Consider the following 56,192-nt stretch of genomic DNA (forward strand, 5'->3'; position numbering starts at 1 on the left):
CATCTCACCCCCTGAATAGTGATATATATATATATATATATATATATATATATATATATATAATTTTTTTTTTTTTTAAATGGGTATTTTATTGTTTGTGTGCACTAAAGTTTATTAAAAGTGTATTTTTCCAGAAAATTGCGTTTGATAAATATGTGCAAACATCGATATAAAAAAAAATATATATATATATATATATATATATATATATATATATATATATATATAATTTTATATCTAATTTTTGGAGGTTCTAAGTAATTTTCTAGCAAAAAAAAAAAAAAATGCAGGTTTTTACATGTATGTAAAAATGTTTAAATTGCCCTGGACAGCAAGTAGTTGATGTCAGTCATTGGTTAGATCTATATGCAGTCACTGAGGAAAGCCCTAGACATCAGGGGACTTGTATCTTGGAAAGGGTACATCGATGTTTTTTTTTTATTGTTAATTTTTATTATAATAGTTCTGTCAGAGACGGGGGAAAGCATTAGACATTGCACATGTTCAGTGTTGGGGCATGCAGTCTCTCTCGGAACCTTGTATCGCGGTGTAATGTTGCCGGGGGGGACACTGTTAGGGTTGCACGGATGCTGGTTTGTTGTCTAAAGGTGTCCGGCTGAGTGTAGTTGATCAGTGGAGGGGAGGAGAGGTGAGTTGGGTTGTGTATTTGGGTGGGGGCAGGTCGGGGTATTATGAGGTTCAGGGGGCTGTAGCAGGCCGAGGCATGCTGCGAGTTCTAGTTTACCAGCCTTGTTATGTTGTGCTGACTCCATGTGGATGAGAGTTGGGAGGGGGATGGGAGGCAGACAGTCTGTGTTTTGTTTTTATACTTCTAGTTAACCACTTCAATACCGGATACTCCCCCCTCCCCCTTCTTGCCCAGGCTAATTTCCAGCGCTGTCGCATTTGAACCCCTTAAGGACCGAGCCTCTTTCTGAGATTTGTTGTTTACAAGTGAAAATTTGCTAGAAAATTACTTAGAACCCCCAAACATTTGACTTTTTTTTTTTTTTTCTTCTAACACCCTAGAGAATAAAATGGCGGTCGTTGCAATACTTTCTGTCACACCGTATTTGCGCAGCGTTCTTACAAGCGCAGGAAGGAGAAGGATCCGATTGCCGGAGCCGTCGGTAGCGGCGGAGGGCACCGGAGAGCGGCGGGAGGGGCTTCTCTCCCTTCGCCAATAAAAGTGATCTCATGCCGAATCCGCCGCAGAGACCACTGTTATCGGAAACCGGACCGCCCGCCGAAGAAGAGGATACCGGGGTTATGCCAGCTAGCTCTGCCATAACAAAGATATCCCTCTTCAAAGTTAGAACGTATATCGGGCGTGCGGCGGTCTGTAGTGGTTAAATAACAATTGCGCGTTCATGCAACACTGTATCCATTTAAAAATTGTTATTTTTTTTTCACAAATAGAGCTTTCTCTTGGTGGTATTTGATCACCTCCTGTGAGATTTTTTTTTCTAAACAAATAAAAAAAACAAAAAAAAAAAACCTAAAATTTTGAAGAAAAAAAAAAATAAGCTTTTCTTCTTTTCTGTTATAAAATTTTGTAAATAAGTAAGTTTTCTCCTTCACTGCTGCAGTGGCACTGATGGGCACTGATAGGTGGAACCTCTAATGGGAACTGGTTGGGCATCCTGGGGGGGCGAGGGGGGGCTTCACTGATAATCAGACTGACACACCACGCCAGCGATCTGCGCGCCCCCTGCGGGCATGCGATCGTGGCTTATCCTGCGGGACATCAGGTGACGTACAGTCAGGATAACTTAAACACTTTTTGCATGCCATTCTGTTCTATGGCGGGAAGTGGTTAAAGTAGAACTAAAGGCAAAACTTTTTTCTTTTTTGGGCTCATTCAGGGCCGGTTTACACCAGAACACACGTGTTTTTTTTTTTTTTTTGTCTTCCCGCGCGTTCTGTTTTTGACAGCCAGAACGTGCAAAAAGTACGGCAGGTGCGTCTTATAAAAGCTCACCTGCACTAAACCACGTGGTACTGCGGTACCATTGGCCTCTAATGGCACCTGCGTGCGTCGAACGAGGGAGGTGCGTTCCCATGCGTTTCCTGCATTGCATTTGGTCTCAGCACCATAAGGCACGTCAGAGTGTATTTTTTTTTTCTATCGTGTGTTGCTTCCAGGGAAGCTCATTAGGCCCCATTCGCACCTTTTTGCCTTCTGGAAAACGCGTTTTGTGCTTGTGGTGCCATTACGCTTAGCTTCACATTCGTGTGGGTTGCGTGAATTGTGCAGAAAACACACGGGCGTGCCATGAACTCTTTATGGCACCCCACGTTCACTGAAAAACATGGTGCAGTTTCCCGCACATGGAAATGCATGGCGTGAAACCACAATGGGAATTTCATGCCGCCACGTTTTATAAAAAGGGACCTTTCCCTGCAGGAAATGCAGACACCGCAGTCCAATCAAACAAATGTTATATTAACCACTTGACCTCAGGAAGAGTTACACCCCCCTCCCCCCTTCCTGACCAGGCCAATTTTTGTGATACGGCACTGCGTTACTTTAACCACTTCAGCCCCGGAAAGGATTTGCCCTCTACCTGACCAGGCCGTTTTTTGCGATTCGGCACTGCGTCGCTTTAGTTGACAATTGCTCGGTCGTGCGACGTTGCACCCAAACAAAATTGACGTCCTTTTTTTCCCACAAATAGAGCTTTCTTTTGGTGGTATTTGATCATCTCTGCGTTTTTTTTTTTTTTTTTTTTTTTTTTGCTGTAAACAAACAAAAAAAAAAAAAGCGTCAATTTTGAAAAAAAAAAAAAAAAAAAACACAATATTTTGGACTTTTTGCTATAATAAATATCCTCTTATTTGCTTTAAAAAAAATAAGAAATGTCTCAGTTTAGGCCGATATGTATTCTTCTACATGTTTTTGGTAAAAAAAAAAATCGCAATAAGCGTATATTGATATTGGTTGCGCAAAAGTTATAGCGTCTACACAATAGGGGATAGATTTTATAGCTTTTTTTTTTTTTTTTTGTTTTACTAGTAATGGCGGCGATCTGCGATTTTTATCGGGACTGTGACATTATGGCGGACAGATCAGACACTTCACACATTTTTGGGACCATTTTCATTTATACAGCGATCAGTGCTATAAAAATGCACGGATTACTGTAAAAATTACACTGGCAGGGAAGGGGTTAACACTAGGGGGCGATCAAGGGGTTAAATGTGTTCCCTAGTGTGTGTTCTAACTGAAGTGGGAGGGGACTGACCTGGAGGAAATGACGGATCGTGGTTCCCAGCTACAGGCAGCCCCCGAGTTACGAACGGGTTAGGGACTGCCGGTTTGTTCGTAAGTTGGAAGCGCATGAGCAGAACGGCAGAGACGCCGTTTTCCGATGTTCTGTCAAGTAGCCGCACATGCGCAGACGTCGTTTTCCGGGGTGCCCGCCGTCGAAAAGTGGCCGTGCATGCGCAGAACGTCGCACCGCCTCCCGTTCGAAAGCAGGAGTCGCAAGTCGGAGGTTCGTAACTCTGGGACTGCCTGTATTAGGAACTCACAATCTATCTCTCCTCACAGAACAGGGATTTGTGCGTTTACACACACACATCCTTGCTCTGGCCACGAGCATCGGCACTGCAGCAGGCGCGGGCATGCGCCTGCTATCCCGCTTAAAGAAGCCGACGTACAGCTACGACGCCTCGCGGGATTGTGCTGACCTGCTGCAGTATGACGGCGGCTGGTCGGCAAGCGGTTAAAGTGGTTCCAAAGGCTCAAGTTTTTTTTTTATTCTTTTTTATTTTACCTTTATACATTCTACGCATAAAGGTAAAAAAAACCTTTGTGCAGCGCCCCCCCCGTATACTCACCAATGATGTGCACGTGAGCCTTGGCTCTCTGGGGACTCTCTCTTCTCATTGGCTTAGATAGCAGGGCGAGTCATGAAATACACGATCAACACACATCTTATGTACAGTATGTGAAAAACACGAGGTGCAGGTAGGGAAGGTTTATATTGCCTTTTAACTGTTAACCAGTGACTGTAACTGAACATTATCTATCTTGTGTGTTGCAGGTTTTCTTATTAGACTGTCAGGAAGTCTCTTGAGGCACCATGCCCACCGTGGTGGTGATGGACGTGTCTCTCTCCATGACCAGGCCCGTGCCGGTGGAGGGGACAGAGGAGTTCCAGCGCAAGCACCTGGCGGCACACGGACTCACCATGCTCTTTGAACACATGGCCACCAACTACAAGCTGGAATTCACAGCCTTGGTTGTCTTCTCCTCATTGTGGGAATTGATGGTTCCTTTCACCAGGGACTACAACACACTGCAGGTATACCAGACAGGGAGCTGAAATGCAGCAAATCACAAATGCACAAATCAGCGAATCAAAGTGTAATGATATTGGAAGGACAGAAACAATTTGAGAACTGTCCATGATATCTTTTTTTTATTTGCACGAACATACAATATAATCGGGACAAGCTTTCTGGAGAATGTCCCCTTCAAGGTCCCAGCAGTATGGGGACTTACCCTGAAAGCTTGTCCCTGAAAAATTGTATGTTAGGGTCCTTTCACACTGGGGCGGTTTGCAGGCGCTATTGCGCTAATAATAGCACCTGCAAACCGACCCGAAAGTGCCGCTGCTTTCATTCCAGTGTGAAAGCCCCGAGGGCTTTCACACTGGTGCGGTGTGCTAGCAGGACGGGAAAAAAAGTCCTGCCAGCAGCATCTTCGGAGCGGTGAAGGAGCGGAGTGTATACACCGCTCCTTTACCGCTCCTGCCCATTGAAATCAATGGGATGGCGTGGCTATACCGCCGGCAAAGCGCCTCTGCAGAGGCGCTTTGCGATGGTTTTAACCCTTTCTCGCCCGCTAGCAGGGGGGTAAAACTGCCCCGCTAGCGGCCGCATACCGACGGTAAAGCGCCGCTTACAATAGCGGCGCTTTACCACCGACAACACTCCCACCCCAGTGTAAAAGGGGCCTGAGTGGAAGTAAAGTATCGTGGACAGTAACGTTTCTGTCACAAATGCACTAATACGGCTACAATCACCTCAAACATATTCAAAGGAAATCCAAAAGGGCTGCAAATGTTTTCAGCTTAAGGCCGTGTTCGTGCACGGGGTCCGGTGTGTGCCTGTTCACCGCTTCAGGTCCGAGTTTTTGCCTGAATTTGCACCTGAACCGGACCCAAAGACGGACAGGACCCTTTTGCAATCCGCTCCGCAGCTGCCCCGGACCTGTGTGAACCGGCTCTGTTGAGAGCCGGTCACACTCGCCTGTCATGCGATTTGGTTGTGGGGAAACATGCATGCAATTCACATATATGAGAAGCCAGCCTAAAGTGGTAGTAAACGCTCCATTCTGACTTTCCCCCATTACAATCTCTCATAAACAGTCTACGTGGCGCTGTGTTAATATTCTTCCTAACCTTTGACGTCGTGTAGAAATACAGCGTTGTTCACTTGAATTACGTCACCAGCGCATGCGCGTATCTGCAGCGATTCACGCCGCACTCTGTGTGCCATCAGGCCATCCAGGAAGATGCCGTGCCAGTGTCATCCACTCTCAGCGGCACTGCATTCCTGCAAGAGTGCAGCCCCACTTACACGTTCCTGAACCCCAGCTCTCCAGCCCCCCACCCATGCTCTCTGCCCCCACTTCCGTGCTCTCCACCACCACTATGCTGTTTCCCGGACCCCCCCGCTCTCCAGCACCCCCCCCCCATGCTCTCTGCCCCCACTTCCATGCTCTCCACCACCACTATGCTGTTTCCCGGACCCCCCCCCCGCAGCTCTCCTAGGTTCCAACCTCCTTTCTCTGCGGGGAATCTGTCAGGATGGAGAGCGGGGAAGGGACCGGTATCATGGGTTACTCGTTTTTAAAATGGGCTTTTTTTTTTTTTTTTTTTTGCCCCAGTCCAGGTCTGCAAGGGGGGTGTAAACATCAGTGCTGATCATGGCACAAGCATAGAGGAGAGACAGTACATCACCCATCGCCGGAATGCGCATGCGCGAGATTTCGGTCATTACTGCATAGAAGGGAGGCAGTAATGCACGGTATAGATTTGCAGAACAGATAACATGGCGCTGGCTTCAGACAGGAAGCGTAAAACACAAAATAAGCTGCAAAAAAAAGTAAGAAAAAACAGGGGGATAATTTAATAAGGCGGAACAATTTAATACGCTAATACTGGCTGTATTGATTTTCATGATTTGGGTGGCAGAGTTTACTACCGCTATAACATGACACTGCATAGGCTTCATTTCCTCATGAATAAATATATATTAGTAATTTTGTCTGTCGTCATCAAGTATTATTTTGCAAAGAAGAGATCTTCCGTTTTACATCCACCTTTATCCATGTCTGGTCCAGAGATGTGCTATGCAGGAGCAGATCACATGGTCCCGATGACGTTGTGACCAAATTCTACTTTCACCTTTTTTGTATGGGCTGAGATGACCAAAACCATCTATTACTAATTGATATAGCTGCTGTCAGCACTGTATAAACTGTAGCATTAACTACATTACAGTATGCAGTGCTGTGTTCTGGCAGTAATAGGGGACTTCCTGTCTGCTGCCGGAAGAAAATCAAGTTGGACTGAGTGGTGCTGAGCCATTCACAGGAAGCCTTGTATACGTTTTTGGAAAAATACAGGGCTTCCTCTGATTGGCTGAAGTAGAGAGGCGGGTGGATGTTACAATCTCCTGCTTTGATTTTGTTCCGGTGTTCTGACAAAACGAGCAACCTGGCAAAATGTGCAACCCGCGTCACTTCCTGTGACGTGGAATCGGCTGTATCGCCAAACCGTGCTCACTGCGCATGCGCAACGCGTCATACATGCATTTAGTGGCAGACGGTGCACAGAGGAATTTGCCTGACAGTGCTCGACCGACTACTGCGCATGCACATGGCAGAAATCAACTAACACTTACGTAATTTACGTTGCTAAGCCCATGTTGGTACACCTTACACTGTACCTCATCACACCTACAATTATGCCCCGTACACACGGTCGGATTTTCCGATGGAAAATGTGTGATAGGACCTTGTTGTCGGAAATTCCGACCGTGTGTGGGCTCCATCGGACATTTTCCATCGGATTTTCCGACACACAAAGTTTGAGAGCAGGATATAAAATTTTCCGACAACAAAATCCGTTGTCAGAATTTCCGATCGTGTGTACACAAATCCGACGGACAAAGTGCCACGCATGCTCAGAATAAATAAAGAGATGAAAGCTATTGGCTACTGCCCCGTTTATAGTCCCGACGTACGTGTTTTACGTCACCGCGTTCAGAATGATCGGATTTTCCGACAACTTTGTGTGACCGTGTGTATGCAAGACAAGTTTGAGCCAACATCCGTCTGAAAAAATCCTAGGATTTTGTTGTCGGAATGTCCGATCAATGTCCGACCGTGTGTACGGGGCATAAGAAGGCGGGGCAGTGGACATCTTGCTACACCAAACCCTGTTTTGAATTAGCAAACTAATTTCAGCAATCGATTGAGATTATCTTCATAAATCTAGTTAATCGGGTTGGAAAAAAAGACACGTCATCTACCCTGTTTCCCCTAAAATAAGACCTAGCGTGGTTGTCAGTGATGGCTGCAATATAAGCCCTACCCCCCAAATAAGCCCTAGTTAAAGTCCTTGTAGGTCTTATTTTCAGGGAAACAGGGTAGGACTTATTTGGGGGGTAGGGCTTATATTGCAGCTGTCACTGGCAATCACGCTAGGTCTTATTTTCGGGGAAATAGGGTAGTTCAACCATAAATCTAGTAGGAAGATGTCCGCTGCCCCGCCTTCTTACTGTAGGTGTGATGAGGTCCAGTGTAAGGTGTACCAAGATGGGCTTAGCAACGTAAATTTCATAAGTGTTCATTGATTTCTTCCATGCGCAGTAGTCGGTCGAGCATTTTGTCAGGCAAATTCCTCTGTGCACCGACGTCTGCCACTGAAGGCATGTATGACGCGTTGCGCAGGCGCAGTGAGCACGGTTTGGTGATACAGCTGATTCCACCTCACAGGAAGTGACGCAGGTTGCTCATTTTGTCAGAACATCAGCAGCAGACTGGAAATCCCTATACTGCTGTCAGAACACAGCACTGTATGTAGCTGGTGCTACATTCAGTTTATACAGCTCTGACAGCGGGCCGCATCAACAAGTAAAGAACATCTTGTGTCTGGTCCAGCTTGGCCCAAACAAAGTAAAGTGAAAGCCTACCTGGAGTTTTGCTTTAATTCTTCTATGTTATATATATATAAAAAAAAAGTTTGGCTGTAGTTGGGCTTTAAAAATGCATATTTTATTTTTCTCCCAGGAAGCGCTGAGTAATATGGATGATTATGACAAGACATGCTTAGAGTCTGCTCTTCAAGGAGTGTCCAATGTGGTCCAACAGGAATGGGGGGCAAATGTTCCCTGCCAGGTAAATGTTACTTTCCACAATGACGTGATAATCTTGGGTTCATTTTCTAAGTCGTATTCTTTTAAACAGATCTTATCTACACTTTTAGCACATCTAATGACCTGAAATGGTTTGAATTAATTAAAAGCTGTATCCTCTTTTGGCCCCTTTCACACGGGTGTTCCGTTTGTTCATATTTTTTTTTCTTCATTTGTCTCTTGACAGATAAAAAAACAGAAAGCAATACATTCCTATGGCCAAACGCAGTGGTCTCCATGCTTTCTGAGTGAAGGGCCAGGTTACTGTCCTTTAGACTTTGAGGGGGCCGGACTGTGGGCAGTATGAGTTAAATATGCCTTAGTGTCAATAGGAGTAAAGCATGCCCCATCATTGGTGTCAGTGGGAGGAATAGTGCCTCATCATTGGTGTCAGTGGGAGGAATAGTGCCTCATCATTGGTGTCAGTGGGAGGAATAGTGCCTCATCATTGGTGTCAGTGGGAGGAATAGTGCCTCATCATTGGTGTCAGTGGGAGGAATAGTGCCTCATCATTGGTGTCAGTGGGAGGAATAGTGCCTCATCATTGGTGTCAGTGGGAGGAATAGTGCCTCATCATTGGTGTCAGTGGGAGGAATAGTGCCTCATCATTGGTGTCAGTGGGAGGAATAGTGCCTCATCATTGGTGTCAGTGGGAGGAATAGTGCCTCATCATTGGTGTCAGTGGGAGGAATAGTGCCTCATCATTGGTGTCAGTGGGAGGAATAGTGCCTCATCATTGGTGTCAGTGGGAGGAATAGTGCCCCATCATTGGTATTAGCGGGAGGAATAGTGCCTCATCATTGTTGTCAGTGGGAGGAATAGTGCCTCATCATTGGTGTCAGTGGGAGGAATAGTGCCCCATCATTGGTGTCAGTGGGAGGAATAGTGCCCCATCATTGGTATTAGCGGGAGGAATAGTGCCTCATCATTGTTGTCAGTGGGAGGAATAGTGCCTCATCATTGGTGTCAGTGGGAGGAATAGTGCCCCATCATTGGTATTAGCGGGAGGAATAGTGCTCCATTGTTCTCAGTGGGAGGAATTCAGCCCTGGCCAAAAGTTGAGAAAGACAAATATTTTTCACAAAGTCTGCTGTTTCAGTGTTTTTAGATCTTTTTGTCAGATGTTACTATGGTATACTGAAGTATAATTACAAGCATTTCATAAGTGTCAAAGGCTTTTATTGACAATGACATGAAGTTTATACAAAGAGTCAATATTTGCAGTGTTGACCCTTCTTTTTTCAAGACCTCTGCAATTCTCCCGGACATGCTGTCAATCAACTTCTGGGCCACATCCTGACTGATCGCCCCCCATTCTTGCATAATCAATGCTTGGAGTTTGCCAGATTTTTGTGAGGTTTTTTGCTCACCTGCCTCTTGAGGATCGACCACAAGTTCTCAATGGGAATAAGGTCTGGGGAGTTTCCTAGCCATGGACCCAAAATGTCCATGTTTGTTCCCCAAACCCCTTAGTTATCACTTTTACCTTATGGTAAGGTGCTCCATCATGCTGGAAAAGGCATTGTTCCTCACCAAACTGTTCTTGGATGGTTGGAAGAAATTGCTCTCGGAGGATGTTTTTGTACCATTCTTTATTCATGGCCGTGTTCATAGGCAAAATTGTGAGTGAGCCCCCCCACTCCCTTGGCTGAGAAGCAACCCCACACATGAATGGTCTCAGGATGCTTTACTGTTGGCATGACACAAGACTGATAGTAGCGCTCAGCTTTTTTTTTTTTTCTCCGGACAAGGTTTTTTTTTTCCAGATGCCCCAAACAATCTGAAAGGGGATTCACCAGAGAAAATGACTTTCCCCCAGTCCTCATCGGTCCAATCCCTGGACCTTCTGCAGAATATCAGTCTGTCCCTGATGGTTTTTCCTGGAGAGAAGTGGCTTCTTTGCTGCCTTTCTTGACACCAGACAATCCTCCAAAAGTCTTCTCCTCACTGTGCATGCCGATGTCCTCACACCTGCCTGCTGTCATTCCTGAGCATGCTCTACACTGGTGGTGCCCCGCCGATCCAGCAGCTGAATCAACTGTAGGAGACGGTCCTGGCGCGTGCTGGACTTTCTTGGGCGCCCTGGAGCCCTCTTCACAAAAGCAGTGGAATTTTTATTTTATTTTTTTGGGGGGGGGGGGGTATTAAAGTGGAGTACCACCCATTTTAAAAGTCAGCAGCTGCAAAGAGTGTAGCTGCTGACTTTTATTAATTGGACACTCACCTGTCCAGCGATGTGGGTGATAGAAGCCCCGCTCCTCTCCCCCCTCCTCTCTGCGGCACCAGCATTGTAACTGTGGGCACCTGCTTGTGGCTTCACAGCCGGGCACGCACTGCGCATGCGCGAGCTGCGCTGTGAATGGCTGGGCAACTTCTGGGACCAGTGACGTGTCCCAGAAGATTGCAGGGAGGGGGGGGAGAGGTTATCTTCCTTCCGGAGCCCAGGGAGGAAGTGGGAGCTGGATGCCTCTAAAAAGGGTATCCGCTCGCTCCCCCCCCCCAAAAAAAAATGACATGCCAAATGTGGCATGTCAGGGGGTCATCATCACTTAAAGCGGAAGATCCATTTTTGGGTGGAACTCCACTTTAAGTTAATTTTCATGGCAAATTCATCTGATTGCTCTTCATATATTCTGGAGTTTATGCAAATTGTCATCATAAAGACTGAAGCAGCAGACTTTGTGAAAATTAATATTTGTATCTTTCTCAAAACTTTTGGCCACGGCTGTAGTATCCTATCCTTGGTGTCATTGGGGAGAATCGTGCCCCATTGTTTGGGTCAGTGGTAGGAATTATGCCCCATTGTTGGTGCAGAAGGAATAGTGCCTTGTATCAGTGGGAGGGATAGTGTTCCAAGGGCCTGATAAAGGCAAGCAAAGGGCCAAATGCGGCCCCTGGGCAGTGGTTTGGAGACCACTGGTCAAAGGAATGTAAGCGGACATTGCCTTGTCTTGTATTTTTAGTCATCTGAATTGTTTTAGTTGTATTTTAGTCAACTAAAATCTCCTCCAGTACATTTTAGTTAACTAAAATCGAATGGGTTTTGTTAAATTGTAATGCATTTTTCTAGAATTTCCAAACTCATATAATCCCGGAGTAAAAATCTAATAACCTGTTATTTATGATATTAAAGTGTTACTAAACCCAGGACCCTGCAGTCACTAGATCTGGTCTCACATAGAACATGGAAATGCAAATATTTTAGTAAATATAAACTGATAAATACCTTTTCTCACCAGCAGTATATAGCAGTCTTGTGACTTCTATCAGTGTCTGGTTAAAGCGTGTAGGAGGAGTTTTCATTCTCCTCTGACTGTCCTATGAGGCTGCATGACCCCGGATTTTGGACAGTGCTGATTGGCTCTGTGCTGATCACATACACCCTCCCCCAAAAAAAGAAAAAACTCTGTACCAATGCACACCAGACTGAGCATGTGCAGAGTGCCTCCTAGGGCTCTGTTCTTGCAGCAGATGGATTGGGGACAGTAAAAGAAGGGGCGGATCAGAGAAGACAGGATTAGACTTTTTACACAATACGGGGGATTAAACCCCCAGTACAGACAGAGATATCATTCACACCAGTGCGATTTCACAGGTCCAAATCGCACGACAAGCCACACCCCGTTGCCGGCAATGGAACCGTTTAAATTGCCTTGACTCCTGTCGCAGCGACTTTGAAAAGAAGGTTCCTGCACTACTTTGTTCCTATTTCATTGCGACTTGCATAGACTTTTGTTAAACTAAGTCAAAAGCCGCAATAATCGGAGGTGCAAATTGCACTGATCTGCATCTTTGAAATCGCGCTAAAGTAGCGTAACTTCAAAGCCACACCGTTGTGAACCGGGGCTTCGCCATTGTGATACAGTGTTCAGATTTAGTGTACAGTGTTCAAATTTGTGACCAAATTTTGATTTTTACTTTGCTGTCCTCCTTTTGACTGACTAAAATGGCTTTTTAGTTGAATTTTACTAAAAGTAGTGTTATTTTTTGTCAACTAAATTAACACTGCTCAGGGGGGATAGGTTACATGGGCCCTGTCCTCCTGTCTTTTCTTCTTTCTTCTTTTTTTTTTTTTTTTTTTTCTTTTTTTTTTTTTTAGAGAATATCTTTTTAATAACGGCAGACTAATCCTCCGTGCATGGATATGAACTGGACACATAGAAAGTAGATATATTATTGAAATGCATTTTTATGCAGTAGAATTCTTGTGATATGATGTGTTTTTGCTGTAGAATATTTTATCTGTTGTCTGGATATCATATTTTGAATGTAATGGCTTTTATATGATAAAAACCGCCTCTCTTTGGTTAGGTTGTCCTGGTTACGGATGGATGCCTGGGCATAGGAAGAGGATCTCTGCAACATTCTCTATCAACCCTGAACCAGCGCAGTGACAGCAACCGCTTTCCTCTTCCATTCCCTTTCCCTTCCAAACTTTACATCATGTGCATGGCGAACCTAGAGGAGGTGAGCTCTGGATGGCGCATACACAACACTGATTGCTGTTATGTGCGGTAAACTTTGATAAAGGCTTTTACATATATTCAGTAGAATGTTTGATGACCAGGTAGAAACTTGGCACAATATACAGTATTTTATGGGGCTTAAAAATTTTTACAGCTGAGCTCCAGGAAAAGTAATATTCTCTCTTAAAGGGTTTGTAACCCCTCGTGTTTTTTTTTTTTTTTTCACCTTAATGCATTCTATGCATTAAGGTGAAAAAACACCTGGCAGTCACCGCCCCCCCCCCCCCCCCCCCCCCGTTTTACGTACTTGTCCCCGAATTTCCCTCGGCAGGGACGCGCTGTTCCTCTCTCCACTGTGTCCCGGCTCTTAATTGGATAAATTGATAGCAGCGCAGCTATTGGCTCCCGCTGCTGTCAATCAAATCCAATGACACGGGCACCGGGGGGAGCGGGGCCGAGTCTGACATTCGGTAAACCCCCTCGGGAGAGCACTTCTCCTAGGGGGTTATCAGATGTGGAGAGGAGCCGTGAGAGTCGCCGGGGGACCCCAGAGGAGGATGTTCGGGGCCACTCTGTGCAAAACGAGCTGCACATTGGAGGTAAGCATGATATGTATGTGGTGTGTGGGTTCTTTCTTTCTTTCTTTCTTTCTTTCTTTCTTTCTTTCTTTCTTTCTTTCTTTCTTTCTTTCTTTCTTTCTTTCTTTCTTTCTTTCTTGCCATTTTTAAAGTGATTGTAAAGGTTTGTGGTATTTGTTATAAATTGGGGGGGGGGGGATGTTATACTCCCCTCGTACGGGCAGACAGATACCCGAGAGTAAAAAGAATCCATGAACTATGAGTCCTTGCAGCTCATTGAGAACTACAAGCCTTCAACCGCAATGGCTGAAGATGGTTGTAGGCATTCATTCACAGGAATTGAATGACTGGGCTGTGTGGGCAGAGAGTGAGGGCTAGGACCTGGTCAGGTATTTATTTCTGTCCAGAGCTCCATAAGATCTATTTACCCCCCCCCCCCCCCCACTTCCTGTCCTGGTGACAACGGTTAGACGAATTTCCTCGTACTTTTTTTTTAGTAGACTATGGTTGGGCCCCCTGCCAGCTTTTTTATTTTGTTTATTTTTTGCAGATTTCTTTCACCTCTTACTGGTGAAACTGTTGTCACCAAGATGGATAGTAAGGAAAAATCTCCGTAACAGAGCTCTAGATGGCAGTTAACCCTGATGAGGGTTCGAATCCCCCCCCCCCCCCTTCTCTCCAATCCTATATTACAATAAAAGTTTTGTTGGGATATACATTTTTTATGAATATATGTGATCATTGTTTATTCTCTTGTCCCCCCAGCTGCAGAGCTCTGATGCCTTAGATGCTCTGGAAAGGCTCATTGACCTTAATAATGGAGAGGGTCAGATCTTTACCATCGATGGGCCCCTGTGCTTAAAGAATGTCCAGTCCATGTTCGGGTAAGTGCGGCTGGTCGCCCTGCATGGAGTCTCTCTAGGTTAATTTACTGTTGGATATTGCCTGGCTTGTTAGAGATTATTCATCATGTTGGGAGGATTATAGTGAGTGTTTAGCCGGCGCTGAGTTTATAGCTTGACAGATTTTTCTCTTCCAAAACAATATATTTTAGTTGTCGGCTCAAAGCCACATTTTTTTTTTTTTTCCTCTTCCAGGAAACTTATTGATGTGGCGTACACTCCGTTCCATGCGGTGCTAAAGTGCGGGAACCTGTCTTCTGATGTCCAGGTCTTTCCCAGGCCCGAATCTGTTATCATAGATGAAGAGATCGATCCACTTCCTAAATCTTTAAGTGCAGGTAGATGCAGATACAATTGCAAAGATTTGAAGATTTCTCATCCTAATCCTATTTTCAGCAACACTGTACTTTTTAGTTACATTCATTGGGTTCTGACACCCAGCCCCATCTTGTACCCTCCACTATTTTTTTTTAAATCGCCTGCCCCTGCTGGGCTGCTGCACGGCCTCATCTGTAAGTCCCAGGTTAACACCAGTGCGTAGTGCGAGATCGCATGTGATTCGCACTGCAAATCATATGCGATGTCCGTGTAATGCGATTTTAACCATACAGATAGTATGGATGATATCGCATTGCATTCGGACCAAACTCGCACAAGACCCCCCTTTTTTTTTTTTTTTGGTCTGCACCAGAATCAGCTCGCATGTGATCACACCCATGCGACCTGATGCATGTCCAAACTGTCAGTTCGCAGTGCGATATGCAAGCTGAAATTGGGGGGGGGGTTGTTCTCAACATTGTATTGACACTCCCAGCAGTTCACATATGGCAGTGTAAACTGCCGTACGAGTCGGGTGCAATGCATCGCACAAGTGTGAACTGAGGCTGGGCTCACATATATGCGGTGCGGGAAACCCCATGTGATTCGGATAGGAATTGCACCGCACCCCTATTAAAATCATATGCGATATCTGTGCAGTGCGATTTGATCCATTCATTTGTATGGCTTAAACCGCACCTAATCCTCACAAAGATGCAGGACTCTTTCACTGGAATTGGATTTAATGCGACCCAATACTATCAGTTGCACGGGTTTGCACACTGTTTTGGGGCGTAACCTAACATTGACGGTTCGCATGACCGCCGTGCAATTTCAATGTGGTGCAGGAAACGTACAGGATCCGCTGTGTTTCCAGGTTCGCATATATGTGAGCCGAGCCTAAAGCATAACTCCAGCTTTTAGTGAACTTTAAAGTGATAGTAAAGGCTTGTGTGTTGTTAAAAAAAAACAAAAACAAAAACAAAAAACCATGTCATACTTACCTGCTCTGTGTAATTGTTTCGCACAGAGCAATCCCGATCCTCCTCTTCTCGCGTCCCCCACCAGCTTGCTATGTGGCACCCAAGCCAAGTCTCTGTACTGTGTCTATTCAGACACACAGCGCTCTCTTCTTTCTCTTTCTTTCTCTTTTTCTTTTTTTTCCTCTTTCTCTTTTTTTTTTTTTTTTTTTCTCTTTTTCTCTTTTTTTTTTTCTCTTTTTTTTTTTTTTTTTTCTCTTTTCTCTTTTTTTTTTTTTTTTCCTCTTTCTTCTTTTTTTTTTTCTCTTTCTTCTTTTTTTTTCTCTTTCTCTTTTTTTTTTTTCTCTTTCTCTTTTTTCTCTTTCCTGACTTTGACAGCAGTGGGAGCCAATGGCACCCACTGCTGTCTCAGCCAATGAGGAGAGAGTCTCTGGACAGCTGGGGCTCTCGTGCAACATCGCTGGATCGAGATGGGGCTCAGGTAAGTATTGGGGGGGGGGGGAGCTGCACACCAAAGGTTTTTTATCTTAATGCATTAAGATAAAAAAAAAAACCTTCTGCCTTTTTAGAACCACTTTAAATAGTTTGGTCCAAGCAAACTATCACCTTTTTACTACTATATGTCCTCGATGTGTGTGCTGTATGTTGCCTCCGCTACTTACAGTATACATCAGTGTGTTCCGGCAGTGAGACGGGAACTTCCTGTCTGCCTATCAGAACAAAATCAAGTCGGGCTGAGCGCTGCTCAGCCATTCACTGGGAGCTTTTGTATGCTATCCGTGAATGCAAGGTGGAAGCATTCTGATTGGCTGAGATTGTTACATCTTATTGGACCGGGTCAATTTTAGTTGTTTTGCAGGCTGACTGGTAAGTGTGCTGGGAAATCTTTTTTGATTGTCTATGATGTGCATTGCCCTTCCATGTGCACCTGGCTGCAACGGCCAGTTATAGGTTGGGGTGGTCGCCATTTTTTTTGTACAGCTGGTCAAATTGGGTGCAGGGACACATTGGATGCCTTTGGTGCCATTGTGCTCTTGCTGGGCATCGCATGCATCCCTGTGCCTTTTTAAGGCGATGTGGTCTCCCGCTAGGCACGCTTGTCCTTAACCTATCCATTGATCTGTGTGCTCCTACTATGGATGCTCTGGAAATTTAGAGCTAGGGCCGCAGCTTGTACAGAGGTCCCTTGGCGTCAGCACTGTGGTTTATGAATGTATTTGCAAATGTGTGAAAACTAAACCTTCTGTTTAGACAGACAATTTTGTTGTTTTTTCAGGCTGGCTGGTAAATGTGCTGGGAAATCTTCTATTTAATCATTTTTTAACCTCCCTGGCGGTATGATTATTTCGGATTTTAGGTGCTGAAAGCGGTACCATTATTTTGCATGGAAATTTGGCGTTTTATATTGTAGGTCTGTAAATCTTAACAATAACACACTTAAATCTGTCCAAACCAGAGTCTAGTAGATATCCCGGGTATGATAAAGTTTGAAACACAAAAACATAAATTATAATATAATAAATAAAAATAAATAATTAAAAAAAAAAAAAAAAAAATAGTAATAAAATAAATTTCCCCACAATTCACTATCGCTCAATTCTGCAAGTGTTCTAATTTACTATTGCTGTTTTCTAGCTGGTCTAAAGCCACTTTTGACGTAAAGGGACACTTTTTGGTTGCTATGGACAATCTCCAGTTTCCAGGCAGAAAGAACAGTGTATATCATGTAAAATTGCATGCAGGGCATGGGCCAAAGCACTGGGGACAAAAGGGATGTGAAATCATTTCATACTGTACTGTAATCTGTAAGATTACAGTACTGTATGTGTTATGCTTTTGACATTTTTTTTAATTTGCCGCCAGGCTCCGCCCCCGTGCGTCGCGCCGCTCGCAGGGAACGGAGCCTGGCACGGAGAGGCTTCGGGGGAGGACGGAGCCCTCGGACACTACGGGTGACATCGCAGGATCCCGGGGACAAGGTAAGTAACGCCGCCCCAGGATCCTGCAATGCGATCCCGAGTGTGGCTCGGGGTTACCGCTAATGGTACTGAATTTTAACCCCGAGCCACACTCGGGAAAACCGCCAGGGAGGTTAATTGGTGTTTTTTGGTTTTTTTTTTTTGATGCCTGCCTTTTCTCCCCCAGCCAATCACAGGAAGCTTTGTATTCAGTTAAAGAAAACAAAGCTCCCTGTGAATGGCTGGGCAGCACTTCGTCTGACTTGATTTTGTTACAGGTGTGACGCAGGAAGTTCCCATCCCACTGCCAGAACACCGCTCTATACTATATATGTAGCTGAGGCTACTTACAGCTTCTAGAGCACACACAGCGGGCACATCTGGTAGTGAAGTTTGTGTGCCTATAATGCCATACCCAGTACCCCCCCTTTTCCAATGAACATGCAAGTCATTCTGTTTTCACTGGGTTTGACTGGTGTCTTTTGGTGGGAGGGGCTGGCAAGCTCTTGTAAACGTCTCAGTAATTTGCCTTGAATCCTCTTTGAAAAACATATGAAAGAACACCTCTCTGGACACCCTTTAGACATGCATGCTTCTCCTTGCTGGCCACTAGGTGCTGAAGACTTTAGCTGTGCAATGTATGCCGGCGACGTGTTGTTTCTTTCATATAACACTTGGGAACAAATTGATGGCAGAGAAAACTAATCGCTCTGAGAGGGAGGCAAACAACAGTACAGATCAGGAGAGGAATTGATGAATTATTGAAAGTGGGCTTCAGATGGCCGTTGCAGCAGCTTCAAGGGATGAATTCAATTTACATAATTTTTTTATTCTTATCTCCTAATATTACATTATCCAGAAGTGTGGATTTTCAGCACGTATTTTCAGTTTATTCTCTTTCTTCAGAACTGGAAATCATTGGATTTATTGACATTGCGGACATCGCCAGTCCTCCTGTCCTTTCCCGTCACCTTGTCCTACCGATTGCTCTTAATAAAGGTGAGTGTATATACCAAGATGTGGCTTGGTTAGGTCAGACTGTAAGCGTATCTGCTAATTCTATTTGATTTCTCCATAGAGGGTGATGATATTGGGGCTGGACTCACGGATGACTTGGAGGATGAGAATTCTGCCAGCCAGATAGTAGGAAAAAGTCCAAATTTCTGTGTTCTGCTACATGGTAGCCTGAAGGTAGAGGGTATGGTGGCCTTGGTACATTTGGGGTAAGTTTGTACATACACCCATCCGCTATCACTTTGTGACCACTGAGAGATAAAGTGAATAACATTAATTTTCTGGTTAACATAGCACCTGAAAGTGGGCGGGATATATTAGGCAGCAAGTGAGCATGTTTTCCCTGAAGTTGATGTCTTGTAAGTCAGAAAAAATGTATTTGAGTGACTTTGACAACTCAAACTGCAGCTCTTGTGGAATGTTCTCTGTCTGTAGTAGTCAGGACCGACCCAAAGCGGTCAAAGGAAGGAAAGCTGGCGAACCCGTCTTGAGGCTCATTGATGCACGTAGGGAGTGAAGGCTGATCCAATAGAAGAGCTACTGTAGATTAAATTGCTGAAAAGATTAATGCTGGTTCTGATAGGTGTCGGAACACACAGAGCATCAGTTTGTTGTGTATGGGGGCTGTGTAGCTGCAGACTGGTCAGGGTGCCCATGCTGCCCCGTGTCCACAGCCAAAAGTGACTACAATGGGCACATGAACATCCGAACTGGACCACTGAGCAATGGAAGAAGGTGGCCTGGTCTGATGAATAACGTTTTTTTCTGTTACGTCATGTGGACGGCTGAGTGCGTGTGCGTCATATACCTGGGGAAGGGTGGCACCAGCATGCACTATGTGAAGAAGGCAAGCCAGCAGAGGCACTGTGATGCTTTGTATAGTTGATTCTATGCCTTGATGGGTCAGGGCTTTTTTGGGTGGGTGGTCATAATGTTTGTTTTTGTTTTTTGTTTTTTTTATTTATTGTATATCTCAAGAAAATAAGTATTCTTTAATCCCTTTGATTGTAATGGCCTTCTGTTGTGTTTTTTTGTTTTTTTTGCACCATTACTTTTGCAGGAATGACTGGTATGGTATGCTGTACTCCCAAGCTGACAGCAAGAAGAAATCCAATCTAATGATGTCTTTGTTTGAGCTTGGACCAGAGCCCTTACCCTGGTTGGGGAGAATGTCACAGCTTGGGCCTATATCTGGTATAGTGTAACTGATAAGATCTTAAAGTGTTTGTTCCTCAAAAAAAAAAAAAAATGGATCCTGTTCCCTTAAAGCATGTTATACAGCACAGTGCTTGTGCTGTGTAATTTGACCCCCTGTATCACCTAAAATACCTGGCTGATCCTGTCTGGTTTCACCCCCCCCCCCCAAACTGACCACGGTTTATCATGGCTACTGAGGCATGGATGCCTCCGCCATCTGCAGCTCTCCTCTCCCCTCCCTGCCAGCTCCGTCCACTCCTCAGCACACCCCCTCCTGCTGCTATTATAACACAATAACCTTGCTATAATCCCCTCTGCTAAGTGAGGTACACAGCGGCTTTTATTTAAAAAAAAAAAAAATGTATTGGGGACATTATTTCATAAAGCAGAGGGGATTGTAGCAAGGTTATTGTGTGGCTTAACAACTACTTGAAACTTAATTTGCTCAGGTGTTGAGAATCATTGTCTGTCTGTGAGGCTATAGAGCAGTGAGATGCTTTTGCAGCCCTTTTGAGGTGCTCTTCCTTTTTTTTTTATAAGGGCTCCAAACATGCCCCAAAGATGCTGCTTGCAGGACTTTTTCCACCGCCCCAGTGTGAAAGCATTCATTTAATTGAATGGGAAGCAATTTTCAGGGGCTATTTTGGCGCAAAAGCGCCTGAAAAGCTCCTCGGTGTGATGAGGGTTCTAAAAGTGGTAGTAAACTCTCTTCTGTTAAATCCACCGACGAGCAGGGTTTTTTTTATAACGAAAGAGACCCTAGAGGTCTCTTCTGTCATAAATGGCAGCTCAGAACGCATTTACTGCCTGCTCTGGGTGCAGTGGCGAAGTTACTCCCATGCGCGGGAGTGACGTCACCGCAGCCTGGCCATTCAAGCGGCCAAAGATTTGGAACCTGGAAGGAAGACCAGGTTAGCATGGAAGCACTGGGGACCAGAGAGAGCCATGATAGCCCAGTACTAGAAGGCTCGGTTTTGTAGGCAAGTCTGCAGAAGATCCCACTTCACCTCTGTTCACCCCCTATGGACCGGAGCATGTTTTACATTTCTTCTATTGACCTGTTTGGCGATAACTTTGTCATTACTTAAAATGATATTTATGCTTATTGAAATATGAACAAAGCATATCCCTCTATAGTGTGTACTTGTCTCTATTAGGAACACTAAGTGTAGTTTCTGTCTGCTGCTTCTTTCCTCTATCTGCATGAATCATTTCTGACACCAAAAGGGGAAAAAAAGGTGACGGGAGGGACCTTTAGCAGATTGAAAGCCTCAGCTCTGTTGCTGTGTGAAGGGGGTGTGTCCCTTCCCTCCAATCAGCTGTAAGAGCTCTCTTCACTGATCTCTACAAAGTGTAACTTCAGCTCTCCACCCCCTAATTTCTGAACTCTCAGACATGCTTAAAAATTCAACACTTTGAACAAATGTAGATAAGACTGAAATAGACAGATACAACTTGTGTAAGAAGATAGGCCAGTCACTTCACTGGGTATATGTGAGGGTTTACAACCACTTCTTCTTTTTTTTTTTTCCAAACTTTTTAGCTGCTCTATGCAGTGGTTTTGCACAAAGCAGCCCCAATCCTCTTCTCAGGTCCCCTGCTGGCACTTTTGGCTCCTCCTCTTCTCCAAGCGCCCCCATCAGGGGCGTTGCTAGGTCTACAAAAGATCTGGGGCTAGAGTCAGTAGCAGTAAAGTAAAGAAAGCCATACGGTTGGGGCGAACATACGCATGTGTATATAATACATCAGGGTCCCCCAGAGAGCCCCCTTCATTACATCAGGGTCCCCCAGAGAGCCCCCTTCATTACATCAGGGTCCCCCAGAGAGCCCCCTTCATTACATTAGGTTCCCCCAGAGAGCCCCCTTCATTACATTAGGTTCCCCCAGAGAGCCCCCTTCATTACATTAGGTTCCCCCAGAGAGCCCCCTTCATTACATCAGGTTCCCCCAGAGAGCCCCCTTCATTACATTAGGTTCCCCCAGAGAGCCCCCTTCATTACATTAGGTTCCCCCAGAGAGCCCCCTTCATTACATTAGGTTCCCCCAGAGAGCCCCCTTCATTACATCAGGTTCCCCCAGAGAGCCCCCTTCATTACATCAGGTTCCCCCAGAGAGCCCCCTTCATTACATCAGGTTCCCCCAGAGAGCCCCCTTCATTACATCAGGTTCCCCCAGAGAGCCCCCTTCATTACATCAGGTTCCCCCAGAGAGCCCCCTTCATTACATCAGGTTCCCCCAGAGAGCCCCCTTCATTACATTAGGGTCCCCAGAGAGATTTCCCCCCCCCCCCCAAGCAATTGTAAAAAAAAAAACTTCTGTTCAGCTGTTGGCCAGGGGAAGCAACAGGACTGTTTTTAACCCCTCAGCTCAAGTGCTTACTGCTTGTGGTGATCCAGAACGGGCTAGGCTCTGGGCTCCATCTGCTCAGCTGGTGGCCGGGGGAGGAACATGACTAGTTAATGTTATCAGGCGCAAGTTCTTATCTATATTCAGGAGTTCCGACAATTTAATCATTGTCCCTATGATTGCTCAGCTGGGACTATTTGGTCATTTTCAGGCCCAGGCGGAGTAATCCTTGTGCTGCAGTTTCCGGCAATTGCATTGCCTGGCAGATTGGTATAGAAGTGGACATCGGGACAATGATTAAATTGTTGGAACTGCTGAATATAGAACTGCCTAATAACATTAATTAGTCGTGTTCCTCCACGGCTACCAGCTGAGCAGATGGCGCCCAGAGCCAACCCTAGGTAAGAGACTCGGGGCTATAGCACCAGTAGCCATCCCCTAGCGACGCCACTGGCCCCCATAGCAAGCCGCTTGCTATGGGGGCAAACGTACGTGCTCACTCCCAAGCCCTGCTCCCTCCTCACTGGCTGTGATTGACAACAGTGGGAGCCAATGGCTCTCAGCCAATGAGGAGGCAGAGAACTGAGAGAGCAGCTGCTCTCGTGCACATCACATCGCTGGATTGCAATTGGGCTCGGGTAAGTATTAGGGGGGCTGCGGGGGGAGCTGCATACTGAAGGTTTTTACCTTAACCTTTTAGAACAACAAAGTAACGCATACTGTATATTGTTTCTTTAAAGGATAAGTTCACCTTTTTTGTAAAAAAAAAAAAAAAAATTATAATAATAAATGCACATCTTTTTTGCAGGTAAAAAAAATTGTTCATTTATTATTTTCTTTTACTAGGAGCCTGCAAAGCAAACAGGCCGAGAGACAGGACATGCTACACACGTTCTGTGTACAACGATGACCTCCTATTAGGTGTGTGTAGCACGCCCAAAGTCTGCGGCTAGTTAAAGTAAACCTGTTGCTATGCCCCTACTTGGGCAGCGCAAATCTCTTTAACTACAGTTCCGGGCACTTTCACCCCCCTTCCTGCCCAGGCCATTTTTCAGCTTTCAGCGCTGTCGCATTTTGAATGACAATTGCGCGGTCATGCAACACTGTACCCATATGAATTTTTTTAGCATTGTCTTTACACATATGGAGCTTTCTTTTGATGGTATTTAATCACCTTTTGGGTTTTTAATTTTTTTACTTTAAAAATAAAATAAAGACCAAAAAATTTTGAAGGAAAAAAAAGTTTTTCTTTTGTTTCTGTCAGATAATTTTGTAAATAAGTAATTTTTCTCCTTCACTGATGAGGCGGCACAGACTGGTGTCACTGGTGGGCACTGCTGGGGCTGCATTGTAATCAGGTCACTGATGATCGGTGCACTGATTACCTTTTCCGCATCTTCCCTGTGAGGAGATGCCGCTGATCGGCTCTCCTCACCTCTGTCAGTGTGAGGCGAGGAGAGCCTATAAACAGCACTTCCTTGTTTACATGTGATCGGCTGTGATTGGACACAGCGATCACATGGGCAAAGAGCCGCGGCTCTGTGCTGAGATCGGGATCCTGCCGTGTCCCAGGAACACGGTGTGCCTACGATCGCTGTGCCCCCCCCTTCCCGGGCGCCATCATATGACGTCTTCCCAGAACGAGAGCCGCACCGCTCTGCTGTCATTTGACGGTGGCCAGGCGGCAAGGGGTTATATATTAAAATGTAAAATTTTTATTTTGTGAATTGGTGATTTATACTGAGAACACATTTCATTTTAGATGCCAAGGAGAATCCATATGGTGAAGAAGACAACAAGAGCCCATTTCCACTGCAACCCAAGGCAAAGAGGAGCTATGCACAGAACGTAACCGTATGGATTAAACCCAGTGGGCTGCAGGTAACTTGATGTTCTGTTCTTAGTTCAGTTCTGTCTACTGTGGTATTGTAGGCTCCAGCAGAGGGAATCACGGTGCATGGTGGGGAGCCAGGTATCTGTCACAGACAAGTACATGAATTTGACTGTGTGAAGCCGGGTTCACAGATGTGCGGCTGCGGTTCCCAGCATGGGGTCCGGTGCGTTCCTGTTCACCGGTACAGGTACGAATCTGGTCTGAATTTTTGCCTGAATTTGCATTTGAACCAGACCTCCAACACTCGCAGGCCCCTTTTGGAATGTGGGCCGCCCCGGACCGGTGTCAACCGGCTCCATTGAGAGCCAGTCACACTTGCATGTCATGCGATTTGGATGCAGGGTACTTGCATCCAATTCACACATGTGAACCCAGACTTACTGAGGAAAGAGCGTCCATGCTGCACCCATCACACTGGCAGGCGCTTGGCTGGGGAGTTTTATACTAGGGGTGGACGGAGCCTGATGGGGAACTGAGGGATTAGTTGCCCATCAGGTCCACACATTTGACTGACTGTGCATGGCAGTGGGTGAATCCATAGACGCTATTCAGTCCAGTAGCGACTTTTGAATCCGACCACTTCTGCTCATTGTCATTTAGAAGTGGAGCGGACCTGATGTGAAATTAGTCTCTCAGCTCCTCGTCAGGCTGCCTACCCAGTGAACCATCTATTCCCAAATATGAGCATTGCCCATATTTCGGTAATGACGTTGTTTATATTTTCTGACACTCTTTTTTTTGTTTTACATTTTGCTTTCGGCTGGGGAATCTCCCAGCCAATTGCTAAATGAGGCATGATATACAGGGCTGTGTGGGAACCTGTCACATACATTAAACCTGAGAACTGCAATAGATTCTTAACCTGGCGATTGGTAAGGACTACCTGAATCTGGTGCCTGTGTCGGTAATGCTACCTACTGACATTGGCACAAATGCTTTATCTAGTTCTTAAAGGGCAAGTTCACCTTTACAGAAAAATCTAAATGATGAACTTACACCGGACCCTTGGTCACGGCGATCTCCCGCTTTGAGACCTTGCATAGCCACTTCACCGGTCCGGGGCTTAGAATTCCCCTCGGTTTAATCTCCAAAACTTACCTCGTCAAGAGGTATGTTTAGGAGCATACTAATTGGTCGGCACCGTCGCATGGGCGGAACCTGCGTAGCCAGTCCTGTCACCGTGGGCGAAGAGGAGAGAAAGCCGTCGGTATTTCAAATCCCCCGGACCGGTACAGCGGCGATATGATGTATCAGAACGAATGATTGTTGCTCCCCAGGTTAGTGGGACTGGGTGCGATGGGGGACAGGGTCCAGTGTGTTCAGGGCCTCATTGTACCATAGTTGTAAGTGTTAAATCTAGCAGTTTGCTGCAGTGATTAAAATTAGTACGTTGAACCTAAGTTTCCCTTTTTTCTTTTTTTTTTTTTTTTTTTTTTTTTTTAACAGACGGATGTGCAGAAGATTCTACGGAATGCCAGGAAACTTCCAGAGAAGACGCAGACATTCTACAAAGTAAAATGAAGTTTGCAATATAATATGATTTTATTTTATATACATTTTTTAAAATGTATATACATTTTAACTTTATAAAAAGTCAACAAAACCAGTCTTTGATCAGTGAGATGCTGTGCAAACAAACTTAAAGTGGAGGTCCGCTTGAAAAAAAAATATTTAAAAGCCAGCGGCTACAAATACTGCAGCTGCTGACTTTTAATATATGGACACTTACCTGTCCAGGGAGCCCGCAATGTTGGCAGCCGAAGCTGATCCGTCTCTCGGCTGCTGCCGCCGCCATCCTCGGTAAGGGAATAAGGAAGTGAAGCCTAGCGGCTTCACTTCCTGGTTCCCTACTGCGCATGCGCGAGTCGCGCTGTGCGTCCTCTCTGGTCCCTGCTGTGTTCTGTGTCTCACAGAATACAGCGGTGGAGAAGAGTGTAGGCGCTGGAAGTGGTGTAGGTCACCGCAAGCGCCGCGGTGATCTATGCCAGGAAGTGGGAGCAAATACCTGTATTAGACAAGTATCTGCTCCCTCCTCCCCCCTGAAAGGTGCCAAATGTGACACCGGAGGGGGGGAGGAATCCAAAAAGTGGAAGTTCCATTTTTGGGTGGAACTCCACTTTAAATGAGAAGTTTTAGGCTGGGCTTTTCTTCTGCGTCACAGGAGTGCAATTCGTTTTGCACTCCTGTGACCCGTTTTCAGCAGAGAAAGGTCTGAAGGTCTGAAGTCTGCTCTCCGCTGACGTCACTGCCATCAGTCAAGGAAGTCTGGATCCGCCAGCTGCCTTGACTGACAGCCCCTCCACAGCTCAGCGCTCCAGTGAGCGTGGAGAAGCAGAGAGGAGAGACGCTGACTGACAGCAGCTCTCCTCTCGGGGATCTGCGAGAACCGAGCCATCGACGATATTCGGTGGCTCGGTTTTCGGTGCATAGACGGCGGGGGACAGCTATAGCATCGGTCTGATGCTCCATTCACCTAGGTAAGTATGATTAGCCAAAAAAAAGAAAAACCCATACTTGTCTTTTAATGAGAAAGTGGAAGCAAGACAAGAAAAGAGGTATTATCCCTTGCTCTTCTAATTCATGCTCCATCTCAGTAGCTTTAGACGACTTCTGGTGAGTGGGAGCAGCCTATGGTTCAAAATTTTGTCTGCTCACTGCTGGACCAACCAAATTTCGATCCCTCTTTGGCCAGCTTTTAGTACCAAAGCTTGGCAATTTACCTAACCTTAGTTACTTACACGGGATCTTTATCCAATAATGTGAAGATCTGCTTATTAACCCCTTCACACTGACGTAATGCAAATATGCGGCCTTCGGCTTGAAGGGGTTGTACCAGGGTGATGCATGCAGCTGCACACATCACCCTGGTATCGTTTTTTTTTTTTTTTTTGGAGCCAACGGTTGGCTTTCCTATGAGAACAATTGATGTGGCTAAGCAGCCGCTCGGTCGTTATCACAAGCGGCGTCCCCACACTCCCGCCACCCTCCATGGGTCTCCCTGAGAAATGGCGACCAGCTGGCACGTCCACTGGCTGGTCGGAGACCCAAACAAAGCGGGAATCGGCTTTGTTTGGGTCTCGGATCTAGTAACCCAGAAACGATGTCGGGACATCACTTCTGGTTTACTGAAGACTTCAAGGGCGCCAGATTTTTAAAAATTACAGTATTCAAAACAGCCAAACTTGGCGTTTTGAATGCTTTTAAATAGTTGTAAACACCCAAAAAAAAAGCCTGCAAGACAAAGGCATAATAAGCTAATATGCATAGCATACTAGCTCATTATGAAATTCTCACCTTGGCTTGAAGACCCCGCAGCGGTCCCAGTCCACAGCTCCGGCCGGAGTTACTTCCGGGTATCGTGGGCTCCGGCGCTGTGTATTTTTTTCCAAAAAAAGTGTGCTTGTTAGACCGCTGTGCCAATACGGTGTGATGGAAAGTATTGCAACGACCGCCATTAGGGTGTTAGAACCCCCAAACATTATATATATTTATAGAGATATATAAATAATATAATATTTCTAAGTAATTTTCTAGCAAAAAAAAGTTTTTAACTTGTAAACACCAGATCTCAGAAAGAGGCTCGGTCCTTAAGTGGCTAGGGTCTCTGCTAAAAAAAAAAAAAAAAATAATAATTATATATAACGTGTTTGGGGGTTCTAAGTAATTTTTCTAGCAAAAAAAGTAGATTTTTACATGTAGGAGCGAAGTGTCAGAAATGTCCTGGATGGGAAGTGGTTAACCAACTATACAGAGGCCAAATAAGTAATGGCTTAAGGAAATTAACTACATAACTTCTGAGTTAACAGTAATATCATCATTCACCGTGACTATGCATTATATTCTATTCTGTAACAAGTGTAATCGCACACCTAGTGTGAAAAGCAGAGGGACTGGCAGGAACACCGGGGATTTCACACAAAGGAAGCAATACAAAGAGAACAGGAGACTTTCCCATACAAGAATATGGTATATCGGGAATATGAAAAGTTGGGTTTACATGGAAGATGTTGGTTTGGTTCAAAGAGGAATGAATGAATGAATATAAATAAATATATATATATATATATATATATATATATATATATAATAGGCATTTGGGGTGGTAATAAAGAGCCGATTGTACATAGCGTATAATGTCTGCTGCTTGAACGTTGCTTTTAGATTCTCTGTGTGCTTTTCTTGTCTCACATGACATTCTTGTTGTGATAATTTTTTTTTTTTTTTTTTCCTATCAGGAGTTGAATCGTCTTAGAAAGGCAGCACTTGCATTCGGGTTCCTGGACCTCTTGAAGGGAGTGTCTGATATGCTGGAGAGGGAATGCACTCTTCTTCCTGACAACGCTCATCCTGATGCCGCCTTCCAGCTATCGCATGCGGCAGCTCAACTCAAACTGGCCAGCACTGGAACCTCTGACCACGCTTCCTTTGACCATAACATTGTGCCTCTGCAGACAGACTTCTCTGCCCGTGGCTCCGACAGAATATGAAGACCTGATCTATTCTTGTGAGACCTCCAGAGGAGGACGTCCTCCTTCCCTTCCACCAAAATTGGGTTGACTTTCCTGCAAGAAAACGACTTAAAAAAAAAAAAAAAGACCTGTGTGCATCAACAAAGTCAGACTTGTAGGACCTGCAGCAGAATAATGTTACAGGGAATGGGTCAGGATTGAGGAGCCGTTTTTCTCAGATGGAGCAGCACATTGCTGACTAAAATGGGGTCTGCTGATGTGTGTACTGTGTATATAGTGACCTCCTCACACAGCTCTGCAGATCCTAGGACTAAAAGACTTACCTGGCCCCACTTTCTGCATTGAGGAGACTTAGGCCACTTACATGTGGCTCTTTTCATGTTTGGTGACTGTTGGGAGCATTTTTGCAAGAATTGCACTATACTGATGGCAAGAGTGTGCAAGTATCTAAGCTTCATGCACACAGGGGGTTTAGAACAGGGGTCTCAATCTGATGGCCCTCCAGCTGTTGCGGAACTACAAGTCCCAGCATGCCTCCGCGAGTCATGCTTGTAACTGTCAGCCTTGCAATGCCTCATGGGACTTGTAGTTCTGCAACAGCTGAAAAGGCACCAGGTTGTGACCCCTGGTTTAGAACCTCAGTTTGACTAGTAAGAAAACTTTCCTTTTTTTGCTATAGAGGGCTCATTGCTGAATGTGTGTCACACGTCCTCAATACATTTTTCTGGCAGGTCTCGATAGGACACCGTAGTGGAGATGTCTGAGCTTTTACCATACAGCATTTTCAATACCAAAGCAATGGGCTTCAGCCTTGTATAAGAGCAGTGTGAACAGCGAGCTTTGGCAAAGCATTTGCAGAGCTTTCAGCAAGCTTTCCAAGTACCATTCACCTCCAGTTTGTAAATGATGAACACTGAAACTAATGGGAGTGCTGATTTCCACTTTAAAGAGGAAGTAAAGCCTCTGAAAAAAAAAATACACCCTGCAAGACAAAGGCATAATGAGCTAGTATGCATAGCATACTAGCTCATTATGAATTACTTACCTTAGATCGAAGCCCCCGCATTGGCCCTCGTTCGCCTCCTTCGACGCCGCTATCTATGCCGGAGTGACCTCCGGGTATCTCGGCTCCGGCGCTGTGACTGTCCAGAGCCGCGGTGACGTCACTCCCGTGCATGCGCGCTGGTGCCGCCACTAACGGCCTGATCGCCGTTAGAAACGGCATGTTCAGTGCGCCTGCGCCCGCAGCCACTTCGGGATAGATGGCGGCGTCGGAGGAGGCGAACGAGGGCCGTTGTGGGGGCATCGATCTCAGGTAAGTAATTCATAAACCTTTTAGGTTTGGGGGATGTATCTTTCACCTACAGGTAATACTTAATCTAGGCTTACCTGTAGGTTAAAGTGGTTGTAATGGGTTTACAACCACTGTAAGCAGGCTGCCTAGTAGGCTTTCAATAAGCTTCAAGGAGTTCTGAAGCCTGCTAGCAGCTTGCTTAAAGTGTTACTAAACCCAGTAAAATAAAAATAGTTCATCTACACCCCCCCCCCCCCCCCCCCCATAACTTATAAATCTTCTTTTTACATTAAAATATTACCACTATATACCTTTTTGGCTGATCTGTATAGCACGGTCAGTGATAAACTGCAGTTTCCCCATTGCTGAGAGTTCAGGTAGGAGGAGATTTCCACAGCAGCCTGTATACATGCCCACATGTGTGATGTCAATACCATGTGACCTGGCTAGCTCTGACAACAAGTAAATATTCTCTCCCAGCGTAAAAGAAACAACTGAGCATGTGCGGTTCGGCTACCCTGCCTGTGATTTGGCTGGCTTTCCCCAGATAGACAGTGCAAAAGGGGAGGATCTGTGCATACAGGATCAAACAGCCTTTTTTATACAATGCAGAGGATTAACCACTTAAATACTGCCAACCATATATTTACTGCAGCAGGGTGGCTCTATTGCGCGAAACCTGTACGTCATTTCGTGCAGTAGATACTGTGGGGCCGTGTGTTCCCGTTGCACGGAGGGGGAGACGATCAGCTGGTCCGCCGGACCCAATGTCTGCTGGCCACCCACGATCGCTTCTCAGAGAGGCAGAACGGGGATCTGTCAAGGTAAAGAAGGCAGATCCCCATTCTGACAGGGAAGTGCACAGATCTTCTATTCCTTGTAAGCAGGAACATCGATCTATGTGTTCTTCCTGTCAGTCCATCCCCCACACAGTTAAAAAACACTCCCAGGGAACACACTTAACCCTTTGATTACCCCTGATGTTAACCCCTTCCCTGCCAGTGTCATTTATACAGTGTCGGTGCATATATTATATTTTTTATTTTTTTAAAAGGTAAAATAAATAAGTAAAAAAAAAAATAATTTTTTTTTAAATCCCGTGAGTAGCGCCCGCATATGAAAACGGTGTTCAAACCACCCACGTGCGGTATCGCCACAATTGTTAGCGCAAGAGCAATAATTCTAGCCCTAGACCTCCTCTGTAACTCAAAACATGCAACCTGTAGAATTTTTTTAAACATCGCCTATGGAGATTTTTAAGGGTAAAAGTTTGTGGCCATTCCACGAGCGGGCGCAACTTTTGAAGCGTGACACGTTGGGTAGCAATTTACTCGGCGTAACATTATCTTTCACAATATAAAAAATGGGCTAACTTTTTACTATTGTCTTATTTTTTAATGAAAAAAAAAAAAGTGAATTTTTTCCAAAAAGAAGTGCGCCTGTAAGACCGCTGCACAAATACGGTGTGACAAAAAGTATTGCAACGGCCGCCACTTTATTCTTTAGGGTGTTGGAACCCCCAAATATATATATTTGGGGGTTCCAACACCCTAAAGAATAAAATGGCGGCCGTTGCAAGGAGAGAGAGGGGGAGAGAGAGATTCTAGCAAAAAAAAAAAAAAGATTTTAACTTGTAAACAAGTTTGAAAAAATAGGCCCGGTCCTTAAGTGGTTAAAGTGTTACTAAACCCAGGAGCCTGCATTCACTATGTCTGGTCTCCCCAGGAGCCTGCAGTCACTATATCTGGTCTCCCCAGGAGCCTGCAGTCACTATATCTGGTCTCCCCAGGACCCTGCATTCACTATATCTGCTCTCCCCAGGACCCTGCATTCACTATATCTGGTCTCCCCAGGACCCTGCATTCACTATATCTGGTCTCCCCAGGACCCTGCAGTCACTAGATCTGCTCTCCCCAGGACTCTGCAGTCACTATATCTGGTCTCCCCAGGACCCTGCATTCACTATATCTGGTCTCCCCAGGACCCTGCAGTCACTAGATCTGCTCTCCCCAGGACCCTGCATTCACTATATCTGGTCTCCCCGGGACCCTGCAGTCACTATATCTGCTCTCCCCAGGACCCTGCAGTCACTAGATCTGGTCTCCCCAGGACCCTGCAGTCACTAGATCTGCTCTCCCCAGGACCCTGCAGTCACTATATCTGGTCTCCTACAGTACACAGAACATGGAAATGCAATTATTTTAGTAAATACAAATTGCTAAATATCTTTTCTTGTTAGAAGTCACAAGACTGCTCTATCAGTGTTTGGTTAAGCCCAGGTTCACACTGAGCTCTGGCAATGAAGTTGTGTGAGTTCAGCTGCACTCGCACGATTTTACTCCCGCATGTCAGTCCCGATTTCGGCAGGTTTCTGCACAGATGTCAATGTAAATCGCAGCCCGAAATTGCAAAAAGTAGTACAGAAACTACTTTTTGAAATCAGTGCGGCGCCGCACCGATTAGGACGGTGCTATTAACAGCTGCTATGCCCATCCCTCCCACTCCTGCCCCTTCACAGAATCCTTTGTTTTATGTGAACACATTTGCAAAATACACAGGCTTCTCTGAATGGGCAGCAGAGACGAGGGGTGGGCATAGCTGCTCTGTGTGCCTCTCTCTCAGCCCTGACTCCAGTGTATTTCTCAGCAGAGCAATAAACCTGTCCGATATAAATAATAGAGCTAAGTGGAGGAGATGTCACGCACCTCCTTGGACTTGACTCAGAGTGTGTCTTCACTTTTTACAAAGGAGCTGAATTCCTGGAATGTTTCTTCAGAAGAAAACAAAGAGGTGGTCAAAACCCAACAGATGGTCTCCCACATATTGGGGTGCAAATCCACTTTGCACTACAAGTGCACTTGGAAGTGCAGTCGCTGTAGATCTGAGGGGAAGCTCTGCTGATTTTATCATCCAATCATGTGCAAGCTAAAATGCTGTTTTTTTTTTTTATTATCCTTGCATGTCTCCCTCAGATCTACAGCGACTGCACTTTCAAGTGCACTTGTAGTGCAAAGTGGATTTGCTTTTTAGTAAATAGCCCCCAATATGTCCTGCTGACACACCCAATGGAATTGAATAAGGCTGAATCTAATAGACAGTGCAGAAGGATTTCAGGTGTGCGGTAGGCAGTGCTTCACCTCCTGATCACCTGCAAACCGTAAGTCAGCAGCTTCTGACAAAATGATCCACCGTGGATTGAAATGCTGCAGCATTGTCCATATGTGAAAGGGGCCTAAAGTAACTGCCACTCTTTTGTTCTTGTCTTTTTTTTTGGCACTGACCTGTACAGCAGTCTCTGTGATAACTTGTTGGTACAGAATACAGGAACAGTTTGGACCGGGACAAGGGGTGGGGAGGGGGGAGGGGGGAGAGAGAGGAGGGGGAGGGGGGAGAGAGAGGAGGGGAGGGGGGGAGAGAGAGGAGGGGGAGGGGGGAGAGAGAGGAGGGGGGAGAGAGAGGAGGGGGAGGGGGGAGAGAGAGGAGGGGGAGAGAGAGGAGGGGGAGAGAGAGGAGGGGGAGAGAAAGGAGGAGGGGGGGGAGAGAAAGGAGGGGGGGGGAGAGAAAGGAGGAGGGAGGGGGAGAGGAGGGAGGAGAGAGAGGAGGGGGAGAGAGAGGAGGGGGAGAGAAAGGAGGAGGAGGGGGGGGGGGAGAGAAAGGAGGAGGAGGGGGGGGGAGAGAAAGGAGGAGGAGGGGGGGGGAGAGAAAGGAGGAGGAGGAGGAGGGGGGGGAGAGAAAGGAGGAGGAGGAGGGGGGGGGAGAAAGGAGGAGGGGGGGGGGAGAGGAGGAAGGGGAGGGGGGAGAGAGAGGAGGGGGAGGGGGGAGAGAGAGGAGGGGGAGGGGGGAGAGAGAGGAGGGGGGAGAGAGAGGAGGGGGGAGAGAGAGGAGGAGGGGGGAGAGAGAGGAGGAGGGGGGAGAGAGAGGAGGAGGAGGGGGGGGGGGAGAGGAGGAAGAGAGGGGGAGAGGAGAGAGGGGAGGGGGGAGAGAGATCGGAGGGAAAATTTGAGGGGTGGAGGATTTTTGCTAGATGGGGTGCATTTGTGCTGAGAAGTTTGGGGGGATGGAGGGGGCTGAGATTTGTACTGGGAGGAGGGGGAGTTTATGCTTGGGGAGTTATCATGCAAGATTAGTGCCCACATTTTTTAGGGGGGGGGGGATTTTTGCTGACACTTAATGCTCATACATCAGGGGGCATGAACACAGTTTGGTCTAGGTGACCTTGTCCCACTGGTTTGGACACATTCCTTGCTGAAGATATTGAGCCACAATGCTGGTGAACTGAGATGGAAACAGAGCCGTGAATCCAGCAAAGTGAAGTCTGTGACTCCTGTCCAATGAGGGACGAGTATCTGGATGTCCTGGTGACTTCTACTTTACAATGTACATTTATGGTTTTAACAAGCCCCGTTTATTGTGTATATAAGTAATGGTATTTACATTGGTATGAAACTAGAGCCAGAGGGGGTTTATAATGGATTCAATGTGTAGAAGTATTTTTGTCATAGAACAAAATTACTTTTTTTTTTTTTTTTTACCAGATCTGTGTCTACTTGTTTTGTACGTCATTTTCAAATTAATAATATGAAATGCATTTTAAAATAATAAACTGGCAGCAGATGTTTTTTTCATGTAGAAGACAGGTGGGTCACTTTCGTTTTTAAAGTACTCACAGACCTTTTTTAATTTTTTTTTTTTTCAAAAATTTTTTTTTTTTTTTTTTCAAAAATTTTTTTTTTTTTTTTTTTCAAAAATTTTTTTTTTTTTTTTTTTTATTCCTTTTTTTTTTTAATTGAAGTTTTCAATAAGAGAAAAAACATTACAAAATGGAGCCTCTGGGCACTCCCCGGCTCAAAACATAACACAGTAAGGGCCACTTCACACTAAAGAAACGCAGTCCGGATTTGTTCCAGATGCTTTTCTACATGTGCGATTTTGATGCGTTTTTTTTTTTTTTCTTAACCTTACATAAGGACATGTGTGTTCCAGTGCATTTTTTATGTGTTTTACAGTATTCCAGTGCAGGAAAAATGCAGCATGTTCTACTTTTTTTTTTTTTTTTTTTCCTGGAACTGTAAGCACTGGTGAGAACTATGCCATTGAAAACCATGTAACCTACTTTCCATGTGTTTTTGATGCAGAAAAAAAATGCATTGGTCTGCATGTGATGAACTGGCCCCAAATAAGGACATGTGTGTTTCAGTGCATTTTTGATGCATTTTACAGCAGTCCAGTGCAGGAAAAAAAAATGCAGCATGTTCTACTTTTTTTTTTTTCTGGAACTGCAAAGCACTGGTGTGAACTATGCCATTGAAAACCATATAAACTTACTTTCCATGCAGAAAAAAAAAATGCACTGGACTGCATGTGGTGTGAACTGGCCCTAAAACCAAAATGCCCAACAAACTCACAAGAATAACTGTAAATGCAAAGGAGTACCCCGTAGGTGATCAGGGATGCCGGCAGCTAGAGTACATTAAAGAGGAGCACATCGAGTGGGGAGGGACTCGCCAGGCAAGGAACATGATAAAGGAGCTAAGACAGGTCCCTTGTACCAGGCAGTGTTAATTTTGTCTACTAAAGCATTTTAGTCGACTAAATGAATACTATTTTAGTCTACTAAACGAAAACAATTGAGATGACTAAAATACGACTAAAACTAAAATGCCATTGTAGTCCTAAGACTATATAACTACAAAATTAACACTGGTACCAGGAAACTCAGTAACAAGACATCAAAGCTCTAAAGTACCGTATATACTCGAGTATAAGTCGAGATTTTCAGCCCTTTTTTTTTTTTTTGGGGCTGAAAGTGCCCCCCTCGGCTTATACTCGAGTCACCGCCGTCTGTCTGCATGATCAGTGTGTCAGGCAGACAGACGGCAGCCAGCCTGTGATATTACCATTCGGCAACCATTCACTGTTCAAAAGCCGCGCCTCCTCCTTGTCCGTGATAGGCAGAAAACTCCATTTCCCAGCAGTCAGTGTACAGCCTATCACGGACATTCTCTCATCCTCGTCTGTGGTATGAGGATGAGAGAATGTCCGTGATAGGCTGATCGCTGACTGCTGGGAAATTGAGTTTTCTGCCTATCACGGACGAGGAGGAGGCGCGGCTTTTGAACAGGGGACTGGCTGCCGAATGGTAATATCACAGGCTGATCGGTGCAGAGCGGCACACGGAGGATGCAGATCGCCACAGGGACACATGCACAGGACACAGGTAGGCGACACATGCACAGGGACACATGCACAGGACACAGGGACACATGCACAGGTAGGTCACATATACACAGGTAGGTCACATATGCACATATACACAGGACACATGCACAGGACACAGGTAGGTCACATACACAGGACACAGGGACACATGCACAGGACACAGCGACACATGCACAGGACACAGGTAGGTCACATATACACAGGACACATGCACAGGACACAGGGACACATGCACAGGACACAGGTAGGTCACATATACACAGGGACACATGCACAGGACACAGGTAGGTCACATATACACAGGGACACATGCAGGTCACATATACACAGGGACACATGCACAGGACACAGGTAGGTCACATATACACAGGGACATATACACAGGACACAGGTAGGTCACATATACACAGGGACATATACACAGGACACAGGTAGGTCACATATACACAGGGACACAGGCACAGGACACAGCTAGGTCACATATACACAGGACACAGGGACACATGCACAGGACACAGCTAGGTCACATATACACAGGACACAGGTAGGTCACATATACACAGGGACACAGGCACAGGACACAGCTAGGTCACATATACACAGGACACAGGGACACATGCACAGGACACAGCTAGGTCACATATACACAGGACACAGGTAGGTCACATATACACAGGGACACAGGCACAGGACACAGCTAGGTCACATATACACAGGACACAGGGACACATGCACAGGACACAGCTAGGTCACATATACACAGGACACAGGGACACATGCACAGGACACAGCTAGGTCACATATACACAGGACACAGGTAGGTCACATATACACAGGGACACAGGCACAGGACACAGCTAGGTCACATATACACAGGACACAGGGACACATGCACAGGACACAGCTAGGTCACATATACACAGGACACAGGTAGGTCACATATACACAGGACACAGGTAGGTCACATATACACAGGACACAGGGAGGTATACAGCTGCAGATGGGCATTGTTGACCCTCTTTTTCCACTTACAGTAGCTGCTGCATTTCTCACCCTCATCTTATACTCTGGTCAATAAGTTTTTCCCAGTTTTTTGTGGTTATTTAGGGCCTCGACTTATACTCGGATCGACCTTTACTGGAGTATATACGGTACATAGTCACCAGGTAGATAATCAAAATATTCCATTCACTCCCTCTGAAAATTCCACAGTCGTGGATCATGGGGGTTAATCCCCCAACCACAGGGTCAGGACTAGCATCAGTTGACAATGTGAATTCGAGCCAAATATACCAAACCTTATAAAACTTTTTTCAGACACCCTTTAGAAATGTATGTCAGTTTATAGAGTGGAACCACTAAATTTCAGTACGAATGGGCCTGGGGTCTATCAGACTACCACTGTAAATCTATAGCTTTTCTGGCAGGGAAAAAAAAAAAAAAAAAGCAACAGGTCAAGCAAAATTTGAGTTGCCCTGGTGAGTTCCAAGGGTTGTACTAGGCCCAGGAGGCAAATCGCAACTGTTTGGGTAATACTGGTCAGTGATTGAATAAAACGAGTAACCTTAGACCAAATTTAACAATACTTTTTTTTAACAAAAAAAAAAAAAAAAAACATGGAAGAAGTGGGTTGGTGTACTAGAACATCGCCCTACATTGTGGTGATATAGTATGGTATATTCTGTGAGGCATTAAATAAGCCATGTGAATTATTTTAAATTGTATTACTTGATCTCTTGTGGCGACCAATTGTAAAAGGGGGTAGTCCCAAATATCTTCTAAGTCTTCTCCATCGAGTTCCACCAACTCTGCCTGTCATCTGAACCTTTAGGGAGGGTCCAACCCACATGAATTGAGGGCAGAAGTGCCTTGTAAATAAAGGAAAGTGGTTTGAAAAGAGGATGGTCACACAATAATGATTCCAGATCATCTGAAAGTAAGTAGAGGCACGGAACTGGGATCGAAAGGCATGGCGGAGCTGCAATAACCTAAAGATGTGACAATTTGAAAGATTGTGTTGCTTTAGTCTAGGGGTCTTCAAACTATGGCCCTCCAGTTGTTCAGGAACTACAATTCCCATCATGCCTAGTCATGTCTGTGAATGTCAGAGTTTTACAATCCCTCATGGGACGTGTAGTTCCGCAACAGCTGGAGGGCCATAGTTTGAAGATCCCTGCTTTAGTCCATCAAAAGTGATCAAGGAGCCCCTGTCACAAATATTTTCCAAATACTTAATACCTTTCAAGGCCCAAATTGAGGGATCAGGGCTTGTTTGGAATTCTGGAAGCATGGTGTTGTACCACAATGGAGTATGCAGGTACCAGAAGGAAGAGGCCAAAGAGCGTTTGGGCATAGCTAAGTGCCAGGCCTTGACAACGGCCTTCATAGACAAGGTACAGTAAACAAGGCCTGCACCCCTCGATAAAGAAGACTACGTAATGTTTTAAATGAGCCAGAATAAGCAGCCTCCAAGACTACCAAGGGGTTGGCATCATCCGAAACTGCCCAGTCATGGGCATGTGTGAGGTGGGTAGCCAGAAAATAGGTGTGAAGGTCCAGATATGTCAAACCTCCCTGTACCCAGGGTCTACAAAGTAAGATAAAGATTAAAGCGGAGCTCCACCCAAAAGGGGAAGCTCTGCTTGTTTGCTTCCTCCCCCCCCCTTCCGCTGCCACATTTGGCACCTTTGGGGTAGCGGATACCTGTCATAGCCAGGTACCCCCTCCCACTTCCTGGTAAGGTCGCGCAATCGTGTGGCAAGCTATGTAATTTCTGGCCCCTCCCCTGCTGCCTTCTGGGAGACAGAGGTCCCAGAAGATAGCGGGGCCTGCGCAGTAGGAAAAGGGCTGTGAAGATGCAAGGCTTCACTTCCTGTTTCCCTTAGTGAAGATGACGGCGCCTACACCCAGAGCCGATGGATGGATCGGCTTGGGGTGCTGACATCACGGGCTACCTGGACAGGTAAGTGTCCTTATATTAAAAGCCAGCAGCTACAGTAATTGTAGCTGCTGACTTTTATTTTTGTTTTTTTCCCCAGGACGGAACTCGATTTTAAGTCGACAAAAGTCCTGGACATTTGGGGAAATATCTATGCCTAAATAGCCAAGGGCGAACGTCCAGGATAGGAGGAGAGTTGGGTTTGCCACACTACTTGCCTCAGGGTCTATGGGCAAAATTAAGGACTTCTCCCAATTCGTGTGAAGGCCATAAAAGTGCTTCAGTGTCAGATGGACCAGGGTCCTTCAGGAATAAAATTAGGCGTCTGCATATAGTGCTAGCTTTTTGATAATCAAACCAACCCTGAAAACCAGCTACTTTATTTTATCAGATTTCAGTAAGGCCGCAGCCAGCGGTTCCATGGTCAGTACAAACGGGGAAGGGGAACGCGGACACACCTGCCGAGTTCAACGCTGCATCGAGAAAGGAGAAGAGAGCTCTCCTAACTTAATCTGGGCCATAGAAAGCTTGTATAACAGATGAAACCATTTACGGATTTTAGGGCCAAACCCAAAAATTTCAAGAACTGAATCTAAGAATTGCCAGTGAATTGAATCAAAGACCTTTTCGATGTCCGCAGCCACCAATACCCTAGTAGTGGTATCCCCTGGTGGGTGCTAAAGATGAGTGAGGACTCTATGAAGGGTTATATCTGTGGATTTACCTGGCATGAAGCTGTTTGATTGATGTCAATCAGTGAGGGCAGGAACTTGGCTAGTTTCTTAAGATCATAATTGAGGAGAGAAATAGGCCTATATGATGCAGGCTTTCAGGGGATCTTTACCCAGCTTAGGAAGCACCACCAGGTGAGCCTGGTACATCGAAGGTGGCAGTTCCACAGATTGTAAACAAGAGGAAAATATTTGTTGGGAGTTTGGGAGCCAATACTTGAGCGTGCTCCTTGTACCATTGTCCAGGAAGGCCCGTCCAGTCCCGGGGTCTTATTATTAGGGAAGGAGCATATAACTGACTCAATTTCAAGGCCAGCTCCTCTGGAGACAGGGTAAACATGGAAAGACCGGTCAGTAAGTAGTGCTTGGGGAGAAAAGGATGGTGCCTTATCAAATAAGGAGCTGTAATATTGCCCAAATTCCTCTAAAATGGCAGAAGGCTTGGTAAGCTTAACACCAGTGGTGGATTGGAGTACAGGAACTACTGTTTGATAGGAGGGGTCTGCAACAAGATTCACTAAAAACCTCCCAATTTTTTTTTTTTTTATCTCCAGCCTCACAAAGTCCTGGCATCAGAATGTGTCAGAAAAATCTTCAGCTTCCTCCGGGCCTGGGCCCAAAAAGAATAAAACTTTGGGGACGTGGCTGCTGCCTTAGCCCCACACTCCTCCAACGGATTGGTTTGAGAGGCATATTCTGTGCGCGCAGCCTTGATTGCCGATGTATATTCACCTCTAGAAGTGGCTTTGTACACCTTCCACACAACAGCTGGGGAGGCAGTGTCTTCATTAAGACACAAAGTTGGAGACTAACTCCTAGATCTTAGGGTCCCGCATCCATCCGGATTCCAGTCTCCAACACTCAGGGTCCCGCCGACCCCCAACCCAGAAGACAAGCTTGAGGGGTTAATGATTGGACAGCCCCAGTGGGAGATAGGATGTAGGCTCCACACGAGCCAATTTTCAGCATCGTTCACCTTAGCAACCAGGTTCTGGACCGTGGTCTGCAGAGACTGGAGAAGACCTGCATGCTGTGTAGGAAGATCTTCCGTGGCAGAGATCTGTGCCCCGGATCTTAGCCAAATCATTCCTAATAAGATTACACTCCTCAGCCACTCTTGTCTATGCGGACGAGGAGAGATGTTTTACATTACTCAATGGCTCCCAGGATAACCGAGGTGTCAATATCTCCATCCATATCAGCCCTCATCTCCAGCTCAGATAGGAGTGTGTGCAGTGTCCCAGCCAAGATGGCGTCAGTGCAGGGGGCTGGAGGAGTCGGCGGCAGGGGCGGCCCATCCATTAAGGGCACACGGTAGCCGCCCCCTATATGATTAATAGCACAAATCTATCCACGGCCACCCACTATTGATGTGTCCGGGCCCCTTTCAGGACGCCGGGTGCATGTATTACAGTGGTGGGGGTGTTTTTTTTTTTGTTGTTGTTGAAGCACCCGATTACAGCCATCGGCTCTAATAGGCTTCAAAATAGGGTGGACTCGTGGGCGCAAAGCATTGCTCTTGGAGCCCACGCAGGTGTGTTAGAAAAGTAAATAAATATTTGCTTTTCTAACACTGAATTGCCTCTCCGCCAATCAGGAAGCGTGGGTCTGATACCTGTCACCTGATTGGCTGAAAGGTCAGGCGATCCTATTGGACACCTATGAGGATGAGGAGGGGGATGCACGGCAGAAGCCGCCGTGATCCACACTACAGGAGGGGGAAGAAAGCTGCCGGACACACTGCCTAGATGGGGTAAGTGCAGGGCTTTGATGTCCTGACTGTCCTACAGAGGGGGGTGTGTTTGCAGCCCCCCCAAAAGTTTTGTGGGAAGAATGTCTGGAAGAATCCTCCTTACATTGGTGATCAGTGGGAAGAATCCTTCTTACGTTGGTGGTCAGTGGGAAGAATCCTTCTTACATTGGTGATCAGTGAAAAGAATGTTCCTTACATTGGTGATCAGTGGGAAGAATGTTCCTTACATTGGTGATCAGTGAGAAGAATGTTCCTTACATTGGTGATCAGTGAGAAGAATGTTCCTTACATTGGTGATCAGTGGGAAGAATGTTCCTTACATTGGTGATCAGTGAGAAGAATGTTCCTTACATTGGTGATCAGTGGGAAGAATGCTCCTTACATTGGTGATCAGTGAGAAGAATGTTCCTTACATTGGTGATCAGTGAGAAGAATGCTCCTTACATTGGTGATCAGTGAGAAGAATCCTTCTTATGTTGGTGGTCAGTGGGAAGAATGCTCCTTACCTTGGTGGTCAGTGGGAAGAATCCTTCTTACATTGGTGGTCAGTGGGAAGAATCCTTCTTACATTGGTGGTCAGTGGGAAGAATCCTTCTGACATTGGTGGTCAGTGGGAAGAATGCCCCTTACATTGGTGGTCAGTGGGAAGAATGCCCCTTACATTGGTGATCAGTGAGAAGAATGTTCCTTACATTGGTGATCAGTGGGAAGAATGTTCCTTACATTGGTGGTCAGTGGGAAGAATGCCCCTTACATTGGTGATCAGTGGGAAGAATCCTTCTTACATTGGTGGTCAGTGGGAAGAATGCCCCTTACATTGGTGGTCAGTGGGAAGAATACTCCTTACATTGGTGGTCAGGGGGAAGAATACTCCTTACATTGGTGGTCAGGGGGAAGAGTCCTCCTCTTACAGATAGCTAAAAAGATCAATGGGAATTTATCTGAGAGGCAGGAATTGTTCATTGCTCAAGGAACCCCTAGCAACCTCTGGAGGAACCTTGGTGGAGAAACCCGGACCTAGATGGTGTCCAAGCTAGGAGCAGAATCCCATGATGTAGCAGGAACCTTTCCAGCAAAGAACTAAGCTGGCGTTGCTTATAAGTGACAGGTTCCAGCGCTGAGCTCTAACAAGGTCAAACCAGGATGGATCTTACGGTAGTTGGGCCCTTTGAGGAGAAATCATTTGATAAGGTCTCCACTGACTACTCTCTTACCTGGGGGTTGTTGGAGTGTCCTACAATAGGACCAGGAAAAGGCACGAGGACAGACGTGGGTGTGCTGAAGCTACACTGAGGACTCCTGTTCCTTTTAAGGTGAGCAGCAATTTCAGCTGGACCCAGATGATCTGGTAGGGTCAGAGCCTGCTCCTATTAATCTGAATCATCTTGAAGTTTGTAAATTTACTTTGTGATCCCCACACATTTCCTTCCTTGAATTCTGTGACACCATAGGTGTGCGCACACCCTAATCACCCCATGTGCATTAGCATTATCACTGTGCTGGCAGGAAGATGGGATACCTCTTACTGGCTCTGCCATAAGAAAAGTGTTTATGCACTTCTTTTTTTTAATGTGCTGGGGTTATATATATATAGACACACACGTATGTTTGAGATTTAGGGTGCACACCCTAATGCAATAGGCTGCGCACACCTATGTGGGACACGTAGTCACTATGTCTTGTAGGTAGGCGCAATTGTGGTGTCACGCATTTCACAGAGCCCCGCCTTCTGAGCTACAGCAGTACTGAGAGGAGGCGTTTCAAAAGGCGGAGTCAGTACAGGAATCACTGCTTGCAAGCGTTCCATCAGATTAGGCGACCCGTCGAATTTTATAACTTAAGTGATGTTCCATCACGGCCATCTTGGTACACCCCACAGTCGCCCACAGTAAGGATACAGTGGGAAGACAGCAAGCCGACATCTTTTTACACCCACTGGAGTCTTGCATTTCACACTTATTTTAACTAGTAAACTGAGTTTATATCGTGTAATACAGGATTTAATAATCCATCTGACTGTTTTGATGTTGAATTTTAAAAGCCAGCGGTGTTCTGTCAGATCAGCAAACCTGTGAGATCAGCAGACTTGCCACTGCTTTTAAAATTCAACATCAAAACAGTCAGACAGATTTCACTATATAAGCTCCGTTTAGTGGTAAAAATAAGTGTGAATGGCAAGACTCCAGGGGGTGTAAAAAGATGTTCGCTTGCCGCCTTCTCACTGGATCCTTTCTTTTGCCGACTGCCGGGTGTACCAAGATGGCCGTCGCAGAACATCACTTCCGTTAAAAGATTTGACAGGTTGCCAAATCTGATGGAACACAGACAGCAAGGTGCCATGGGATATGTAGTCCATAGACATGGAGGAGAAGCTGCAAGCATGCAGGGAATCCAGGAAATTGTGCAAAGATGGCCAAGCAGACAGCACTCAACATGAGTCAGTATAGGAAGCACAGTCTGCAGACAGCAAAGTACCATGGGCTATGTGGTCCTTAAAAATGGAGAAGCTGCAAAGCATGCAGGGAATCCAGAAAGTTGTGGAAAGAGGCAGCCAGCAAACAGGCAGCACTCAACATGAAAGGAGGTTTTTTTCAAACAATCAGATTGTCCAATATAACTAGTATTTGTATTGTTATTACAATGCTGATATTATAAAATGAAAGTGTATGCTGCGAATCTTATTTAACCACTTGCTGACCAGCCGCCGTTATTATACAGTGGCAGGTCGGCTCTTTCCTGCGAATTGCCGTAGGTGTGAATTGGCTCCTTTAAGAGCCGTAGCAGGCCAGCGCCCGCTGCACGGCTGGGGACCCGATGTCCGCCGGACACCTGCGACCGCGGGAAAGAGAGCCAGAACGGGGTACTGTCAATGTAAACAGGCAAGTCCCTGTTCTGACAGGGGAGGAGAGAGATCTGCTGTTTTTAGTGATTAGGAACAGCGATCTCTCTCCTCCTCCAGTCAGTCCAACCCCCCCACAGTTAGAAACACCTCCCAGGGAACAAAAATAAATAAAAAAAAAAAAATCGCAGATTGCCACCATTACTAGTAAAAAAACAAACAAACAAATCTTTCCCCTATTTTGTAGACGCTATAACTTTTGCGCAAACTTATTTTTGGAAAAAAAAAAAAAATCACAATAAGCGTATATTATGCTTATTGTGATTTTTTTTTTAAACCAAAAATATGTAGAATACATATTGGCCTAAATGGATGAAGAAATGTGCTTTTTTTACTTTTGGATATTATAGCAAAAAAAGTAAAAAATATTGTTTTTTTCAAAATTGTCTTTTTTTTTTTTTGTTTACAACGCAAAAAATAAAAAAATACCACCAAAAGAAAGCTCTATTTGTGGGGGAAAAAAAAGGACATCAATTTTATTTGGGTACAGCATCGCACGAACGCGCAATTGTCAATCAAGACACGCTTATTGGGATATTTTTTTTTTTTACCAAAAAATATGTATCAGAATACATATTGGTCTAAATTGATGAAGAATTTTTTTTTTGTTGTTTTGAGCAAAAATAACCGCAGAGGCGATCAAATGCCACCAAAAGTAAGCTCTTTTTGTGGGGGTAGAAAATTTCATTTTCCATACTAGGAACCTGAGCAAGAACAACACACAGATGACAGTTTGGGGGTAAAGCACTAGATTTAATGACTGTAGATAAGAATACTCAACCGTTGTCTGGATGTCAGCAATAGAATGTAATTCCAGTTAGAATTATTAGTGCTACCCAAAAATATAATTTCTATTTATTATAACAGGGAAAGTATATAGTACATCCTCATTATACATTGTCAGAACCTGCTGATGAATATTCAAGTAGTGTTGGATCTTTATACAACGTGTGTTCATGCTACGCAGGGGATGAACATAACCCAATGTACAAGTGATAAGATTAGGGGGGCGTTGTAACTTAATTCTCTGCTGTTCTCAGCATTATACATTTTATTAGGTGTAGGGTTACTTAAAGGATGCAGAGGAGGAGGGGGTCTATTTATGATAAATGTGACTGACGATTACATTGTTCACCAATTCCCTCTATCGTTCTCTAGAATTGTTACATTGTATCGCTTGTTAGAATATTAGTTAGTGTTTCCCAAGCTCCTCAGCTCCATCTAGTGGCTATAATCCAGGATTTTACTACTGCCCCTCATATATATGAACACTCAAGAGAGAAAATGGCCTAAAGAACTTTTTTTTTTTTCCCCGATTCGCATAGAAGGAATGTAGGTTTGCTGGATGGAGGCCAATTTTTTTAATTTTAATTTTTATAAAACAGACCCCTTGGTGTTTGCTGAAGTCTACTTCCGCACAAGGAAAGGAGTGCGCTGCGACCAAACATTTACAGCCAAACCCTTTCACAGTTTAGAAGCAAAATGTAGACTTAAAGATGTAGTCAGTTTTTCTTCTTTTTTTTTTTTTTTAAAGTAGAATGATAGGCAACATTTTTTAAAATTTTGGATTTTTTCCGCCACTTGTGTCCCATTACAGAGATTTCTCTTTACTTCCTGTTCCATAGCAAAAACAGGAAGTGAGGGGGGAAATCCCTGCAAATTAAGGGAATTCCTTGGGGACCCCCCAGGAGACCGGAACTAGTGCCCCCCCATTGGGAGATTTCCCCTCCATTACTTTTCTGGGGACAAACCGAAATTTGGGATTTTCTTTTCCTTTCAATGATAACGGTAAACAGCACAAATAGAGAGGAGGAATCTCCTCAACGGTGGGCACAGACCGCAATAAAAACTGACAGATGTTCTAATCCTTCTCCACGCTATCCAAAACTAAAAAAAAAAAAAAAAAAAAAAAAAATAAAAAATAAAATAAAACTAAAAATAAAAAATAAATAAAACAACTGAAACTAAAAAAAATTGCCTTTAGTTATACTTCAAGTAAGCAGCGAAAAACACTGATGCTGCTGACTTTTAACCCCTTTGCGCCGGCGATTCCTGGCCCTTTAAGAGATTTCAGATGCTGGGAGGCAGGGCGGGGTTTATGATCATGTGATCGCCGTGATTGACTGGCATGGCGATCACACCATCGGGAAAGCTTCCGATTGCAAGAAGCGTTTGGGAGCTTTTCAGCACAGCTGTGTGTGCTTCTCAGCGGGCAAATAGGCAGCCGCTCGGCCCAGCTGCTGAGAGGCTGAATATTTGCATACTGTCGGTGCCTAAGGGTTAAAGTTCTTACAGGTGCCGGGGGTCCAGCACTGTCCTCCCACAGCTGGTTCTTCTTATCAGTGCGATTCCCCAGTGCCGCCATCTTGGATACGGCTTCAAGGAAGCCATGGCGGGCTCCCCAGTGTGCGCGGTCCTGCAGTGTGTCCCAGGAGGCTGAGGGAATGGAGGGGCAATGCCAAGGACGTCACCCCTGCCTAGGCAAGGAATGTGGGAGTGGGTACCAATAAAGATAATCAATACTTGCGTCCCCTCCCAAAAAAAAAAAAAGGAATTCTGTTATAGGCTTAAGAGGGAGGGAGCCAACCAGCAGGAACTCACTTTTTAGGTGTAGTTCCACTTTAAATAGGCAACTCCATTCTGTGCCCATATCCGCAGCAGAGGAAATATGTGGACTTGCTTTGATGTCAGTCTTCAGCTTGCCGACAGGCTGGAGCATCTCTGAACCCGTTTCATCCATAAGTGCAATTTTTAAACCCTGCAGCTTCAACAAATCTGGGAAAAGCACAATTGCAAAGAATTTCTCACTTTGCTGTCCTCTGGAAGTTGCACTGGAATTATTATACAGGTCCTTCTAACTTCCTTTCACGTCTTAATGAAATCCGCTACAAGTAAAATGCTGCCGGCATACAGAGTTATAGCCGAAGCGGCATGGCTGGAGATACGGGTGTGCTCCCCTAGGTATAGCTGGAAATATGGACTTCTAAAACCACGACTTCTTTCACATAACACGGCCACGATGACTTGCAACGTGAAAGATTTAAATTTTTTCTCAACAAAGCATCTACCCATTTTTGGCTCATTGAGAAAGGGCATCGCGATTCGCATAAGTGCTGTAGGAAAACCGGCTGCCGGTTCTCTTAGCCAAGATGCACCCGAGAGGCGCTTCAAGAATGGGCTCAGGCAAGGACACTGCTGGATGCCAGGACCGGCAAGTACCCCAATAAAAAAAAGTCAGCAGCTACAGTATGTTGTATTGCTGGCTGTGGTGGGTGTTCTACAGGCTGCTGGCTGTTTTTGTGATGCGTGTAAAAATCTGCATTTTTTTTTTTTTGCTAGAAAATGACTTAAACATTATATTTCTTTTTTAAGCAGATGCCCTAGAAAATAAAATGGTGGGTGTTGCTTTTTTTTTTTTTCTTTTGTCACATAGTATTTGCACAGTGGTTGATGATTTTTAGTGAACACAAACACAATATAATGCCCAATTGTTTGTGTCCCAGGAAGCCAAAGCCACCAGTCGCAACCATAACCCCCACCATTTTATTTTCTAGGGCAGGGGTAGGCAACCGCTGCCCGCCAGCTGTGGTGAAACTCCAAATCCCATCATGCCTCTGCCCCTCGGAGTCGTGCCTGGTATCGTCAGGGTCTTGCAATGTCTCATGGGACGTGTCGTTTCACCACAGCTGGAGGGCCGAGGTTGCCTACCCCTGTTCTAGGGCCTCCGCTTAAAATTATATATACGTTTTGGGGGTTTCAAGTCATTTTCTTGCAAAAAAAAAAAAAATGCAGATTTTTACATGCATCACAAAAAACAGCCAGCAGCCTGTACAAAACAATGGACATGCGCAATTCGTTTTAATGAATTATAACAAATTTGTTAAATCCAAAAATTTCCAAATTTTTCAATTTCGGAAATTTGACATTTCGGAAATTTGAAAAGAATGAAAATCTGAAAACTCGAAAAACTGAACCAACTAATAATAACTATTAAATTATAGGTATTGGAATTTCCTTTCAAATTTGTCTGTTAGTGAACGTAACGAGTACGAATTTATCCGAAGTTACGAATTATCTGAAATAACGAATGCCGCATCTAAACGAATGGAACGTAACGATCTAATAATAAATAACAATAATAAAAAAACCTTTTTATTATTATTATTTATTATTAATTTGTTCCATTCCATTTGTTTAGATGCGGCATTTGTTATTTTGGATTATTCGTAACTTGGAATTTCCTTTCAAATTTGGCTGTTAGTGAACGTAACGAATACAAATTTATCCGAAGTTACTAATTACCTGAAATACCGCATCTAAACGAATGGAAAGTAACATATAAATAATCATAAATAACGATAATAATAATAAAAAAAAATGTATTATTATTAATTCGATACGTTCCATTTGTTTAGATGCGGCATTCGTTATTTCGGACAATTCGTAACTTCGGATAAATTCTTATTCATTACGTTCACAAACAGCCAAATTTAAAAAAGAAATTCCAATACCTATAATTTAATAGTTAGTTGTTAAAGTTAGTTGTTAAAGTTAGTTGTTAAAGTTAGTTGTTAAAGTTAGTTGTTAAAGTTAGTTATTATTAGTTAGTTATTATTAGTTAGTTATTATTAGTTAGTTATTATTAGTTAGTTATTATTAGTTAGTTATTATTAGTTAGTATTTAAAATTTTACTGATTTTCTTTCTTTCAGAATTTCAAATTTTCGGATTTCCGAAAAAAACGGAAACTAACAGATTTTTTGTCAGTGCACGTCTACAAATCAGTGCCAGGGTGACAGATGCTGTGGCTGTGAGCATATCCCCGCATGTCGAGTAGTTTGTTATTTTTTAAAATTTTTTAATTTATCTTTACAATCACTTTAAAGGGTAAGATTGTTCTGGTATTAGAACTATAGTAAGGGCGATTCTAATTCCTACAAAATCCCGTCCCTTTATTCAGTACTGGCCTCTCATATTCTCCTTTCCACCCTTGCAGAAATCACATGCTAGTGTAAGAAAAATGAACATTATATAGTAAATGACAGTTCATAGGTGGAAGAAGTAAAATCGCCTTTTTTGGGCAAGCCATGGTGCAGGACAACAGGCTGTGGCATAGAAAGTAAAGGCCGGCAACTCGGCAGCTTCTCCATAGAAAATATTTATTTAAGCAGTACAGCAATGACATCATCCAAAAACACTGACGCGTTTCGGCCTTAGGCCTTCATCAAAAGCTTTTGATGAAGGCCGAAACGCGTCAGCATTTTTGGATGAAGTTATTGCTGTAATGCTTGAATAAATATATTCTATGGAGAAGCTGTCGAGTTGCCGGCCTGTACTTTCTACGGATCTTTTGTAAGCTTAATTAGCCAGAGCGCCGACTACTCTACACACCAACTATACTATATAGCGGTAGAGCTTGGGTGAGTTTTTCTCCAACAGGCCGCGGCAGGGCACAAGTAAAGATTAAATGTGGAGGTCAGTAGGTGGCTCACAGGTAAAGTGATAATTGCTCATTACACTCAATAAATCCCCTTCTACTGTTCAGCTTTCAGTAGGAACGCCCTTCGACTTTTGTGGTCCCAAAAAGTTAAAAAAAAAAAAAAAAAGACAACTGAACAATGTACTAAGGCAGGGGTAGGCAACCTCGGCCCTGGAGCGGTTTTGGAACTACAAGTCCCACGAGACATTGCAAGACCCTGACCATCACAGGCATGACTCCTAGAGGCATGATAAGATTTGTAGTTTCACCACAGCTGGAGGGCCGAGGTTGCCTATCCCTGTACTAAGGAGTAAAAAAAAAAAAAAAAGCAAAATTTGGAGAATTAAACAAAAAACTTTCTCCCACCCACTATATCAAAAAAAAAAAAAAAAATGAAAAACATTATGCCGTCTTCCTTTTCCGACTCCCCAGACGCTTGCACCTCTGCTTGTATAAGTGACGGAAATTGATGGCGAGTCCTGTTGGGAGAGAAAAAAAAAAAAAAAAAAACGAGAAAACGCTTTTAGGATAAACGGAATTGCAGGCATACAAATTTTAAAAACCTACCGATGTCAGCAATGGTAAGGCTCGGTTTACACTGGTGCGATGTGGGAATCACAGCGATTCCTGTGCGGGTTAATCGCATCACATCTGAATCGCAGGCGGTTTCACACTGGCTCTGCCAGCCGCTGCGGTGTCAATACAAAAAAAGTTAATGGCACCCCCAAATTGGTTCGTAGAAGGCGGTGCGAACTGTGGAATTCGGATTACACGGGTCTGAATTAACCCATTCCAGTGCGGACCACAAAATAAGAGTCCTGCACCATTTTGGTCCGAATGCGATGCTAATTCAGCTGTAGCATCTGTATGGCTGAATTCGCATCGCATGCGAGCTGCACAGCAATGCGGTGCGAATCACATGCGGGTCTGGCATCGCCATAGTGTGAACCCAGCCGGACGATGTTTAGTAATTACTCGACACAACCTCATCTTTTCAATATTAAATCAAAAACTGGGTATCCAATGGTGTTGTGTCTGTGTGCTCTAAAATATAATATTTTTTTCCCTGGAAATTTGCCTTTGTTAACCCCTTCACGCCGACCATATGCAAATTGGCAGGCATGACACCGGTACCGTTTTTTTTAGAGCAGGCGATTGGCTCTTTAGAGATAACAACAGATGCAGCTAAAAGCCGTTCAGGTGGTAACCTAAAAGGAACGGGAGAGGAGATTTCCCCCCCCCCCCCCTCCTCCTCCTCCTCCCGTCGCTCTTCCCGTCCCACCGGGAGACCAGAGTTACCAGCCGGCGCGTCCGCCTCCTAGGCCGAGACCCGAACTAAGCCGGATTCGGCTCTAATCGGGTCTCCGATGTAAAATCCCGGAAGCGACGTCACTTCCGGTTTACTCGGCTGCCAACGGCGCCGATTTAAAAAATTTTTACAGTGCTCAGAATCGCCAATTTTGGCGATCTGAATACTTTTAAGTGCAAACGAGGGATTTAGACCCCCGATCCCTCCATAAAGAGTACCTGTCACCACCTATTACTGTCACAAGGGAGGTTTACATTCCTTTTGACAGCAATAAAATTGATCCGTTTTTAAAGGGACAATGTAAAAACAAATAAATAAATAAAAAATAAATAAATAAAATAAATAAAAAAAACTTTTTTTTTTTTAAAGCGCCCCCGTCCTCGCACAACAAAGAAAACGCATACGCAAGTCAAGCCCGCAAACGTAAACTGTGTTCAAATCACACATGTGAGGTATCACCGCGCTCGTCAGAGGGAGAGCAATAATTCTAGCAAAAGACCTCCTCTGTAACTCTAAACTGGTAACCGTTTTTTTAAAAAAAACATCGCCTATGGAGATTTTTAGGCACCGTCGCTTGTCGCCACTCCACGAGTGTGCGCAATTTCAAAGCATGACATGTTAGGTATCCATTTATGTAACATCTTTCACATCATCCCAAAAAATTGGGCTAATTTTTATTTTATTTTTTTTAATTCATGAAAGGGTCTTTTTTTTTTCTCCAAAAAAATGCGTTTGTAAGAACGCTGCGCAAATACCGTAGGATATAAAATAATGCAACGATCACCATTTTATTCTCTAGAGCAGTGATGGCGAACCTTGGCACTCCAGATGTTTTGGAACTACATTTCCCATGTTGCTCAACTACACAGAAGAGGGCATGAGCATCATGGGGAATGTAGTTCCAAAACATCTGGGGTGCCAAGGTTCGCCATCACTGCGTCTAGGGTCTCTGATAAAAATTTTTTATATATATATATATATATATATATATATATATATATATATATATATATATATATATATATATATATATATATATATATATATATATATATATATATATATATACACACACACACATATATATATATATATATATATATATATATATATATTTCTTCTTCAGTTTAGCCCAATAATGTATTCTGCTACATATTTTTGGTAAAAAAAAAATCCCAATGTATATTGATTGGTTTACGCGAACGTGATCGCACCTACAAACGATAGGATTTATTTATGGAATTTTTAATTTATTCACTTTTTTTATACTAGTAATGGTGGCGATCAGCGCCTTATAGTGGGACTGCGATATTGCGGTGGATATTCCGACACTGACACTTTGTGGGAACCAGTGACACCAATACAGTGACCAGTGCTAAAACTATACACTGTCACTGTACTGACAATGGCTGGGAAGGGGTTAAACATCAGGGGCGATCAAAGGGGTTAACTGTGTGCCTAGCCAGTGTTTTTGTGTACACTGTGCTGCTTTCACTAGGGGAAGAGATCGATTCTAGTCACTGCTTTGCAGAGACACAGGACCAGTCCCTTTCCCCGCCCCCCTGTCAGAACTGAGAGAAGCTTTGTATACATTGACAGGTCTCAGTTCTCTGTGTTTTATGAACGATTGACATGTGCCGGAGGACATTGAGTCCCTGGGAACCGCAGATCAGCTTCTTCTGTGAATTATCACAGCAGAGGCGGCACTCACGTGCCCCCTTCCCCTGCGGGTGGAAGTGCATGTGTCTCTGTATAATTATATATATATATATATATATATATATATATGGGCGGCACAGTGGTGTAGTGGATAGCACTCTCGCCTAGCAGTAAGAAGGGTCGCTGGTTCGAATCCCAACCATGACACTACCTGCCTGGAGTTTGCATGTTCTCCCCGTGTGTGCGTGGGTTTCCTCCGGGTACTCCGGTTTCCTCCCACACTCCAAAGACATGCTGGGAGGTTAATTGGATCCTGTTTAAAAAATTGCCCCTAGTATGTATGAATGTGAGTTAGGGACCTTAGATTGTAAGCTCCTTGAGGGTGTAGGGACTGATGTGAATGTACAATGTATATGTAAAAGCGCTGCGTAAATTGACGGCGCTATATAAGTACCTGAAATAAATAAATAAAAATAAATAAATATATATATAAAATCTCTTTGGGGGTTCTAAGTAATTTTCTTGTAAAAAAAAATACAGAATTTAACTTTTGAGTAACAAATGTCTGAAATAGACTTAAGACGTGAGAGGGATAAACAGCTGCAGAAATAGTGAGACATAGCGTAGAATAGAATAGTGTGACATAATGCGTTGCAACAGAGCCTCCGCTTTCAGAAAATATTTAATGTTTTGGAGGTTCCAAGTTATTTTCTAGCAAAAAAATGCTGATTGTAACGTGTGAGAAAAATGAATAAAATTGCCCCAGACAACAAGTGGTTAACATCAGTCCAGTGCCGTTATGTACATTGTAGGTTTGTGGATACAAGTTTAAAAAAATTAACAAAAAAAAAAAAAAAAAACACAACACACTTACCCAAAAATAGGAGTACCAGGTAGATGGAAAGAAAGACGGAGAAGCTGATGGTCACATTCAGGGGTGATGGGAGGTGTAAACTGTATTTGCCGGTCTTATTGAAGATGGGCATTGACAGGACGATGCCGGCAGCTACAAGAGAGAAATTAGAGTTGTATGTATGCAATAGACCTGTGCACTGTCGAAAAATTTGTTGGTTTTAGTTTCATTCGTTTTTTTTTTTTTTTTTTTCATTTTTCGGGTCATTCGTTATGATAGCAATTTGTAAATTCGAAAATAAGAAAAAAATTTGAAAATAGGAAAGAACTAATAACTAATAAATAGGTATTGGAAATTCCTTTCAAATTTGGCTGTTAGTGAATACGAATTTATCCGAAAACTAATGCCGCATCTAAACAAATGGAACGGAACAAATTAATAATTTTTTTAATTATTTATTGTTATTTATTATTATTAACGCGTTACGCTCCATTTGTTTAGATGCGGCATTCGTTATTTCGGATAATTCGCAACTTTGGATAAATATGTATTCATTACGTTCACTAACAGCCAAATTTGACAGGAATTTCCAATACCTATAATTTAATAGCTAGTAATAGTTAAGTTATTATTAATTTGTCATTTCAGATTTCCGAATATTTCGGAAAAATTTGTTCAACGGGTCTTCGTTAATTTGGATATCTCCGAATTAACGAATTTGATGAAAAATCTTAAGGAAAACTAATTCAGAACGAAACGAATGGCACATGTCTAATATTTACTATACTGCAAATATGCATTTTGGGGGAGAAATGGTTTTTCTAAGGCAGGGGGTCTCAAACTGGCGGCCCTCCAGCTGTTGCTAGAACTACAAGTCCCATGAGGCATTGCAAGTCTGACAGTTACAAGCATGACTCCCACAGGCAGAGAGGCATGATGGGACTATGGCATTCCTTTGCAATGGATGAAAACTTTTGCAACTTACAAGGAATGGATCCAAATGACCTATAATGAGAAGTAAATGCTTGGTTCTACGAAAGACCTTCTAAGTGCCACCTGGATCCTACCTTCTGAAAATGCTCCAAGTGGGTACAGTGGGATCCAAATGGTGTATCTGAGCCACGTAAGAAGATTCCAATCCATATCTATGCAGGCAAGCATGTAGAATGGGTACCTGGTGAAAAAGCATGGAACATAAGAGAGAGTGAGGCCATGTCCAGGATATGTACATTTGAGTATTTACATATTTAGAACAAGAAGTAAATGACCTCTGTAGTTGAAGGTACTGTGGAGCAATTAATCCTCAAAATTCCCACAGTGCTCCTCTCAGCAGCTTAGCTCACCATGCATAACCACTCAGAGCTCCTGCTCCATGTTTACATAAAATATTAGATGGACAAAAAGGATTCCAAGGCTGCGAGAGGGGAGCTGAGCTTCTGAGGAAGTGACTTGAAGGACTTCATCCTCAAAGTTTAGTTGGTGTGAGACTAGTTTACTTCGGGTTAGGAACATGTAAATGGTTGAATACCCATATCCCAGCCACAGATTTACTTAAAAGATTAATAAAAAAAAAAAAAAAATGCAACTAATTTTCAGGAACCAGAAGTCCCAGCAGATCTAGAAGGCTGCTACAGAGCTACACCATGGTGGAGATCTGTTGACCCAACTTCTACCTTTCGCTATTTTTAGCACTGGTAATTAGATGCTCCAGCACATTTGTGGTTCACATTTAAAAGCCTTTCCTGTAAGGTTCATTCCACCTTGGCTCACCGTTCCCAGGGAAGAGTCTTCCATAGAAACTTGAGATCTTCCAGGTAAAAGTATTAAAAAACTCAGACACTTCTCAGACACTTCTCCCAGAACATCAATACACCTTGGGTGCTGCATACAATCCAAGGTCCTTTAGGCGCTGGGGAGTGTCAAAGCGTGAACAATATTGTTGATTACTGCATCCAGGAGAGATTATCCCTCTGGAAAAAGTCTACACTGTACATCGGGACCAACATGGCTTGAAGGGACCCTTGTAAGGTCTGTATTTGGAGCCATTGACTTACCTAAAGACTTCAATGGTGCTCCACAGGTAGAATATGAAGAAGACAACACCTTTGCTCTGCATCTCATCCATTTGCCCAAGGATGACAAAAAGTATAAAGTTCCTGCCCATAACCTAGGGGTTAAACAAAGATGTACGGCATGTGTGTTGGTGCCAAACAACCAGCCAATCATTTATCTTTCAATATTTTATTCAATTTTTCCATTTTCTTTGAAAATAAACCAAAAGTCAAGTACAGAACAGGATCTCCCTTACAATAAAAATATGTACATCATCCGCAGTAGGCACAGAGGGAAGACATCAAAAACAAAAAACACTCCTGGTCTATATATTACCATATTCAACATGGCATAGATGGAGCGACGCAACAAGCCTGGTTATGGTATCCCCGGGGAGAACACCATACAGCTCTGATCTGCTATGACACTTTATGTAAGCATTGTGGTCTGCC

General features: G+C 44.4%; 2 protein-coding genes across 3 annotated transcripts in view; one reads left to right on the forward strand and one right to left on the reverse strand.

Annotated features, from left to right (window-relative positions):
• Positions 1-521: 521 nt before the first annotated feature.
• INTS14 (integrator complex subunit 14) lies at positions 522-31,228 on the forward strand. Of its 2 annotated transcripts, XM_073618317.1 has the most exons (13): positions 522-649; positions 4,050-4,310; positions 8,309-8,416; positions 12,745-12,900; positions 14,243-14,361; positions 14,575-14,717; positions 18,542-18,634; positions 18,714-18,858; positions 19,710-19,843; positions 23,039-23,113; positions 23,955-24,073; positions 25,533-25,598; positions 28,322-31,228. In XM_073618317.1, the coding sequence occupies exons 2-13, from the start codon at positions 4,089-4,091 to the stop codon at positions 28,571-28,573; spliced, it is 1,632 nt and encodes a 543-aa protein (XP_073474418.1). In that variant the 5' UTR covers positions 522-649; positions 4,050-4,088; the 3' UTR covers positions 28,574-31,228. The 2 variants fall into 2 exon arrangements, with proteins under 2 accessions (XP_073474418.1, XP_073474420.1); XM_073618319.1 differs by lacking the exon at positions 23,039-23,113 and having other exon boundaries at positions 523-649.
• An 18,445-nt stretch (positions 31,229-49,673) lies between these two features.
• HACD3 (3-hydroxyacyl-CoA dehydratase 3) overlaps positions 49,674-56,192 on the reverse strand; it is a gene marked incomplete in the record, with an annotated part of 37,333 nt that continues 30,814 nt past the window's right edge. Inside the window, 4 exon segments of the mRNA XM_073618323.1 lie at positions 49,674-50,346; positions 53,710-53,841; positions 54,756-54,862; positions 55,743-55,855. Of these exon segments, the coding sequence (XP_073474424.1) occupies positions 50,270-50,346; positions 53,710-53,841; positions 54,756-54,862; positions 55,743-55,855 (429 nt within the window).

Source organism: Aquarana catesbeiana, linkage group LG03 (genome assembly GCF_042186555.1).
Source record: "Aquarana catesbeiana isolate 2022-GZ linkage group LG03, ASM4218655v1, whole genome shotgun sequence".
In the NCBI taxonomy this organism is placed as follows: domain Eukaryota; kingdom Metazoa; phylum Chordata; class Amphibia; order Anura; family Ranidae; genus Aquarana; species Aquarana catesbeiana.

Excerpts from the sequence above, each read along its gene's own strand:
- INTS14 (XM_073618317.1), top strand. The coding sequence starts at position 4,089 with ATGCCCACCGTGGTGGTGATGGACGTGTCTCTCTCCATGACCAGGCCC. Across the intron at positions 4,311-8,308 it reads GGGACTACAACACACTGCAG|GAAGCGCTGAGTAATATGGA; the intron begins GTATACCAGACA and ends TTTTTCTCCCAG. Across the intron at positions 19,844-23,038 it reads ACAGCTTGGGCCTATATCTG|GAGCCTGCAAAGCAAACAGG; the intron begins GTATAGTGTAAC and ends TTCTTTTACTAG.